Source organism: Lactuca serriola, chromosome 8, assembly GCF_051521515.1.
Source record: "Lactuca serriola cultivar US96UC23 chromosome 8, Lser_US96UC23_V15, whole genome shotgun sequence".
Classification (NCBI taxonomy): Eukaryota; Viridiplantae; Streptophyta; class Magnoliopsida; order Asterales; family Asteraceae; genus Lactuca; species Lactuca serriola.
In genome coordinates, this window is record NC_136415.1 from 156910508 (window position 1) to 156982596 (window position 72089).

A 72089-nucleotide genomic window follows, 5' to 3' on the forward strand; every position below is an offset into this window, starting at 1 on the left:
ATATTATTTTAAAATTGAAATTTAGTTTATTTATGATTAAACTTTAGAATTGATATTTATTTAACCTTATTAACCAATTTATAATCATTATTAGAAAGACACTACAATTTATCACTTTTAACTATTTACAAAATATTTTTTGGGTTGTTTAAGATAAACAAAAATTTATATTTAAGTTGACCCTGTAATATTATATTTAAATTAATAATTAAACTATTTTATACAAAGTGTTCCAAATATCTTTAAAATGATAATCATTTACATCCAACAATATATTAAAACTAATAATTAAGTATAATATGTTAAAAGTTAAAAACATAATTTTATAAGTAAAAGTAAATATGTTATTTTAATATTGAAATTTAGTTTATATATGATTACACTTTAGGTTTGATATTTATTTAACCTTATTAACCAACTTATAATTATTATTAGAAAGAAATTGAAAAGTCATGGGAGTTTCAAATGAATATAGTGAAATGAAAAATGCATGGGAGTTTCAAATGCACGAGGTTCAAGAAAAAATGTTAGCTTTATAAGATATATAGATTTTCTTCCAAAGCATTAAACCTTATAAAAATGTAATAATGCATTAATCTCTATAAAAATGTAATGAAACATTTATTTGAAACTTAGAAATGTTTCTTTTTTTCCAATTGACAAGTTGAGTGGTTATTAAACTTCAATTGAACACCAAACATTACATCACATTAAGTTTGAGTTTAATACAATAACTACCGATAGATATTTCATCTAATTCAACTTTTCCATTAAAAGGACCATCTTATCTATTTAAAAGTGAAATTGAATAATCTCAACAAATATATAAGACATTTTGAATAAAGTAACCGTATTTAATATTTTTTTTTTTTGAAAAACAACCATTTATTTCAGAAAGTGTCATTCCGTATTGGAGTTGTTCGACTTGAGCGATGCCCATTTTGTATCGGGTTCAGGACAAAATGGGAAGTACCTAAGGCATTCCGATAAGCTGGAGGTATTACGGGTAAGTTATTCACTCAATTAACTTTAATTGTTAAATTTTATAAGTGTAAATGCAAAATCTAAAGCCCGGAACGTGAAGATATAGTGTAAATGCAAAATCTCTGCTCTTCTCTTGGAGATCTGGATACCCCTTGGATCGTGTGAACACTTTCCAAACTAATATTTTTACCACATGCCTAGGTTACAAGAAATTCAACCTAGGATAATACAAGAGGACAATTATGAATCTAGGCACATAAATAGTAAGACAAATTGCTAGAAGGATTCTATGTTCGTTTGAAGAAAAGATAGCTAATGATCGTATGTCTCTTCTCAAAGAGAAGAGACGCTTATATAATAAAAAAGATTAGGGTTTACCTCTTAGGTTTGACCGCCATGGGTTGCTTTGGAAGCAAGTCAGGAAAATCTGGAATTTAATGAGGATTTAGGTTTTCCAAAACTAACGAATTTTGCTAGGGGTTCTGCCCCTTGGACCCCGCTAGGGGCGCTGCCCCTAGACCCTGCCAAAGGGGCACTACCCTTTGGAAACCTCGGACCAAGGGGCGCTGCCCCCGAACCCCCGACTTGTCGTCCATTCGGCTTCAAATTCGATCTTATACATGTGTTCACTCCGCAGAAACCCGTACATATATTAGAGTACAAATTATGAAGCCCCTCAGCTCACATGTTAGTTCCAATTACATAAAATGACATTGTGAAACTAAAATCACCAACAAAATCCCTCCAAAATTTTGTGTTAACTGATATCAGGAGCAATAGGTAGGTAGTTATTTAGTATTAGTACATACCCAAAAGATTAATATAGTATTTATGTTTACAATAAAATGTGCCTTAGGTAATTCCAGAATGATTTCGATATTCCATAACACGAAGAACATATCTAGAAAACGACGAACAAGTCCACAATATCATGAATATGTCGAGAATGTTTAGAACAATCCATTCTGGAGCACCATAACCAACCAAAAATTATGTCTAGTGTTGTATTGAATGTAAATTTCTTTGAAGCATGTATTTTAATTACATTACCTAAGTAATAAACACTTATAAGAAAATGTTATCTGATGATTAATTAATTCCAAACTTTTGTGAAACTATTTACTCCCATTAATATACTAAATGTCTATTGGCTTTTGGGTGTTTTGGATGGACATTCACTCTCACTACATATGAAGGATACTAGTATGAAGGCTATTTTTTAGAAGCTGTAACTTGGTTCATAATTATGTGAGCTCATATCTACGAACTCCTACTAGCTATCAATTATTAGGACACCAAACCAACTAACCAACTGATGTAATCATTGTTGATTGTTTCTCACTTATTCTTGTGAAGGGACCAGACGTACCACTATAGTCTGGTGATAAAAGGAATTAATGAGTTTTCTTACATATATTGGTTCCTAGAGAGGTTAAACAATAGTCAATTATTGAGCATAAAAGGTTGCACAAAGACTTACACCAAGTCATATTGAATGATTTGCACAAATTGCATGAGATACACAACAATGGCCTATTTGCATGTTATATTATTATTTGAGCATATACTAGTTTTTGTACTAAATTTTATTTGTTTCATTCAATTCTAGAATTATTTGTTTTTGTGATACAATTTTTTTTCTTTCAAAAATTAGATAAAGTAGTTAACAACCACTTAATTGGAAGTAAACACATAATTGAACACTACAAATGACCAACCATTAATTTAAATAACATTAAATTAAATAATAAAGGCACCGCACTCCAAAATATCAAAACCAAAAAACAATAGTTATTTTTGTATATATATCATACATACTTATAAAGCTGACATTTTTTCTTGAATCTCATGCATTTGAAACCCCTTTTTAACTTCCTTTCACCTCATTTATTTGAAACTCCCATGACTTTTCAAATTTTTTACAATAATATTATAAATAAGTTAAATAATGTTCTATAAACAAGAAAGAGTGTTTTATTACAATGTCTTCATCCCACATCAATGGTGAGAGTAACAAGAGAATGTTTCCTCTTCTATAAATAGGAAAGGTTGTGAAATGTTTCAAATGGACCAAACCATGAGATCTTCCTTATGCCTACCTTTGTAAGATTTTGAAGGTATTTTTTGGTGAGATTGTCTATATTGGCAAGTGTCCAGTTAACTTTTAGAATTCAAAAAATGGTTTTGAATCGAATTTTTTCAGGTTTAAACCGTGTTTTAGTTAGAAAAAAATTATATAGTTGGGTATATTGATTTAAACCAGAGCTGGATCAATTTGGACCAATAAATGAATCATTTTTCTTTCACAATAAACATTTGAAACACCCATGATTTTTCAAATTATTTCTAATAATATTATAAATAAGTTACATAATTTTATATAAATATAAAAAAGCATATACCTAAACCTAAAATTATAACTGCTTGAAAAATCACTTTGATTCAAAAGCACGAAATATATACAAACCGGGTTTCACTAGAAAAAAAAATATGTAGTTTGGTATATTTAGTTGAATCGGTCCGAGTTTGATCTATTTGGACCATAAAAGAAGCATTTTCCATTCACTACATACATTTGAAACTCCAATGATTTTTCAAATTGTTTCCAATGATATTTTAAAAAAGTTACATAATGTTATATAAATATAAAAAAATCTACCTAAACATAAAATTATAATTGTTTGAAAATTCGATTTGATCAAAAACACGAAATATATACGCAGATTATATTTTATAAATGAATCTTTTTATAATGAACTTTTGAATCTTGAAAATACATATAAACAAACTTTCTATATTAAGTACCTAACTAAATTTATGATTTTAGAATTGAACAAAAAGTTATTCAATAAAAACATACTTTTTTGGATAGCAAATTACGAGATTATAGAAAAATGGAACTATTGAACAATAAAGAAAGGGTAAACAAGAGAAATGGTGTTTTACTAAATAAGTTAAATAATGTTGTATTAACAAGAAAGCGTGGCTTATTACAATGTCTTCATCCCACATCGATGGTGAGAGTAAAAAAGAGAACATTTCCTCTTCTATAAATAGGAAAAGTTGTGAAATGTTTCAAAGGGACCAAACCATGATAACATCCTTATGCCTGCCATTTTAGGATGTTGAGGGTATTCTTTGGTGAGATTGTCTTTATTGGCAACTGTCCATTTAAGTTTTAGAATCCCGAAAATGGTTTTGAACAATATTTTTTAGGTTCAAACAGAGTTTCAGTTGAAAAACCGTTATGTAGTTTGGTATATTGAGTTGAATCGGTCTTAGTTTGATCAATTTGGACCGATAAAGGAAGCATTTTCCTTTCAGCACATACATTTGAAACTCACATGATTTTTCAAATTGTTTCTAATAATATTATAATTAAGTTACCTAAACATAAAATTATAATTGTTTGAAAAATAAATTTGATTCAAAAACACAAAATATATACAAACCGGGTTTCAATAGAAAAAACATTATGTAGTTTGGTATATTAAGCTGAATCGGTCCGAGTTTGATCAGTTTGGACCGATAAATGAAGCATTTTCCTTTCATCACATACATTTGAAACTCTCATGATTATTCAAATTGTTTATAATAATATTATAAGTTACATAATGTTATATAACTATAAAAAAATCTACCTAAACATAAAATTATAATTGTTTTAAAAATTACTTTGATTCAAAAGCACAAAATATATACTCGATTATATTTTATAAATGAATTCATTTTATAATGACATTTTGAATCATGAAAATACATATAAACAAACTTTCTATATTAAGTACCTAACTGAATTTATGATTTTAGGATTTAAGAAAAAGTTATTCAAAAAAAATTAATTTTTTATAGCAACATACGAGATTACTGAAAAATGGAACTATTGAACAATAAATTTTCTGGATAACATTTTATTTTTATTATTTAATAGGTTATTTAACAAAATGAAATTTTTGGCAAATAAATAAATGAGTTTAATGAAAATGTCTTCATCCCATATTGATCGTGAGAGTAAACAAGAGAATCTATTCTCCTCTATAAATAAGGAAGGTTGTGAAATATTTCAAAGGGACTAAGCCATGAGATCTTCCTTGCATCTGACTTTGTCAGACGTTGAGTGTATTCTTTGGTGAGATTGTCTTTGTCGACAAGTGACCAATTAAATTTTAGAATTTCGAAAATGATTTTGGACCGTATCGTTTAGATTTGGACCGAGTTTAATAAGGATCCGAGTGTCTTCTAGCTGAGTTAGGCAAACTCGCTTCCATTGGAGGCCGAGTTTAAGTAACATGCCGAGTATTTGGTTGTGTTAGCCAAGTTTTACATCCCTGTATTTATACAATTTAAAGTTTTAACCTTACAAAAGACGTCACTATTATCATATGTTCTACATAATTATGGTAATATTTATGATACATAACATTTTTTTTACTATTTAAGATAAAAAGTTGTCTCTATTATCATATGTTGTACACAATGATAAAATTTAAGATAGATAAAAAGATGTCTCTATTATCGTATTTTCTACATAATGATAATATTTAATATAAACGTTTTAATTTAATATGAAATTATTATTTAATAGATAACAATAACGATTTATTTATTTTAATTTTTTTTTTCTATTTTAATCATATAACTTTGTATATACGAAACAACTTCAAGTTCCAACCTTATCTCTTATAATATAGTTCAACATAATAACAATACTAAAAATCATTTTTTAAATATTTTATGAAATTATTATTTAATTGTTAATAACAATGATTTAGTTATTTTTAATATAAAATATTTTTTATATCCCACGCAACGCGCGGACATTCGCCTAGTATATATATAAAATAGAGGTATCCTCATGAACAATAGTTTGTTCTGTTTGATTCAATATATATATATATATATATATATATATATATATATATACATATATATATATATATATATATATATATATATATATATATATTTATATATATTTTGTCGTTCGTGATCTATTCCCGATGTCCTTTCCATGCAGATCCACTGACTACGTGTTCTCTTTTCCATCTTCTTATAGTGTCTACTCACCGATTACCCTTCTTTGTCACCATTTTTTCTTCGGTTTTCGTCCATGTTCTTTGCCACATACTAGAATTGGTAACTAGAAGCTAAGTTATAACCTACTCGAAACTTGGAAACAAGTAGAATCGAAGAATAATGTACTTAGATTTAACATTGGTATGTGAATTCTACAACTAGTTTACTGTAATTACTACCTATATTCGTGTCATTCTTTGAATTGAACATCTTTTCATGAATCATGTAGACACATCATGCACTTGACCTAGAAGTAGAAATTAGGTCAAAGTCTCATAGAAACTTAAGTCAAAGTTGACAACTAAAAACTAGTATACTTGATTCCTCAATTTAGCTTGAGTCTTAGAATCACTATATAGAATGTGAATAAACCGATAAAAATAAATTACAAATATTATTTCTAACTTGAATAATAGTTAGGAAACAAAAAAATAATTTGAAGTCTCAAATATTCAATTTATATTGATATCCAAAGATTTACAAAATTCATGACAACCCTAAAAGTCCTAAAAACTTAAATTTATGAAGTTTTATATTAAAATCCCATAAAAGCTTTCATAAACACGATAATATCAAATTAATATATTTAAAATGTGCAAATATAGTCAAGGAAATTAATTTAATTCATTAACATTAACTTTATATTTTATAAGCTAAAAATCAAAGAATTATGAACAAAATTTATAAATAATTCACTTTTTATATAAACTGAAAGAAATTGTATAAAATTTAGTGATTTATACAAAATAAATAAATAAAATAAAGTGAAAACTCCTCACTCCCTCAAATTCGGAATCCCTCTCTCTCCCCTCATTTCTCCTTCCCAATACTAATCATTTTGATCATTCATTCACTCCACCTATCTCTTTCTTTCTCTAACAACTTCCCTCTTCATTTTCTCTACTAATGACGAACCTAGAGGAAATATCACCAGGAGATATTTTTACATTCTATTCTTCATGAGTTCACATAAATCACTGCATTTTGGTGGTCGATTTTGGTGGAGGGAAACCCCAAAGAGATAACGAGAGATATAAGCTATCCAGAGAGACAGAATCCCTCTTTTCTCTCTTTTCTTCTCTCTAAAACCCCCCATTCTTTCCCTATATGAATTAGCTACAAAAACCACGAAATTTCCAGCAAATATCCCTCATTTTATTCAAAAATATTCATCATTTGAAGTTGATCTTCAAGGTAAAATCAATTTCCTTATATTTTGTTCACTTTTCTTAGAAAAATATCAAGTTTTCTTGCATTTTTCTTCTCCATAAACACTTTTCTTTGAGATTATTCACATGCATGTCGAATTTGATGATGATGGTGGTAGGATTTAATCCAAAAACAACATGCATGTTGTTAGAAGGTGAAATCCAATAATCAAAACTTAAACCAAATCTATCAACTTGAGTTTTACAAGTTTTAAAGATCCAAAACCACATGCATTCAATTTTTTCATTTAGAAACATCATCTTGAATAAAATAAGCTCATACACGGTCTTTAAATATTATAATGCATGTGATAAACATCAAGCTTAAAGGCTTGATTATCAAAGTGTTTTGTTAAGAATGTTTATAAATGATTTATTCATAAATAAATATCTAAAACTTCTTTTCTATTCAAATACGATTTTTTTTCAGAATCCAAACAACAAAATAAGATGATCTATAAATTTTCAGAAAATAAATCATTTTTCTCGATTTATTGTAATTTTTCTAAGAAAATAGAGGAATAATTCACAAAAAATACTTTTTATTGTCAATAAATTATGGTAATTTTTGGATATAACCTATGCACTGATTAAAGACGTTTCTTGAAGTTACATGCATTTCTTTGATTGTTTTCCATTGATTTAAAATTATTTTTGTTGAAGACAAATAAATTGTAAAATACAATTATGAATCTTTAAAGCCATACTTCATAATTTTCACATCTTCTAGACATTATACGGACATTGTGAATAATTTTCCAGATTTTTCCAAGACACTGTGTTAGTTTTCCCGATTTAATGAATGTTTAAAGGATTAAGTTGATGAAAAATAGCTACACTAACTCACAAATTATGAAACTCCATCACAATATCTTATATTACAAATAAATCATAAATAAAAAGTTTAGTGAATTTTACCTACTGTTCAATAATTGTTCACGAATTAATGATTATTTAAATGAATAAAACAAAGAAAAATAGTTAAATTGTTTGGAAACCAACTTTTATATTTTTTTCCAGCTTTCATATATGTAATAAAAGTAGAACAAAAATTTTGGGGAATTTATGAAACTGTTTTCTATTTATCTCTATTTTGATAGAATAAATATAAAAAAATCAAAAAAATCAAAAAAATCATGTTAAACTGTTTGAAAATATATTTTATTATCTTTCCCAGATTACATATGTTTAGTGTCAGTGGTTCACAAAGTTTGGGGATTTTGTTAACCAATTGATATTTTTCTTAAATTTATATATATCTAGAGAATTAATTATTGGAAAATTTGTTATACATATCTAAAATCCATGAGAACTTATATGGAAATCCATTAATACGGTTAGAACTAAAATCCAAAGTTTGGTAATTTTTACTAATTGTTTAGTATTTTTTATGATTTTATGATTATTCAATAAATTAAAATGGTGAAACATACTTAGACAAGTCGAAAATTAATGAAAAATTATATTTAGATCTTTGACTTCAATTAGAATTAAAATGCAAATTTTGGAAAATTTTGGAATTAAATTGATTCAGTTTTTGAATAATTAATCATTGAAACACCACCTAAAATGTTAACTTTTAACATTTCAATAATGGGGATTTCCACTTGAATTTGTTATATAGCAAATTGACTCATAGAAATCTAAATTTTACATAAAATGTTTCTACTCAGTAGTGTGTAACATCGTTGTAGGAACCAATAGTCGTACAAGTGGAGCGTAGTTCAAGGCACAATTTTCCTTATCTCAATGCATTGTGAGTATTCACGCATCCCCCTATTTTTGGTTTTTATGTTTTGGGGGTGGAAAAGCAAGTCCGAAAAACTATTTATTGTTCATTGTATTTAAATTGATTTGTATCAAGCCTGATTGCTATATTTTGTTATGTATGTCTATGCAACTTCATGCATGAGGTCTTGTCGTCTTAGGCCCCTTCACTTACACTTTACTCCAACCATTAACTCTGTGAGAGAATGGTCATTATGGATAGCGCTATTAGGAATTGACAACTCCTCACTCGCCCGATTTCTCGACTGCATGATACCATATTCATCTATGGAACGATAAGCATAGATCTTCATAGGGCATCAGTCATAGACTTGGTTGTGAACTCATTGTTTTCTATATACATATAAAACTACCTTACTTATTATAGCGACTAACATTGTTTCTCACTATAGCAACGAACTTTTATTACTGGAAACTTATTTACTTGTCTTAGCAACGAACTTGTTTTCTCCTTGTAGTAACAATCTTGTTTGCTCCTTGTAGCAACGAACTTGATTGCTCATTTTAGCAATAAAACTTGTTTACTCATTTTAGTAACGACTTTATTTCCTTTGACAATATGAACATTACATCTCATTTGGGCAACATACTTTATCTCTCATGATGACAACGAACTTTGTTTATGCAAACGTATTTAATGATTTTTACAATATATTTTTATTTATAGAAACTTATATCAAAACTTTGATTTCGATTCACGAAACCAATATTATTTTTAATCTATGATCTCACCAACTATTTCGGTAGTTGACCACTCATTTTACATGCTTTTACAGGAACTCCTCTATAGGATGACACTTAGGGACACATCACTTTTAGGAGCATTCGCATGTGTTGTATTTCTATTACATTGTAATTTCTTTTAAAAGTTGCTTAAACTCATTGTAAATTTGTAATGTTTTTTAATACTATGGTTGGTGTTGTCTTTATTTTTTGCTATGAAACCCTTTGTACTGTCACGCCCCATATTTCCGCTTGAGTAGGGTGTGACAGAAATGGTATCAGAGCCGAAGGTTATAGAGAATACTGGTTTTCCTTTGGAGAACCACGACTATAGCCAAAAAATTTCCAATTTTTTTTAAAATTCTGAACATACTACTGGTATAACTAATTCTGTAACACCCCGTTTCCAAGACAAACCGTAGAATCTGAAGATGCATTTTAAGTATCATTTTATTCCAGCATATGAATATATTTAAATAAAAAATTTAGTAAAAAAGTGTGTAATTGGCATTATAATTTGTTTTGGAGGTCTAAAGAATGCTTTCGGGATTCGTAGTGGAAAGAATATTTGATAATATGTCTAAAAGATATTCATTTGGGCTCGTTTTGTAGGTTTTGGACTTATATTGAAATTATTTCGTAAAGGAGGGACTATTTGATTAAATTTGGATGCAATTTGAAAGGAAAAGAGGAGGAAGGGCTAAATATGTCATAGCTGAGATTTTGGGGTTAAAAAGGTAATTTTTGGATTTGTTTTGCAAAAGATTTTCTAAATGGAGGGCTAAAAGGTAAGTTTGAGGCTTAATTTGAAAGGATCCTATGGGGAGGGACTGAAATTGTAAATATGCCAAAGTTTAGGAATGGTTGGGGTTTAAAGACCTGCGACCTTCACCATACTAACCCTAAACCTAAAATTATGAACAGCCGCCACTCTTCTTTCCTCCATTACCGGTCGCCACCCTTTTTGGCTTCTCCGACCACCAAGCCGCCGTTGTGCCATCCCATTGAAGGCGGAAACCTCCCTTAGACGTTGTCGCAGTGAGTGATCGGAAGGAACTCATCTGTGGTGTCGCTATTATCCTTCCTGGTGGACGCCCCCACCCCACCCCATCACTTCTTTTTCTGTTCTACCACCATTCTCCGTCGCCTGCTGCCAATGTCGTGAGCGTCGCCGCTGTAGCGAGTTCCGACGTCGCCGTCTTCCCCTCCATGATTTGATGTGTTGTTGCCGTGTTCTGACTAGAATTAACACTGTGAGGGTAGCCATGTCGGGTGTGCTTCCGAGCTGATGTCCATGAGAAACCGTCGCCACCACCGTGAGGTGGTGGCTGTTATCGCAAAAGTCGTCGCTATTGCTGCCTCTTCGGGGATTCGGCCGTCGCCAATCGCCACAGGTGGGTGGTTGTGTTACTATCTCGGGAAAAGGGTGTATTGTGTGTTTACTGTAGTGTGTGTGTGGTTGTATTTCTTTTGTTAGAGTGTTTTTGCTTAGCCGGAAAAATCAAATCAGCCACCACCACCACCATGGGTTGGTGGATGCCGCTGCGAGCCACCGCCGGCCAACACAAGGTAGCTGTGTGTGTGTGTGTGTTTTATTAGATTAGTGTGTGCGTGTTCCGTTCGGATTGGGTTGTAAATTGTACTCGGTATATGAATAATAATAGAAAATCCATAACCACCACCGTGAGGTGGTGGCCGCCGCCACCGGCTGCCGTGTCGGATGGCGGTGTGCTTAGTTGTGTTGGGATTGTTTGTCGGATGTTTGGACAAAGGAATAAAACCCTAATGGGCCTATTAAACCCTAATGGGCCCAATAAAGCCCTAATGGACCCAAAAGCCCAAACATGTGTCTAATGGGTGTGATAACCCCTAACTGACCTAAGGAAAACCCTAATGGTCTTAAGGACTTGGTTTGGGCCATTAGAATGGAAGTGTGTATTAAGCCCAATCACACCATATGATTTATTTAGAAGAGTGATGGACTTAATGGATTAAGTCCTTAATAGGTTAAGTGAGAAACACTTAACCCTAATCGTCATTTTATGTGAAACCCTAATTTCACTTGGGTTTATTGTTGGGCCTTTCTATTGGGCCTTGATGATTGGGTTATTAATGGGCCATCCAAGATCAAGCAAATGGGATATAATAATTAATGGGCTTTGAGGTAAAGCCCATATGAGGAGTTAGACCCAATTTGGAAAATTAGGCCATAGATGGGTCGTAGTTTGGGCCTTTTTATTGTATGACATTGGGCCATTAGAATGTTGAATATTGGACTAGACCAAATGGTTGGGCCTTATGGTAAGACCTTATAAAGGTTTGGGCCCAATTTGGAAAATTGGGCCATGTGTTGGGCTTTGACCCATAGTTGACTTTTAGGCCTTTGGATTGGGCATTGGGCTTGAATCAAGCCAAGATAGGGGTAAAGCAGTCTTTTACCCCGACATGGACTTACGGACATGTGTTGGAACCCAATTATTAATTAAGTGATGTATGATATTGACAGATTAAGAATCTGTCATCCAGCAGCTGGGATTATATCTAAGGGACTTCAGCAGTGTGAGGTGAGTTACCTTCCGATAGAAGTGGGTCTAAGGCCATAATGCCGACCCACTAGTAGGAGTTGTTTGTTAGATAATTATCTTTGTGATAATTATCTGGTATGCTTTTATTTGTTATGTTTGTGTGCTAGGATGCTATGTGATACATGTTAGTAGTAGTAGGGGTGAAATAGTCCCCGGATACCGGTTGAAAGATATGCATGCCTAGCAGTATGTTGATGTTATTATGTGGTAGTGGTAGGGATCAAATAGTCCCCGTTATCCGGTTGGAGCAGACCGAATGGGAGGCCAACAACCAGATATGCTAGGCAGTTATCCGGGTGAAATAGACCGAAGGGGAGGCTAGCACCCAGATATGCTAGGCAGTTATCCGGTTGAAATAGAACGAAGGAGGGCCAACACCCAGATATGCTAGGCAGATTTCTGGTTGAAGTAGACCAAAAGGGAGGCCAACACCCATATATGCTAGGTAGATAGCCGGTTGAAATAGACCGAAAGGGAGGCCGACACCCAGATATGCCTGGCAGTATGTATTATGTATGGTCAGTGTTTCCCGATTAGGTCCCGGTTAATCTCCGATTAATCCCTAGGCGCTACTCAACCGATTAGAGAGCGCCTAGTGATTAATCCATGCATACACAATGACTGAAACAGTAGAACCCGATGAAATTTTAACACATTTGAAGAATTTATATCTCAATAAAAACTATTTGAGTTATGATTAGTGTTGTATTTATCATATTAACTTATTTTGTTATGATACTAGTGGTATTTACAAACTTTTATATGATATTACTCATATTTAATTTTTTAAAATACAACAAATTAGCAATTAATGGTCCCCGATTAATCCACCGATTAATCTCTGTCTAGCCGATTAATCCCTTAACCCCAGTCCATCGACTAGGTAACGTCGAGCGATTTTTACAACCTTGTGTATGGTATTTGGTATGATGGGGGAACTCACTATGATTCGTGCTTACAATTTTCAATTTTGGTTTCAGGTACTTCATTTTCAAAGGAAAGGAGCAGGCTTTATCACAGTGCATCACACTATGGTTTTCCGCACATGAGATCTTTGCAATTACACTCTGATATTGTTTTATGATAACATGTTTTGATTATTTCTACTTTGGTTTTTGACATGAGATATTATTATGAATGTTTTTTTACTGATGCTTTTATGTAATACCTTAATTAAAACAAAGTTATTGGTCTTGAAGGATATTACAAGTTGGTATCAGAGCGTTGGTTTGAGGGATTCGGTCACACTCTCGGGTGTGTCTGAACTCAAAATAAGGACTTGGTATGAAAATTTTCAAAAGTAAAATCATTTTATAAAAAAAGTTTTATAAGAGAAAAGAACTTTGAAAATAACAAGGTGTGTGATGCGTGCAATCAGCCGAGCTCAAGTAAGTTTTCCCCAAGATACCTATACATGTTATTTTATGATATGATATGATTATGAGAACTGCATGCTAGACTAGGACTAAGAATCTAGGAAGATGCCTTATATGACTGCTGTATGTGCTTGTTGAGTTGCATGATAGTATTGATCAGTCGGTGATAGTATAGCCTGTTTAGGTTATGCCTGATTATATGAGCCTTAGGATCTCATGCTAGTATAGATTCCTGATAAGAGGATAGAATGATTTGATTGGAATATGTTGGTTTGATTTTCCATTGTCTGAATGCCGCTTGCTTTGTGCTTTGTGGGACTCTTAGTAATGTGAGCTAGCTATTAAGTGAATATGCTAAGGCACATGTGGCATAGGCTGGATAATCTCAGAGTGATAGATTTGACCCTGTTCCGTAGCTCTTGTTTGAGTCCAACCGTTCTAGCGATGAATCTTTTACTCAAAGGATTATATGATCTCTGTTTCATGTGGCTATATATTTATGAGGTAGCTAGTTGACATTATTGGGAATCTTTCAGCAATTGAGGACTGGGTGAGTTCGGGAACCTAGGAAAGCCTAGGATATGTTTCAGTGGGTTAGTAGTGAGGTTCATTGAGACTTGGGTGTACCAGTTTGGAAGTGACTTGGAGGATTCAGGAGGGTTGCTGAGGAAAGTATGGATAGGTGTGGAAGATAGTATTGGGCCCATAATACTGAAAGCACAGGATCCGTACTCGAATCAGTGAGAGTCTTGGAGAATCTGAGAAGCTTTGGGGAATAGTTTGTGACCCCGTTTGGGGACAGAGGATGTTCCCGTTGTTGCAGTTTAGCCATTGGCAAGTGAGCTAGTGAGCGCGACAGGGTGTCAGACCCTGAAGGATATGGTTTGCAAGAAGTGGCAGATGTGAGATTGATTTGGAGCACCCTGAAAAGAGAGGCTTGTGCCAGGTGTGTATAGTAGAGGGTCCCGGGAAGAGACCCATGACTTATAATCATTGGGTGAAAGGCCAGCAGGGTCGGAGTCAGTGCATCACGTACAGGAAAGTGCACAAGGGAGTTTGTGACTCCAAGGGTTTAGGCTACTACAGGGTAGCGGGGTTGGTCATGTCAGCAGAAGGTGATCGGTATTCCTCCAGATGTTATGGGTATGTCATCTTCAATTGCTAATAGATGGAGGTTGGGGATACGTATCACATCGGGATTGTGAGTGAGTTTGGATAAGTCAGATCTCAGGTCGGTTTTCTGCTAGTGTTTGGGTTATCAAGGATCATATATGCCATCCTGCATGCGAAGGGTCCTCGATGAACCCACTGAGGGACACATCTTACGGAGTGGGTTCTATGTGTACCGCTATCATTCCAGATCTTTTTCGGGATCGATGCAGGAGTATTATTTAGAGGACACTCGGTTAGGGTTAGAGCGATAGTTCTTCAATGAAGTCAGCGTTCAGTGGTCCTATTATGGTATGGGTATGGTCGGCAATTGTCTATGGAGGAACTTTCGAGTTCAAGGCACTACATTGCTAGGACATGACTGGTAACATGAAGAGATTAGTGTCAGTTGCGGGTGTTAGGTGCATAAGTGGTTGGGCATCAGATGTTCAAGAGAATTGTATTTTCGCATGGGCTTTGTTCGGCTAGAGTTCAACGGTGCTGCGAGTTTGGAAGTGGGAACGAGGACTCGTCAGCCAGAGTGAAGATTAAGGCCTCTAGTTGTCAACATGAGAGGTGGATTGAGGTGTCAGACTAGACCAAATTTCAAGAGTACTCTTCAAGATTTCAGAGGACGGGCGATCTTAAAGATTAACTGGTATGTGATCACTAGTGTTAGTAAGCACAGGTTGTCAGTCGTGGATTATTAAAAAGCAAGAAGGATTGGGAATCCTTCAATTCTCACGTACCGTGAAGACTTAGTCTAATCTAAGTGGGGGAGAGACTTTTTGTAAAGTTCTCCAAATGTGATTTTTGGTTACGCGAGGTGCAATCTCTTGGGCACCTTGTCAACCAGAAGGGTATTCCGGTCCATCCAGCCATGATATAGGCCGTGATGCAGTAGGAGATTCCGAGGTTTCCATCTGAGATTCGGAGTTTCCTGGGTCTAGCGGGTTATTACCGGATATTTATTCGGGACTTCTCCAAGATTGCAGTTCCTTTGACCCAACTGACCAAGAAGTCGGTGGGCTTTTTTTGGGGGTATGAGTAGCAAACAGCCTTCGAGACTCTCAGAGAGCGGTTGTGCGAGACATTGATTCTCACCCTGACAGAGAGAGTGTAGATGATTTTGTGGTTTACTGTGACACTTCGATCACAGGCATGGGTGCGGTCTTGATGCAGCGGGGTCACGTGATAGGAGGTTTCGGGAACCAGGGTAGAGCTCCAGTTAGGACTGAAGGTCAGTTGTGTGTCAGGTCGAGTGCGTGTTCTACCCAATATGGAAAGTGTTGTAAGACTATGGGGGTAGCCGTAGCATTCACTAACAGTCAGATGGTATGGGAAGTGTTGTAAGACTACGGGTGTAGTCGTAGCATTCACTAGCAGTTAGATAGTATGGAAAGTGTTGTAAGACTACGGGGGTAGCCGTAGCATTCACTGACAGGTAGATAGTGGTAGGATGTTGGAAGTCTACGGGTGTGGTCATAGCATTCATGAGGTCGACGGATAGTGATATAGTATCCTAAGACTGCAGGTGTAGCCGTAGTATTCACTAGGTTGGTAGATAGCTTGAGCGTGTTGTTAGCACGCAAAAGGAACAGTAGTACCCACCGGTTTGGGAGTAGCAGTGAGGATATGGAAATCCATGGATTGGATTTCGGAATTACCCAGATGGGTTAGATCTAGTTGAACCAATGATAAGACTGTAGGAGCGTCACTACAGTTCTGAGATCAGGGGAGCAATGGACTACTCAAGGAAGTGTGATATAAGGCTACCATTGGTCAGGTAACAAACACTTTTAGTCTTGGATTTGATGACGACAGGATTCGACACATGGAAACAATTGGTTAGATCAGAAAGTTGTTAGTGTCACAGTGGCATGATAACTAGTGGAAACTAGTTCCAGAGAAGGATTTCGTTCAGAAGTCATGTAAGGAGACTAAGTGGGGAGTCCTTTGGCTCTGCAGCCGGGCCGAAATCTGGTATTTTAAATGACTAACGGATGAATTGAGGAAACTCACCTTAGAATACTGAATCTTATAGATAAATCTATGGTTGTTGGTCTGATAAAATCCCTACGCTATCAATCACAAAATTGATGGGTTTGGAGCATAACTACAAATCCTATGTGTTCATGGAACCCTATAATTAAGGATCTAGGTTTCACTAGTTGAAAATGCAAATTAGAATACAAAAGATAAACCCTAATTTGCATATATGAAAAATGAAATTAACCTAAATATAGGTTTTAAATACATACCTTAATTATTATGTAGTAATAATAATTGATCCTTGTTGATTTTTAAACTCTTGAAAGCAAGTGCCTCAAATGTGATCCCTCTAATGGCTTACAAACACTCTTTGCAAGAGGATGAGAGGAGAGAAGAAGTATTTCTTTTATAAATTCGGCTCTACTATGGTTTTTCTTAGGTGGCTGAAAATCTCAAGGCTAAGCCTCCTTTTATACTGTAGGTTGCTTAGTCCCAAAGCTAGGGTTTGCAAGTGGAAACCCTAATTCCCTGCTTAAGACCTAAGCAACCCATTAACTCCTCATTAGAAGGCCTTGGAAGAAAAATGATATGGCCACCCTATTATTTTCGTCACTCCTATCCAAGGAGTTCAAGAGCCTAGTTTCATACCTATCAATGATTTAGTAAACATCCCTTGCACTTTTAATTAACTACTTTAATCCCAAAATTAATTCCAAATTAATTTCTGAATAAATATTAATGAAACGACATGATTTCCAATTAATATATTATTCTCATAACATATTAATAAATCATTCATATCAATTTATTATTACAATTAACAAATTCAACTTCTCTCCAAAAGTCATCCTATCAAGTTGCAAGAGTGAAGGCAACCCAAAAGGACTTGTGCTTCTATCAATTCAAGTATATACCAATTATAGTTATGGGATTAGGCACCTAATCAAACAATCTTCCACTTGGATAAGTCTAATAACTATAATTGCAAGTACAACTTCAAAAATTTACCAACACATTGTAGCTTTCAAATAGCGCTGTCGAACTCTAACCTAGTCAGAAATGTGTCCTTAGATAAGTGATCAAATATTCCTCTGTTCTACAAGATATCATATAAACATGAGACATGGATTATAATCATTCTCTCTGTCCAATATTTGTTTCCTGATTTCCAATTCATGACGACTTATATTAGACTACTAATCGAACACATTAATCGTTTTTTCCTGGTTATGGAAAAAGGAGCGGATAAACTTCGACTCATATACTTGCACTATTTACTCATCAAATCACGCACAACAATACGTTCTATAACATCAAGTAACTGATGCATTTACGTATTATCAATGCACAACTGACTCATAAACAACAACTCATATGTATCCATTTCAAGAATATAAGATATTATCATCTTCAAATTACTCGTGATAAAATCCATGAAGTAACTCTCTGAGCGTGGGTTAATCCAATACTCAAATCCCCATTTCAAAAGTACTCGTGAATGTAGTTGCAAACCATTGCTATGTCTAAACCTTTAGACAATCTACAATCCAATTCATGACAGTTTTAATTCACTACTTACTTCCAAAGTATGATCGACTATGGATGTTTTGAATAATCTAATTATTCGGGAAGTAAAACATGCGAAGTGAAACACAATAGTAACCTAATTAACTATGGTCTCAAAACTATTGAATATCAATAAAACACTTATTATTTAATCACCATATTAATTAGACTTTATGAATTGTGTAATGTTTCGATTAATTAACTAAACACATGAATCAGACATCAGTCATGACATGTACTAAACATTCATACTATGTGTCTCTTTGGTCCTTCCATTGTGAATAGATTGATTGGACATTATTCCAATGCTGCTCATTTCACAATTTCAAATTCTTATTAGAACTAGTAAAAATTCCAAATTCTTTTCATCACCAAATGTGTTAGAGTCTAACCTTGCATGCAATATACTTTTTGTGATGATGTGGCCTAAAAGTCACAAGGACTTTGCCAACGATGTCACAAAATGCTCCATTGAAACTTTGTTACTTAAAACAATTTCATGGTAATGAAGTATCAAGTTCAAGGTAACTCCTTGAACACCTTCCTTACATTAAGGTTTCTAACTAATATGTAGATAATAACCAACTCCCACTATGGAAACATTTCATCCCATATGACTATCAATTCTAAACAAGAGTTACCTCCATTCAGAACATGTCAATATGGTCTTTCCAAATATTACTATACTTCCAACTGTCCATAAGCAACCAATCTTTAGCAAACCTCAGACTGTTCTTGACAGTTGATTAACTACTTTAGTCATATCTTGTTCTAGTCCCTTTTCCCTCTCAATGCCCTAGGCATTTGAAAAAATCAGAACAAGTGAATATTATAACATATGTAATCAATCCTATATATGAAGCATATGGGATTCGATACATAATGTCTTACATAAAGACTTGATACTTGATCAATCACTTGCTATAATATTTCCATATATCGAATTTCCTATGTTGAATCACTTCAACACGATATTCATGACTAAGTTCCATTAAAACTCCAACCTAAACTTTTAGATTTGAAATGAACTATGAATGCCCTCTCCCCTAAGCTTATTATAGTGAAACATTTTCTCAAACATTGAAACTTGTAAATTGAAAACTTTGTTTCCTACAATTAGTATTGCCAACTTGCAACACTAAGCATAAATACTATGCTCCCACCAACACAACAACTGTGCTCATTCTTGCGTAATGATTATGCTTCCACTAGCTTTGACATGTACCAAAAAATCAACTGCACTTCTAGAAATAAATGCTCTTGACTTCTCACTAAAGTTCAGATTTCTGATACATGACACTCTGATAAATCTTCATCTAGACTTCTCAAGCTCATACACCTTTCGTTAGATAGCATATATGTATGTTTAAACCCTTTCGGAACTTATATCGATAATTCCTGAATGTTTAAACTATTACTTTCCATTTCTCACAATTCGAACTACGAAAAGGGATGTCATAATCATATATGAATTGGAGAACGCAATTATAACTACTACTAATCATGATATCAATCAGATTTAAAATCTACTAGCGAAAGTATTTCCTCATAGTCATTTTCATGAATTAGAGAGAAACCTTTTGCCACCCAGATTTTATGGTGTATGTGTTCCTATCCATATGAATATTATCATTTTTCAACCTATAATCATAAGATAAGATTGAGGCAAAAACCAAAAACAAAAATCAAATTTGGCTTTCATGGACTGAACTTTGCTTATTCTTAATTTCTTGCCTTCTGACACCACAAGGGCCTACCAGTGCTTCCATGTTGTTTAAGCAGATCACTTCCATTGACCAATGTACCATCACCAACCAACGTGCTTTGTCTTTTCCAATCAAATGAGAACCATAGAACCAATAACAATTGCCAACTCAACTAGAAGGTGCACAGAAACAATAATGTGTATACACAACAGGTTATAAACCTCCGGTCGTGTGCTAGTGATTACTAAAAGGTTTATTGTTAATTGACTCTTGAAACTCTTCAAGATCAATAATACTCCCACTGTCTTCTTACATATAAGTTTCTTTCTTCAAGGAACATTCCTTAATCAACAAAAACAAATATTCAAAAGCTTAGTCTGGATTCTTGTCAAGATAACACTTTATTTAATTGGTCTTAGTTTATCTATTTTTTTTAACAAAAATATCACAACTACCAATTTCAAAGATGCTAGAGTAAGAAAACTTTTCTACTACATGTATCATGAGGTTTTATAAACCTACATAGTTTGAAATAAGCTTCAAAATACGATTTGAAGTTAGTAGAGTGTGACTCTAAAACTTGATTTGATGAGAAGTATGACTCATCTCTCGATTAAACCATTTCAACAATATCCGATTCCTCTTCTTAGTCCTCAAATGCACTAAGATGTCCTGAGAGGATCAATTGTGACATGGTTCCATAATCATTAAGATGATCACAAAACATGATACTAAATTACTCTCTTTTGCTTTCAGATTGAAGAAACTTTTATCTTTCTGCCCAATAGATTCTTCATATTCATTCTGCTACTCTTTGAAACCTTTCAAAGAATCAGAATTACACTTAGGGCGTGTTTGGAAAAAGTAGCTGTTAGTTGGAAGCGGGTAGTGGTGAGCTGGTAGCGGGTAGCTGGTAGCGTGTAGCTGGTAGCTGGTAGCGGGAAGCTGTAGCTTTTATTTGTTGTATGAATGTTTGGCAAAAGTAGCTGGAAGCTTTTAAAATATATAAAATTACATAAAAGGAAAATTGATTAAAAATAAAAAAATATATAAATATATTTTTAAGGGTAATTATGGAAATTGATTTTAAAAGCTCTGAAGCGTTTTGTTAAAAGCTACATGAAGTAGCTTTTAGAATCGGTGAGTTTTGTTAAAACTAAATGCTAAACGCTCGTACTGCCAAACGAAGCTTTTTGTTTAAACTAGAGCTTTTTTTCAAAAGTTAAAAGCTAAAAGCTCCCAAATGCTTCGAAAAGCTCCGTGCCAAACACACCCTTAATCTTATAAGCAAAACCATATTTACTAAATCATCAGTCAATCACGAAGAATAGACTTATGTCCTTTGTGGTGGATCTAAATAGTCCACATCAATGTGTACTAGATCCATTAGTCCTTCACTTTGACTTACATAAACATGTGATCAACGAATTAGTCATAATCTCTCCAATTGAAACTTAGGTGATGAGAATTCCTTACCACTTGGTTGATTATGTGACATCCCCAAAAATCTCGGCCAGAAAAGACAGATTTCATTGATGCTTTTTAAACATTTTCAGAGTAAATCCTTTTAGTTTTAAAAGAGATGCGGAATTTGTTCCCAAAAAAAAAAAACAAAACATGATAAAATAGATATTTATCAAAACATTTCATAAAGAAATATGATTTCATTTCATAATCAAAAGTCGGGATGTCATGTTCCGATACAGATCATAAAGCATAAACGATAACATTACAAGTCATTCAACAAATATATACATATATAGACTTGTAAACAAAACAACTTGATGATTCGCCCATCTTAAGCTCTTGCGCCACATCCTGTAATACAAATAAACTGAGTGGGTCAGGCTTGGGAGCCTGGTGAGCATATAGGGTTTTCAACCCACAATAATTAATTATATTTAATTTCACCAATCCACAATAAAACCCGATTACCCATTCCCGTTATCCTCACTTTACGTCCCTAAAATAACTTCTATTATAAGGAACCTAATTCAGGATTTTCATCGGGACGGACATTACTGCAGAGGGGCTTCCTCAACAATAAGTGCCCTAAAGGCAACCATGTGGGGGATAGAGTACATCGGTGAACACGTCGTTCACAACACCTACAGGTAATGAGCCTGCTAGTGTTCCACAGGATGGTCTAGAAAAGTCCGTGGTCGTCATTCATACTCTGCTGAATGACTAGAATAACACCAATAACACCGAGGCCTCTCATCTGTTTATTTCACACCAATTATCTACCCATGTTCTAGCCAACATATTAGTATATAAAAATATACATTTTTATACATTGTTTAAAAAACATGTATAGCATGCTTTAATCAATACATATTCCACATAACAGATGAGGCATACACACATAACACGTATTTCATAGAGAATATATCAGATCTATGAGATAAAAGAGAATGAATATACATTCACACATATAACTGCAAAATATATACACATAACACGTATTTTATATAGAATACTTCCCGTATTCTCAAATACATTCAACAATTACTTGTATAATATCGTGTATTGAAAAGGGACTATACACTCACTTGATTGGAAGACGATCGGGCAGCACAACGGCTTGCAGAAGTAGTGTCTCTTCGTAGATCTGGAAGATCTTCACAAAAACCGGGCTCCTCGCGGGCAGAGCTTCAGCTCGGGAATAACGCTCTTCGGGATCCTCGGGGCTTCGGATCTTGCTTCGGGGCTCGAGATTAATATCGGGGCTTCGGGATATGATTGGCACGCAAATCGAGGCAAAAACTTAGAGAGAAAGTAAGAAAAATCGTAAGGAAATGGCTGATCTCGATTTCTATTTATAGGCTGCTGGGTCGGGGATTACGCGGGGCGTAATCTCAAATTACGCGGGGCGTACTTTGACGTCACTGAATGCGTCGATCTGTGGGACTCGAGTATTGGTCAGACAAGTTGCATCTGACTGAGTACGCTGGGTGTACTCAAATTACGCTGGGCGTAATTGACTCGTCGAACTTCTAAATTGCGTAACTTTCGCATACGAGCTCCGTTTTCGACATTCTTTATATCCACGTGAAGGTCAGACCATACTCTACAACTTTCATTTAGACTCCGTTGGCTAATTTTGACTTTTATTTTTATTATTTATTTTTAGAAGGCCGGGACAGAAAAACTTCGTTATAAATTCATAACTTCTTCGTCTGACGTCCGTTCTTGCCTAACTTTTCATCGTTTCGCTACTAACAACGAGATCTTCGATTCTCGTTTAGATTGTTTCGGCTAAAGACCGCTCGATGTCAAATCGAGTATTCGAGTTGCATACTACTCAGTCGAAACTTCAGAAAATCATAACTTCCTCATACGAAGTCAGATTTGGGCGTTCTATATATATTCGGAAACCTCGTTTTGGCCACTACAACTTTATGCAAAGATATCGAGTTTATTTTACACTTAAATTTTGACGCTTATTTTATTCTTAATTAATCACATCACATAATTAAGCAATTAAGCACAAAACACATAATACTCAAATAATAATACGTTCTTATTATTTCAAATTGGGGTTACAAAGGTTAACGTAGACTATTACATTGCTAAAAATGGCAAGCCCAGAAACACGGGCGTTACAATTCTCTCCACCTTAGAATGATTCCGTCCCTGGAATCACACATCAACAAACAACTACGGGTAGCGACTCGTCATGTCACTCTCCGTCTCCCAGGTGAGATTTGGCCCATTCGTGTGTTTCCATCGGACAAGCACTAACTTAACCATCTTACGTCGCAATTTCTTAGTCTTTCGGTCAACAATTGCCTCCGGTACCTCAATCAACCTTTTGTTCTCATCGATCCTCAACTCCGAAAGTGGAATTATTTCGGGAACTTCTCCTGTGAACTTCCTCAAATAACACACATGGAAAGTGTTATGAATTCCATTCAGTTGTTCTGGTAGTTCGAGCTTGTAAGCTTGGTTCCCAATCCTCTAAAGAACTTTAAACGGTCCAATAAACCTTGGACTTAAATTTCCCCTTTTAACAAATCTTATAAGTCCCTTCCACGGCGAGACTTTAAGCAAAACTGAATCTCCAACTTCAAAAGTCATCGGTCTTCGCTTTTTGTCAGCATAGCTCTTTTGACGGTCCTGAGCTGCTAACATTCTTTCCCTAATTATTCTCAACTTTTCAGCAGTTTGATGGACTATCTCCGGCCCCATAAACTGCTTTTCCCCAGCCTCAAGCCAACAAGATGGCGTACGACACTTCTGTCCATACAATGCTTGATAAGGTGCCATCTTTATGCTCAAGTGAAAACTATTATTATAGGAAAATTATACCAAAGGTAAATGTTCATCCCAATTACCTAGGAATTCCAAGGTACATGCTCTCAACATATCTTCAAGTGTTTGTATCGTCCGTTCGCTCTGACCATCAGTCTGCGGATGGTAAGTTGTACTTAAACACAACTTGGTACCCAATTCCTCTTCTAGACTTTTCCAAAATCGTGAGGTGAAACGGCTATCACGATCCAACACAATCGTTAACGGAACACCGTGAAGCCTCATAATTTCCTTCATGTAAGAGTTCGCAAGCTTCTCTATAGACCATTTCTCATTGGCTGCTATGAAATGTGCACTCTTAGTGAATTGATCAACGACCACCCAAATCATGTCGTGACCACTTTTTGTTCTGGTTAGTTTAGTGACAAAATCCATAGCAATGTCTTCCCACTTACCCATAGGCACAGGTAATGGTTCTAAACTCCCGTATGGTTTCTGATGTTGTGCCTTGACTCTTGCACAAGTCACACACTCGGCCACATACTTCGCAATGTCGAGCTTCATCGTCGGCCACCAATAATAGGGTTTCAGGTCCCTATACATCTTTGTGCTACCGGGATGAATCGAGTACATGGTTTTGTGAGCTTCTTCCATCAGAAGATCTCTGACTCCTCCTGTCTTAGTTATCCAAATCCGATCTTGGAACACCTTCAGTCTGTGCCTGTTTACACCGAACACCAACGTTTTGCCTAAACGTTCCTCCTTTCGGTCATTCTTGTCAGAAGCTTCGCTTTGAGCTTTCTTGATAATTTCCAAAATAGTCGAGACAACTTCAATTCTCAATGCTCTTGGCCTTCTCCTTTCAAGATTGACTTTCCGACTGAGAGCATCAGCAACAACATTGGCTTTACCGGGGTGGTAAAGTATCTCACAGTCGTAGTCTTTAAGTAACTCTAGCCAGCATCATTGTCTCATATTCAATTCCTTTTTGACTAAAGAGATATTGGAGACTCTTATGATCAGTGAAAAGTTTGCACTTCGTGCAATAGAGGTAATGCCTCCATACTTGCAGAGCGAAAGCTACCGCTACCAACTCCAAATCATGAGTCGGGTAGTTCTTTTCATGCTCTTTCAGCTGTCGAGACGCATATGCTATCACCTTTTCTCTTTGGGTCAAAACACAACCCAATCCAACCCTAGACGCATCGCTATAAACAGCGAAGTCTTCAACTCCATCGGGTAGAGAAAGTATCGGTGCCTCGCATAGTTTCTTCTTTAGCTTCTTGAATGCTTCTTTATGCTTATCACTCCAAGCATAAGTAGCTCCTTTGTGGGTCAAAGCTGTTAATGGACTAGCGATCGAAGAAAAGCCTTGGATAAATCTTCGGTAATATCCGGCTAATCCTAAAAAGCTTCGGATCTCCGTAGGACTTTTCGGTTGTTCCCACTTCATTACAACTTCAATCTTTGCTGGATCAACCATTATCCCTTCTTGGTTGACCACGTGACCTAAGAATTGGACTTCTCGAATCCAAAAATCACATTTGGAGAACTTCGCATACAGCTTCTCCTTCTTCAAGACTTCTAACACTTCTCGCAAGTGTCTGCCATGCTCCTCTTGGCTTTTTGAATAAATCAGAATGTCATCTATGAACACTATCACAGATTTATCAAGGAACGGATTACAAACCCTGTTGATTAAATCCATGAATGCTGCTGGAGCATTGGTTAGTCCAAACAACATAACCAAGAACTCATAGTGTCCATATCGCGTTCTGAATGCGGTCTTCTCTATATCCTGCTCCCTTACTTTCAGCTGATGATATCCTGACCTTAGGTCGATCTTTGAAAAATAACTTGAACCTTGTAGCTGGTCGAATAGGTCATCAATCCTTGGCAACGAATATCTATTCTTTATTGTTGCCTTATTTAGCTCCCTATAATCGATGCACATCCTCATGCTTCCATCTTTCTTCTTTACGAATAACACCGGAGCTCCCGAGGGTGATGAACTAGGTCTTATGAAACCTTTGTCCAATAACTCCTGAAGTTGCATCATTAGCTCCTTCGTCTCCGTCGGTGCTAATTGATAAGGTGCTTTTGCAATTGGCGTTGTTCCGGGCAACAAGTCGATACAAAATTCTACTTGCCGATTGGGTGGTAATCCAGGAAGATCTTCTGGAAATACTTCCGGATAATCACACACAACAGGAATATTTTGCATCACCTTCTTTTCCTTCTTAGCATCGATCACGAATGCTAAGTATGATGTACACCCCTTGGTCAAACATTTTCTGGCTTTCATTAGAGAAATGATTCCAGAATTTACTCTGCGTTTATCTCCGTACACCATAAACGATTCCTTTCCAGGCGGGTTCACTTTCACTATTTTCTTCTTGCATAAAATTTCGGCATCATTGGCGCTAAGCCAATCCATTCCCAAAACGATGTCGAAACCATTAAGTTCAATAGGCAATAATTCCTCGTGGAACTTATTCCCATTCAAATCAATTAAGATGTTTTTCATACGATGGCTAACAGGTACAAACTTGCCACTAGCAACTTCGACTAATAAGGCATTATCTAGTCTATCAACAGGCAAAGCTAGTTTTCTACCAAATTCATGCGATATAAAGGAGTAGTTGGCTCCAGAATCAAATAAAATTTGGGCAGGCAAGTTGTTAACGAGAAAGGTACCTGAAGCGACATCAGCTTCATCTTTAGCAGCTTCCAGTGTCATCTGGAATGTTCTCTCCTTTGGCTTTGGCAGAATGTTGGGTCTTGCTGCTTCCTTCTTTTTCGGACAATCCCTTGAGATGTGCCCCTCCTCACCACAACCATAACAAACATTCTTGGTGAAGGTGCAGTCATTGGCATAATGCCCTGGCTTTCCACATTTGAAGCATGTGGTTTCCCCGCCACACTTCCCATGATGCTTCTTCTTGCACTTGTCGCACCATTTCGCCTCTACCTTTCCTCCACTTCCCTTCGAACTAGACTTCGAGAATTTACTTTTCTTGCTGGACCCTGAAAATCCATCGATTTTCCTCTTCTCACCAACCTCTGACCTTTCCAGACCTTTTTCCCTGATCTGGGTCTCAACATTTCTAGCAGCCCAGATGGCGGCTTTCAATGTGGTTGCTTGCTTAACCATTGGACCATAGTCCGCTGGTAGTCCAAGGGCAAACTCGTTGACCTTAGAGAGTTCTGTAGGCACCAAATATGGGATAAACTTCATCTTTTCTGTGAGACTTGTAGCGTATTCAGTAACGCTCAATTTCCCTTTCTTCAAATTCTGAAACTCTTTACTGATTTCCAGAAGGTCCTGCTCGGAGCAGTATTGCATTTTTAGTTGTTCCACAAAGTCTTCCCAAGACATTTTGCTTGCTTCTCCCTTGGGCATAGAGTCAGCTAACAGCTTCCACCAAATCAACACGCCAGATTTTAGCAGAGGGATCGCAAGTGCGGTCTTCTGCCTGTTGCTGCATTCGCAACTTTCAAACATAGTCTCCATTTCGGAGACCCATTCCATAACTTGTACCGGCGTCGGGCTTCCGGATAGACATGGTGGTTTGGATGCCATGAAATCCTTATACTTGCACCCACAACCATCATTTCCTCCATACTGGTTATTGCGTCTAACCACTGGTTGTTCGTCTTGACCAATGATCCCACTAAAGTTTTCTCCTTCAGACTGCCCTCCATTCTCCTCGGGCTCTTCCGCTTGAATTAACGGTTCTTCACGATTCTGCCTAAGCAGGCGTCTTGTTTCTTCCATCTGACGATCAAACATCGTTTGAATCATCATTTGTACACCAGCCATTGTTATCGGCTCAGGTGCAGCTGCTACGACAAATATTTGTTGAATTACAGGCGGTTGATTCCTGTTTTCATCAGCATTTCCAACTCTGCTTCTTGTTCTCACCATTTTTTATCTATACACCGAATAATTTCACCTTATTACTTCAAACGATTACATGCTAGTTCTAATATCATATACATACGCTTAGAATCCTAAACACATAAACCTTCAGATCCGGTTGGCAACAAACCGTAGATCCGAACAAATAATATCATGTATGGCAACATATAACATTTAGCACATAAAAGCATTTTAAGCAACTCTCCTAAAATAAACTAGTGCTCGTGTCTAAAATTTATCAGACACACATATCACAATCTCCACTTAGCATCCTAAGTTTAAGTCTAGAAATCCTACAAACTCCTAGTTCGCTTAAACTAATGCTCTGATACCAACTGTGACATCCCCAAAAATCTCGGCCAGAAAAGACCGATTTCATTTATGCTTTTTAAACATTTTCAGAGTAAATCCTTTTAGTTTTAAAAGAGATGCGGAATTTGTTCCCAAAAAAAAACATGATAAAATAGATATTTATCAAAACATTTCATAAAGAAATATGATTTCATTTCATAATCAAAAGTCAGGATGTCATGTTCCGATACAGATCATAAAGCATAAACGATAACATTACAAGTCATTCAACAAATATATACATATACAGACTTGTAAACAAAACAACTTGATGATTCGCCCATCTTAAGCTCTTGCGCCACTTCCTGTAATACAAATAAACTGAGTGGGTCAGGCTTGGGAGCCTGGTGAGCATATAGGGTTTTCAACCCACAATAATTAATTATATTTAATTTCACCAATCAACAGTAAAACCCGATTACCCATTCCCGTTATCCTCACTTTACGTCCCTAAAATAACTTCTATTATAAGGAACCTAATTCAGGATTTTCATCGGGACGGACATTACTGCAGAGGGGCTTCCTCAACAATAAGTTCCCTAAAGGCAACCATGTGGGGGATAGAGTACACCGGTGAACACGTCGTTCACAACACCTACAGGTAATGAGCCTGCTAGTGTTACACAGGACAGTCTAGAATAGTCCGTGGTCGTCATCCATACTCTGCTGAATGACTAGAATAACACCAATAACACCGAGGCCTCTCATCTGTTTATTTCACACCAATTATCTACCCATGTTCTACCCAACATATTAGTAGATAAAAATATACATTTTTATACATTGTTTAAAAAACATGTATAGCATGCTTTAATCAATACATATTCCACATAACAGATGAGGCATACACACATAACACGTATTTCATAGAGAATATATCAGATCTATGAGATAAAAGAGAATGAATATACATTCACACATATAACTGCAAAATATATACACATAGCACGTATTTTATATAGAATACTTCCCGTATTCTCAAATACATTCAACAATTACTTGTATAATATCGTGTATTGAAAAGGGACTATACACTCACTTGATCGGAAGATGATCGGGCAGCACTATGGCTTGCAGAAGTAGTGTCTCTTCGTAGATCTGGAAGATCTTCACAAAAACCGGGTTCCTCGCGGGCAGAGATTCGGCTCGGGAATAACGCTCTTTGGGATCCTCGGGGCTTTGGATCTTGCTTCGGGGCTCAGGAATAATACTGGGGCTTCGGGATATGATTGGAACGCAAATCGAGGCAAAACTTAGAGAGAAAGTAAGAAAAATCGCAAGGAAATGGCTGATCTCGAGTTCTATTTATAGGCTGTTGGGTCTGGGATTACGCGGGGCGTAATCTCAAATTACGCGGGGCGTACTCAGTACGCGGGGCGTACTTTGACGTCACTGCATGCGTCGATCTGTGGCACTCGAGTATTGGTCAGACAAGTTGCATCCGACTGAGTATGTTGGGCGTACTCAAATTACGCAGGGCGTAATTGACTCGTCGAACTTCTAAATTGCGTAACTTTCGCATACGAGCTCCGTTTTTTACATTCTTTATATCCACGCGAAGGTTAGACCATACTCTACAACTTTCATTTAGACTCCGTCGGCTAATTTTGACTTTTATTTTTATTATTTATTTTTAGAAGGCCGGGAGATAAAAACTTCGTTATAAATTCATAACTTCTTCGTCTGACGTCCGTTCTCGCCTAACTTTTCATCGTTTTGGTACTAACAACGAGATCTTCGATTCTCGTTTAGATTGTTTCGGCTAAAGTCCGCTCGATCTCAAATCGAGTATTCGGGCTGCATATTGCCCAGTCGAAAGTTCAGAAAATCATAACTTCGTCATACGAAGTCAGATTTGGGCGTTCTATATATATTCGGAAACCTCGTTTCGGCCACTACAACTTTATGCAAAGATATCGAGTTTATTTTACACTTAAATTTTGACGCTTATTTTATTCTTAATTAATCACATCGCATAATTAAGCAATTAAGCACAAAACACATAATACTCAAATAATAATACGTTCTTATTATTTCTAATTGGGGTTACAAAGGTTAACCTAGACTATTACATTGCTAAAAATGGCAAGCCCAGAAACACGGGCGTTACAGATTATGACATTACCATAAACGACATAACTAAGAATCAAATACATATTAACATGCTAATAATAAAAATATCATCACTATTTTTTCATAAATGCCATTGCTAGGAAATATAAAGTAACAAAAAATCCACTTTATTGATAAAATGCGGAAAAATTTGTCCTTAAAATGCAAATATAAAAACTATCTTTATAAGCATTTCGTAAGGAATCTATTAATATATCATAACTCCTAAGCAGCAGCTTAAAAAGCTGATCATCGAACCATGCGATCGAAATCTATCTCTTACGATCAGATTCAGCTTACGTCTTCTTAAGCTTCGTTTGTTCTCTTAAATCCTGTAAAACATCAAAAAGTGACTATCACATCATGTAATAAGAATCTAAGAATAGGAACTTAATAGAGTTAGATAGTGGATGCACCTGAAGTCGAGTCATACAATGTGACTTTACGGTCTTTATGATCTTTTAGGTAGACATTGCAGCTTCACATCTAATGTACCTTCAATTGGAAATAGAAACATATGGACTCTTCAGGAATGGCACATGGAGCTATCTCAGAACTGGCCTTTCTGTTTAACATATGGTCAAACGGTTTGACCTTAGTCGATCCCTTTCTAGTGGGAAGACAAACCTTTTATGGACTACTAATGTTGCCATTGTCAATGTCCTTGAAAACTTGGGAGACAGATCCTTCAAAAACATATTTTTGACCAGTGTTCTTTAGCATTTCTACTTCAGTAGCAATTAGCAAATATGTTAGATCAATTAGGGTCAGGTCGTGGTCAGTCATATTAGCTTAACAAACTGACTATATGACTCAGGAAGCGAGTGAAGAACCAAGTCAACAACCAACTCCGTTGGGAAAACGACACCCAACATTCCCAATCTATCAATGTGTGACTTCATTTTCAGAACATGCGCACACACATAATCTCTATCTTGGTGTTTTCATGTCAAAAGGGCTTGAGTAACTTAAAACTTTTCATGTTAACGAAAACGTGGGTCAGGGAGAATCACTAGAGGAGGTGGAGCGAGAGTTGGAGAAGTATGATTTCCAGTTCCACCAATTCTCAAAGAAGGGAACGTTCTTTCACCTTGATCGACACATGGAAGATCATCTTCAGAAGGAAAGCTATTTCCAAAAGGACAAGGAAGATCATTGTTGTTAGAACTTGACATCTATAAAGGGAGAAAAGAAAATTCAAGTTAGTTGATTTTAATCCTTAATTATTAACCCACAAATTCAAATTAAGACTAGGATCCATATTTTCGATTTGAATTCTGAAGAGGGATGCCGTAATAAAATTCGAATATATTTTACATAGGTAAGCATTTACCAGTTTCAATCTAATGAAACTCCTAGATCATTGAGATTCATTGAACTATTCAATGGCATGTTTAATCTCGATTATGACCTTTCCATTTCTGACTGGGATACCGAGGATCACAAATAAGGTGTGAATAACCATGCAAATTAGCTTGGTATTTTTGATGTCATTTATCACCCTATTGATGTGTCAGTTAACTATACAAGCTCCATCGATCAATGATAATTTACGAGACACCCATTTTCAACAATATTAGTCCCATATTAGGGTGCCGGTTAACCATACATGCTCTGCTAACAACCAATAAGGTGCAATGTGCAATTTCATGGGTTAACATCAAATTCACATTTTTTCTAAAGTAACAAAGAATGGGATTTTTTAGAATTAGTTTAGTTACTTTATCATTATGCTTTTAATGAGGATTAAGTGTCCTATGAAACCCGTTCGGCTAACAACCCTCCACTAGTCAAGAGAGCGATGGGTAAGAGTGGATACCTAATGACGGTCATTTTATAGGCCGCTTCCATAAACTCCTCTTATAGACCAACTTCGTGAATGAGGTCTATTAACGGTAAAACAAACTCTTCTTATATATAGTAATATTAAACCTTTAAAGTTACATATAATATATAATTGTATTTTAAACTATTAAAATACTAGGGTTTAATCTTTTAGTAAATTAAACTTTTAATTTGATTAAATTTAAATCTTTTATGGATTTATTAATTATCTTTTAATTTAACATTTAATTAAATTATTAATAACATCCTTAAGGATGTACTTAAAACCTTTTTAAATACTAGGGTTTTTAAATTTAAGATTAGAAAATTAAATTTTAAATTGTAAAACCAAAGGGTGTATATTTAAAAGCTTTCAAAATACTAGATCATATTTTTAAATAATTAAATTAATAAATTAATTTTGTCTTTATATAAAACTAGGTTACAACCCGTGGAAACCACGAGTAAAAGATTTATAAAAATTTATTAAACTAACAAGATATACGTTTAGTTTAGACTTTTATAAATTTGAATAGCATGTAAAAAAAACACAATCAATTATGCAAATGACATTGATATATGATTAATCAAATATTCGCAAAAAATTAATTAATTTACAAAGATAGAAGTTTTGTCTATAAGTTTATAATAATTAGTTAAAAATAATATATATATTATTATAAATATTCGATTCGTTATTTGCATTTAAAATGTTAAGCCCTATGCTTAAATATATTTAAACTCTTGACTTTGAAATTTGAATAAGCATTGACTTTTTCTTTTAAATATTATAAATTAAATATGTTCATTTTTAATTTAACATAGTGATCATATTACGGTATTTAGTAATTAAAACTTATTTTTAGATGGAATTAATATCTTGATGTCGATTAATTTCAGGAAACATAAAATTCTTTTAGTAAAACTCATTTCGTAGATGAAAATATATATATATATATATATATATATATATATATATATATATATATATATATATATATATATATATATATATATATATATATATATATATATATATATATATGGGAAAAGTGAATATATCCTTAAGGATATATAAGCTTAAGTACCGAAACTCACAAAACTACGTCGTTTTGTATCATATAATACATTTTAATTGTCTAATGTTCTTATAATTTAACTTATAACTTGATTTACTTCCAAAATTTTTAAAAATTACACATTTATCTTTCTCTTACATAATTTTCATTTTTAACTACAAAATATATAGCTTACTAGGTGTTCGGCAAAAAGATAAATGTAATACAAAGATAATAGTGAAATTTTGAATATCTTAAAAGTAAATCAAGTTAGAATTAAAGTTTAACAACATTATAATGAGTATATCAAAGAAAACGACGTATTACGGTGTGTTTGGGTACCTAAGTTCATATACCCTTAAGGGTATACTCACTTTTCACTATCTATTGTGTGCATGTATGACTGATTATGGACGAATCATTTTAGTTATTTTAAGAAAGTAATTAATGTATATTAGATGTTAAAGATATAATGAATATTAATTACATTTTCAACATTTAATATACATTAATTACTTTTTAAAATAACTAAAATGATTGGTCCTGAATCAATCATACATGCACACAATAGATAGTGAAAACATTTTAACCTAACTCTCTCTCTCTCTCTCTATCTATCTATCTATATATATATATATATATATATATATATATATATATATATATATATATATATATATATATATATATATATATATAATATATCCAATTTTCATATAATAATCAGTAATTCAATATATGTAGACGTTGACTAAATATATGTATTTAGCAAAAATATCAAGAATCCACCTCACAAAATATTTATATTAATTACATACAATCACGCCATATATGCCACATATGCTTACTGACAGGTCAAGTATGCTTACTAAATACTTAAATTTATTAAGCAACTAACCATACTCTTTATTAAACATTTATAATGAGGTGTATGTTTACTAAATACTTTTTAAATGAAATTTATGATAAATCTCAATTATAAGAACTTAAGGGCTTGAACGCAAAGTCAAGACAAAACTCACATTATAGTTCAAGCCCTATTATATCAATTCAATTTAATTATTTATCTAACTTAATAAAAAGTTAAGGAAACCATAAGAAAAACGAATTATACATGCATTAGATAAGAATGTGCCCGAGACAAAAACACAAACATAATACTAATTTCACCACGAATCAAATCAACAATAATCTTAACTGAATTCATCCATAAACCAGCATATGCACACACTTTATGTGCTGAGAAAACTCGACTTCCATCTTTCTATATCGGGTGTTGCCTGTCAACAATGAAAAAACATTAAAAGAGAACCAAAATTTGCATAAAAAATATATCACAAATGGTGGGCTCACTACAAAAAGACAATTGGGTCAAGGTTAAATGTTGTGATTACCAAACCTAAACCCAAACCCAAACACACGTGAATCAATCATAAAAAAGTCAATTAATAGCAAATTTTCTCAAGAAAAAGAACTAGATGTAATCCGAAACTTGATATATTATATATTTGTAATTTGGTGAATTGAAAACTCAATGGATCAGGGTTAGGTTTAAGATAACTAAAAGAGATAAAAAAAACCTAGAAGGTTAAATACAAGTTTTGGTTTAAGTGTTTGTTTTTAATTCACATTCTCGTCTGACTTTGGGTCACGCCTTGGTGGCGAAGGAGGAAGGAAGTGGATCAAATATTTCCCCTAAAGGCTTTGAAAACTTATTACAACAACTAAAACAAATCAATATAGAAACTATTAAAAGCATATTAAAGTTTTCCTATCTTTTTTGTTTTCCAAAAACCTACCTCATTTAATTTCCAAACAAAACCGAATAGTGCAATGTCTTAAGATGAAAAAACTAAAACTGCAATGTTGGAATGAAAGCACTCGGTAGTTAGATCCAGTGCAATGTCTTAGGATGAAAAAACTAAAACTATAATGTTGGAATGAAAGCATTCAGTAGTTAGATCCTGACCTAGATTTACTGTCGTTTGCTTTTTGAGATGGAGAGAGGGAGCTAAGACCATCTCCAACCCATCTCCATTTTTTCCTCCATAAATGGAGTAAATAGTGTTTCATCTCCAACCCTACTCCATTTTCTACCCCATTTTTTACCCCAAAAAGTATATTCCTAGAATATTCTATTTTTATAACTTATATATATTGTCAAATACACTCATCTACTAATTAAACTCTATATTTATGATTAATTAATATAAATTAGTATACAACATGATATTATAAATATTAAATATTACATTTAAATTATAATTAGTAGATAAAATAAACTAGAAATGTATAAAATAAAAATGAAAGAGACTAAAATTGACAACCAAACTTCACCTCCATTTTTGGAGATATAATAGTATTCCCCCATATATGGGGGAATACTATTCATATCTCCAAAAATGGAGGTGAAAATGGGGTAGGGTTGGAGAAGAATGAGGGAAGAAATGGAGGAAGAAATGGAGTATATAGGTTTTCGTTAGTTGAACATGCAAACTTGAATAAAAATGAGAAGCCATAATATGCATCTATGAAAAACGAAATTAACCTAAATATAGGGTTTAGATACATACCTCAATTGTTATTTAATAATAAAAATTGATCCTTGCTGATTCTTGAACTCTTGAAAGCAAGTACCTCAAATGTGACACCTATAATGGCTTACAAACACCCTTTGCAAGAGGATGAGAGGAGAGAGGAAGGATTACTCTTAGAAATTCAACTCTACTAGGGTTCTTCTTAGGTGGCCGAAAATCACAAGGCTAAGCCTCCTTATATACTGTAGGTTGCTTAGTCCCAAAGCTAGGGTTTGAAGGTGGAAACCTTAATTCCCTACTTAAGGCCTAAGTAGCCCATGGACTCCTCATTAGAAGGCATTGGAGGAAAAATTATACCGCTACCCTAAAATTTTCGTCCACTCTTATCCAAGGAGTCCAAGAGCCCAATTTCACTACTATCAATGATTTACAAACAACCCCTACACATTTAAATTAATTCCTTTAATCCCAAAATTAATTTCTGATTAAATATTAATTAAACAACATGATTTCCAATTAATATATTATTCTAATAACATATTAATAAATCATTCATATCAATTTATTATTTCAAATAATAAATTCAACTTCTCTCCAAAAGTCTTCCTACCAAGTTTGAAGAGTAAAGGCAACCCAAAAGGACTTGTGTTTCTATCAATTCAAGTATATACCAATTATAATTATGGGCTTAGACTCCTAATCCAACAAAAATAACATCCAATTAATATTTGGATCTCGACTCACACTAAGAGTCCATACTAAGGTAAAAGAGATTTTCATCCTTTACCTAACTTGGCCCAAGGCCAATGCCCAAACCAACTGACCAAAAGGTGCGAATTCCAAAATAATCACCAAAGCCCAAATATGGCCCATGTTTGTAAATTGGGCCCAAATACATTCATGGGCCTTCAACAAAGAGAGTCCAATAAATTAGCATCAGCCCAAAATGGAATTTTGATGGCCCAAAAAAGCCTTAGACTCCTAAGTTGCAACATAGGCCCAATACCGAAAAGCCCAAAATTTCGAAGCCCACTGCTGAGTACGCGGGGCGTACTCAGCTCGTACACTTAGCATGTTCGCTTTGGGTCATGTACGCCCAAGGTACTCCCCTGTTGGATAAACTCTATCATTAAGCTCTTATTCAGTTAGCACTTCAATCCAACTCTCAGATCTGAATTCCTTAAGGTGTTTTATCATATAAAGTTGGTAACTTTACATGCATGGATGGCTTAATGGGGTTTTAAATGAAATTAGCAAAGGGTGTTAACACATGCATGAGTCCATAAACACTGAAGTTTGTTTGACTCGAGTATTAAGAACGAAATCGAAGTACAAAATGAATTAAGAACAATGATGTAAATATAATATGTTTGGCTTCTTGATTATATCTGAATGAATACAGGAGTACAAAAGAGTAAAGTGCTCTCACTCACAAAGTTCAGAAAAGTTACTCTCGACATCCTATACCTTCCCTATTTATAAGTACATACACACACGTACAAAAAAACACAAGGACTAGATATGGTAGCGTCGAAAGTCAACGGTCAAAACCCTAAAGTCAACGAAAGTCAACGGTCAAACCTTGACCTGACTCGTTAAGTCAGTCTTATACCTCCCTGAACTCTCTTAAGTCAGTCATAACCAAAACCCTAAAGTCAACGAAAGTCAACGGTCAAAACTTGACCCGACTCATTGAGTTCACATGGGCGACTCGGCGAGTCCACACGTGTCCACGGAATCCTCCTTCTAGCCTCACTTGACACGTCGATTCAACCCCTTGCTCGACGAGTTACACCTGGCACGAATCGTGGGGCAACCCCGACTCGACTCGTCGAGTCCAATTATGAACTCGACGAGTTGCTTCCATGATCATACTCAAATGACCTTCTAAGGTCAGATATGTTCCTCTAATCCATAGATCTGACCTTCCCAAGCTCAATAAACACGTAAAGGCTCGACCTTGATGTCCATGCATGGTATATTTTGCTCATAATACCATTATGACTCCATTAAAGGTTCATAGCTTCCAAACTCCATGTTTGCTCATCTCTAAGCTCCTACTTTCGGACTCTCTGGACCTTACAAGGTCCAGATCTACCACTCAAGCTTGGAAAGGGGTCGAATATGAGCCTTAATTTCCAAAATAATAGATCTACATAATTAAGGAAGGAAAGGGGTCGAATATAATACCTCCAACTGAAGCCCCTTTTAATGAAATCTTCAGATCCAACAATTTCCTTTGGCATTCTCGGTTGCCACCTCCTCCTCTTTTGCATAATCACACTTATAAGCTCAAGATAGCTCTTCCTCTCACTCTACACAACCAAGGACTCTCTAGGGTTGTCCTCTGGAAGATGTGGCCGCAAATGAAGGCCATAAGGACCTTTAAATAGGTCCTAAACCCGAGAAATTAGGGTTTCTTTGCCCAATATCTACTCGGCGAGTCCCTCCTCTGACTCGTTGAATCCATTCATTAAATCCTCGTGAGAACCCGACTCGACTCGACGAGTTGCATCCTTAACTCGTCGAGTCTCTCCTTTAATCATAAGATTAACCTACACAATAATAACCCTGAAAGCCCGGATGTTACAATTCTCCCCCACTTGAATTAGATTTCGCCCTCGAAATCACTCCTTAACCATAAATATAATGAAATCGTCAACCCAATAGGCACCACCGAAAGGACCTCATACTACACCGATATCTTTCTCTATGGACACTCGAAACTTCACAGAAACTTCCAAGACTAGGATTTTAACCAACCCTTTCTTCGCTAACATACTCCTTCCTAATATCCGAAAACTCTGGTGGCCTGACCCGCCGCCAGACTGCCCACTCTAGCATTCACCATGAAATTTGCTCCTCGAATATCAAACCCAGATTCCTCACTGGCTCTCTGATTCCCGTGAGATCAAATCCAACAACCTGCCATTGCTCGCCCAAACTGGTCATGATAAATCATCCGAATCATAACCTAGGAATGAAAGGATTCACACCCGACCGACGCACATTCACTAAACTGCTATTAGAATCCACTCGAACAAAGAATCCTCAACACTCTGCCCTCGGACACAAAAGAAATAACCACGTTCGCTTGGGAGTATCCTTAGACATCACCATAATAAGCTCTAGCTCATTTCTCATATCCCTCTTCAATACTGAGTGCCAGGTCAACTTTGACTCCACATTTAAACCTCCAAAGGTCACCCATAACATGATCTAGAATGTCTCACTAACTTCCTTCTCGTGTCAACTATCTCGGCCCAGTGACACACAAGTCACGAAATTCTCTTTACCTCATACGAAAACTACAATCCAACCGAAGATCAACTCAACCCCGAACTCTGATGTCTGCTGCGCATATCTCATGTGCATCTCGCGGTATCTCCCGTACCCGATTACTAACCTCTACAGGTTTTAGACATTGGACGACAACAATACCCCTCATCCAAGAATTCACCTCAGAATTCTAGAATCTCATTTCGCTTACCCACACACCATCAATGCCAAATTCAACTCGAGAGTTTGGTCTGACCCAGAGTTGGAACCTCGTGTCCCAATGAAACATTCATCTCATAACTGAACCTGCGCCCCGCGCGAATACGACCTTTTCCAATTCCTTCATGTTGCAAGAATCACAACTCAAATCAAAATATAATGATTCCCGACAGAGACAGAGACCCCAGTCTCGCCCCTGGTTCAATCACCAGGCTCCAAAACTCAATACTAGGACTACTCAAGCCCAAAACTCTTCTGCATCATACTCTGATCGAAGAGTACTTCATCATCACACTCTTTTGTCGTCTAGCAAGTACTATGACTCCCCGCAGCATCACGATTACCTCTCGATGACTAGTGAGTACTACGGCTCCCCGTAGCATCATAACTCCCTCTCTCTTACTTGTGAGTACTACGGCTCCCCGTAGCATCACAACACCCTTTGACTAGTGAATACTACGGCTTCGCGTAGCATCGCAACCCCCCTCTCTCTGACTTGTGAGTACTACGGCTCCCCGTAGTATCACAACACCCTCTAACTAGTGAATACTATGACTCCTCGTAGTATCACAACTCCCTCTCTCTGACTTGTGAGTACTACGACTCCCCGTAGTATCACAACACCCTTTCTCATCACCCGATAATCTCATTCTCACTACAACACCACACTTCGTCCACTAACTGATGCTCCACAGACTATCATAGATAGCTACACACACTTGTCCTAAATATGCATCACAGATTATGACGGCAACCGCCATAACAAAATACCTTTCCCTGCTGAATACACATTAATAAATAATCCCTCCTTACGAGAATACCCGAAGGCTACCACTGGAACCATAGATACTTGATACACCACTAGTCGTCTCAAAATCAAGAGTCTAAATAACTCGGAAATACATTATACCCGGATACCTTGGAACACCATTACAGAACATCACAATGTCCTGCCTCAACCACTGATCTCCCACTCCCAACATCATACATATACAACATCACATTCCCTCTGAACCCCATAATTAGTTCTTCATTTTACCCAATGCACAACTTCGGTGTATCCAAACACTCAATTGGAATACAGAGAAAGCACTAATGCTTCAGAACACTCTGATGATCTTCCGAAACTCTTTCCTTTACTACTCAAAATCCAGGCAAGAATACACATATCGGCCCGGGAGTTGGCTGCTCGATCATCTTCTATCTACACCAAAGGGCATACACAATCAATACTTTGACTCAGAAGTTCTCAACTGCCAATACCATCCTTACGAGCCTTCCACTTAGAACGGCCCTGACCACCACCAGGTTCCTGACCATTGGCCACCTGCCCTGGAGACACTCATCCTTTCTCAGACACGTACCACATGCATCATCTTGCTCTGCACCTCTCCTCGATCACCAATAACTCTGGTCTCATGAATTCGTACCGCAGGTCTCTATATACCACTTTATAACCGCTTTTGAACAAATCTCTGCTTCCTTCAATACGATACCCGGTTCCCCCCCCCCCCCACTTAGGGTTCGAACCATCACCAATTGGTGCACAAACCATCCCACAAACTGTTTCCACTAGCAACATTGCACCTGCCTTTAGAAGGTGCTACGCAACGCCCGATAATCTCCTTTAAAGAGATCAAGAAACCTCAAATGTCAGATGAAATCCTTAGGAACTTCTCATCATGACTGCCTCTAGTCGTTCAAAGTCTCATACTTTCCTAATACCGAACATCTCAACTGTCCAGTAATATCACTGACTCTTAGACTGAAAAAATAAATCATCATACTCCTCAACATCGACTTCTCAACCCACGTTCCAACACATGAATCATCAGAAGAATAGGCACTCCACTCCCATACTCAATACCCATCATAGACAGAAGAGCCACCGGCTTGATATACTTGTCTGGATTACCCGCTGATACTGCTACCACACGCCCTACTATACTCAAATAGGGTGTAACGTGGTCCTTGCCCTTCTCAGTCCCAACTGACTACCTGCTCATGGTAAATCATTTCCTCATGGCAGACATGCTGCCTGATACTCTGGTGGGAAAATCGTCATCAATGTCAACCCGCAAGGTTCACTCCTAAACGCAAAACTGAAATATCACGCCTCTCCTGTTTCCCACAAGAAACATAAATAGCACCCCTCAGGTCACAAAAGGTGACATCTCCTCTATCGGTTGATTGCTCAACTCAGACTGCAATCCCCCATAAACACCATCTCCACTAATCCTTGAGTCTTGCGACTACATCTGACATTTCACCAAAAATACTTTGAAATTCTCTTGACCTCCCTCTCAAGGGATGCCTCTTCGGACTCAATCATGGCCCTCAGGCCTAAAACCCCATTGCATCCAATCTCTACCTAATCAATCATGACTGGATAACTAGAGAACCACAAGCATCATTTGCTAAGAACCATGGTACTCAGCCCGTGACATCACTTCTCAATCTGCTATGATGCATGGTGCTCGAACCATAACATCACTCCTCAATCTGCTATGATGTATGGTACTCGAACCATAACATCACTCCTTAATCTGCTCCGATGTATGGTACTCGAACCATGACATCACTCCTCCATCTGATCCAATGTATGGTACTCGAACCATAACATCACTCCTCAATCTGCTACTTAGAACCTTCAGAATACTCCCTGTATCGAGTATGGGTCCTCTGCTTTCGTTAGTACGGGCCCATACTACCTGCCACATCTATCCATACTTTCCACACAGACCATCCCAGAGCTTCCCAAGTAGCCACTCAACCTTCTCGTTCATTAACTTCCTCACGCAACGCTTGCTCCTAAGCGAAAGGCTCTACTCTGCCAGCATACTCATCTGACTAAGGTTACTCCATAGGCTCTTCCTAGGTTCTCATACTCCTCTGCCATCAGCTGCTGAAGAACTCCTAATGATGCCAACTATCTACTTCCTGAATATCGTCATATTCACTTAGTAGCTGGCTCCCATTATCGAGGGTCCCACAAATCACCATGCAAGTAGCATTCGGGCATCGAATAATACATAAAACTCACTCTGGCTGATAACTCCACTTGCTCTGCTCATTCTCAAAGATACCACCGAACTCTGCAACTCTACCCCTAGCGGGTTCTAACTATTCTCTCAATAACCATCACAATAATCATCTAGGCATCTCTCCTAGATTACTCCTCTACTCAAATCCCTCTCTACAAGAATTCTAGATGAACACTCACACTTAACACCTACTTAAAAAGTGCATCACCGATTATAGCAATTCCTAGGCTAAGGCATCACAAATCAGGCCACTCTAGCCATTGAATATGAAATACCTAGCCTATCTCTAGCATGTATAATATCTCATATCATATCTCATAAGTATAAACTCAGGGTATTTTGGGAAATCACAGTTTGGGCTCTGGCTGATTGTACACACTGCTCTTTCTCATTTTCCCTTTGAACTCTTATTTGCTTTAGAAAATCATTTCTTTGAAAACTTTTCTTAATTTCTTATTTTGAGTCCAGATTTACCTGAAGGTGCATCCGAATCCCTCAAACCAAGGCTCTTATACCAACTTGTAACACCGTAATTTTTCAAACTAAAATTTTTATTTAAAATCGCTTAATTCATAAACACTTTTCGTAAATATCTCTTTTTGTTTATGTTACAAAACATAACTCTATATTCAATTAAATAATAATCCAGGATCCCCAAATCATAACTCTTTCCCTGATGTGTACAATCGAGCCGGTGTCGTCCCGTGATCCTGAGGAAAACCTGAAACACATAACACATAACACGGTAAGCACGAAGCTTAGTGAGTTCCCCAAAATACCACATATAACACATATTAGCCACTCGAGGCTATAACTCTGAGGGCCCTCTGGCCCTATCTCTGTGGACCCTCTGGTCCTAACTTTGTGGACCTTCCGGTCCTAACTCTGTAAATTCTGGAACACACACAACATAATGTTGGATTACTGTCTATGTCCATAACTATTTTGGTATGTACTTGACCTGATGGTGCATGGTCCTTTTGGGGTGCCTTCACCAAAGCAACTTGATAGGATGAATAATGGAGAGAAAGGATTAAATATGATTTATTAATATATTATGAGAATAATATATTAAAGGAAAAATCATATGGTTTAATTAATATTAGTCAAGAATTAATAAGAATTAAGTTTGTGGCTAAAAGAGATTAATTAAACTTAAGGGACTTGAACTGTCAATTGTATTATATTTGAATATTGAGCTAATGGACTCCATATTAAAGGAGTGGACGAATTCTATGGGGAAACCTATTAGAAATCGTCCAAAGGCCTTTAAGGAGGGAGCCCATGGGTTGCTTAGGGCTTAAGCATCCAAATTAGGGTTTCCTTGTTAGATAACCTTAATAGCCTCACCATTTAAGGAACCCTTATGCCCAAAAACGTGAACAAGACTTCTTCTAGGGGTTCCACACGTTTTTGAGAGCCTCCTTCTCTTCTCTTCTTCATCCTCTTGCTCTTGGTGTTTGTGAACCATTAGAGGAGTGACATTTGTGACTCTAAGCTTTCTAAAGTCATTACAAGAAGGATTTGAGATTGTTATTGCTACATAACAATCAAGGTATGATCTAAACCCTAATTCATATGTTATATTGATTATCATATCCTAGATCTAGGGTTTATAGTCTTGGATGAATTGCATGTACAATAGAGAAACCTAGATCCAAGCATTAGGGTTTGTATGAGCACATAGGATGTTCTTATAGCCAAAACCCATCAGTGGTATCAGAGCCTTGATTGGTTTCTATTTTATTGATGCCTTGTATGTTTGTTCAAGTTGAAAATTTCGATTTTTGTGAAACTGCCTGATGAACTCGGCGAGTCCCATTGTGGACTCGGCGAGTAGGCCCCTACTCGGCGAGTCCATATGGGTACTCGGTGAGTCCGAGCGTCAGAAAGAGGGGATTTCAGGATTTCTTGCTGTTTTTCTCATGGATACTTGCCTTATCTATTTTAGATCATTAAAATCCTATTTTATTCATATTTTTGAGTATATCCTTGATTAAACAAAAGATAATTACCAATTGATTAAATAATAACTTCCTTATAGGATTAAATTTGATTATTTGTATTAATTGGGTAACTTATTTTGAAAGAAATTGAAATTAGGTCAAATATAGATAATGACAAAATTAATTGTTTGATTTATATTATTTTTTATTTGATCCTTGTGTTATGAAAAGTTTCAAATTTTCCCTTTTAGGTTTTATAGTTTAAATTTGAACTCAAAAGTTTAGTTTTGAAATTTAAATAGTTGAAACCCTAATGTTTTGAAAAAGGTTTCAAAACTTGTCCTCAAGTTTTGGAATTTAAATTTTGATTAAAAGTTTAATTTTGATGTATATTTAAATTCTAAACCCTAATGTTTTGAAATGTTTCAAAACTTGTCCTCAAGTTTTGGAATTTAAAAGTTGATTAAAGGTTTAATTTAGGAATGTTAAATTCTAAAACCCTAGTATTGTTTTGAAAAGCTCAAATCACACCCTTATGGTTTTATTAATTAATTAAGGTGTATAATTAAAAGAGGTTTAATAAATCCATCAATTTTTGGTTTACAATTTAATTGAATTAAAAGTATAATTGTTAAATTTGACCTCCTAGTATTTTAAAAGTGTAAAATACACCCTATACTATATATAACATTAAAAGTCTAACATTATATATATGTATGAGTAAAAGTCAGTCTTACCGTTAGTAGGCCTCATTCACGAAGCCAGTCTATAAGGGGTATTTAAGGAAATTGCCCATAAAATGGCGATTGAATGGGTAGCCACTCTTACCCACCGCACTCTTGACTAGTGGAGGGTCGTTAGCCGAATGGGTAGGATAGGACACAAACCTTCCATTATAAGTATAATGAAGTACAAAAGTAACTAAATGTTTTACAAATTCCCAATCTTAGTTACTTAGGCAAAAGTGAATTGATGCAATTCCATGAAATTACACTTTGTGCCCTTGCGAAGACGTTAGTGGAGCGTGTGTGGTTTACCGGCACACTAAATGGTTCTAAGAAAAGGTAGCAAAGGGTGACTCAATGTTTGTCATAGTTCGGTGGAGCGTGTGTGGTTTACCGGCACATTGAATAGGTGACTGTAACATGTGAGGGCACCATGTAAGTTTGCATGGTTATTCACACCCGCTTTGTGATCCTCGGCATCCCAGTCACAAACTAGACGGGCGTATCGAGATTTAAACATGCCATTGAAATGTTCAATGAATCTCAAAGGATCTAGGAGTTTTCATAGATTTAAAACTTAAATTTCTTTTTCGTTTTTAATGGTGGAAATTAGTGAATCGTCATTCACTTACCTTCAAATATTCTGCAACTAGATTACGACATCCCTTTTCGAGGCTGTAGCATATTGTGTTGGGTCCTAGCCTTAATATCTCATTTGGGTGATTTATTAAGGACTCAATCAATCAACTAACTTGAATTTGTTTTCTCCCGTTTTGTAGATGTCAAGGTATGACAACTATGGTCTTCCCAAATCCCATGGAACAAACGTTCCGCATGAAGATGATATTCCACGATTTGATCGAGGAACAAGAGATCATGCTTCTCTTCCTCCACCTCCTCCAATTATTCTCCCTAACTCACAAGTTCGAAGGATTGAAAAGTTCAAGCTCACTCAAGCCCTTTTGGCAAGTAAACATGAAGAGGGAAAGTCGGTGTGCACACGTCCTAGGGATGAAGTCACACATTGATAGGTTAAAAATGTTGGGATCCGTTGTCTGTGAGGAGATGGCTGTTGATTGGTTTCTTCAGTCACTTCCTAACTCATATAGTGAGTTCGTAAGAGAGTACTATATGATGAACTGCGACGTAACCCTTATAGATCTCACCTATATGCTTATTGTCGCTGAATCAACAATGGTTTGGATCAATAGAAAAGCAAAGTTGATTGGTGAATCTAGCTTCAAGACCTCTATGGATATAGAAAATGGCAACGAAAGACATGCTATGATCGAAAAGTTTGATCATAAGAGAAAGGCAATGTCTGAAGTAGTTCCATGTCCTGTTCCAAAAGAGTCAATTTGCTTTTATTGCCAAGAGAAAGGGCATTGGAGACGAAGCTGCCCTATTTACCTAAGAGATCTAAGAGATGGGAGAGTCAAAACGTATGGCTCTGCTTTAGGTACAAATCCATTGACTAAGTATTTTAAGCTTCTATTCTAGATTCTTAATACATAATGTGATAAGATTACAATTGATGTTTTGTAGGATCGAAGAAAAGAAAGGAAGCTTAAGGGAAGAAGTGAGCAAAATCTAACCGTGAAGGAATGGATTTCGATCGCATTACTTGAAGATTAGATTCTTGAGCTACTACTTAGAGTTAGAATGAGATTGCTAAGAAATATGTATTAGCATAGTTTTTTTTTAATGGATTGCATTGTAAGGACAAATTTTTCCTCAATAAAATAAATTTTGATTTTATATTATTTATTTATCTTTGCAATGGCATGCATGAAAATTGATGTTTGAAGGTTTCTAATATTAGCAATAATGGATTTGATGCTTAATTATGTTGTTTGTGGAAATGTCGAGAATTTACCAAATAGGGAGAGTTTCTCATCGCCCAAGTTTCAATTGGACAGAAACTTGGAATCTTGCAACTTCGTTGCACGATGAATGAGAAATTTCATATTTGGAAATTAGACTAATTCATTGACAAAGTGTCAAGTGAAGGACTAGGAGATCGAGTACACAAAGTTGCGTGTTGATCAAGTCCACCATAAGAGTAACAAGATATTCGTCATGATTTACTAAAGGTTTAGTAAATATGATTATACTTATAAGATTAAGTGTAAAAGTTTAAATCAATAGTAGAATGAATAAGAAGAATCAAGTAGGCAGAAAGATAAAAGTTTCTCCATTCTAAGAAGAAGGGAGAGAACCTTTTATGCTTTATGATAGGTCTTAATGATTAAGAACCATATCTCAATTGATCCTCTAAGTGAGTCTTAATACAATTGTATGTCTAAGAAGAGGAATCAAGAATTGAAGAAATGGTTAAATCAAGAAGTCAATCATACTTCGTTCCAAAACAAGTCTTACAGTTAAGATTGTGACATTGAGTGAAAAGTATTAAGAAGGTTTATAGCATTCATCAAATGTGGAAAGTTGTGATGTCTTGGATAAGACAAAGACCAACTAGGACTAATTTATGAAGTGGTTTGATAAAAACTACACTAACTCTTGAATATTTGTTTGTCAAGAAATGTTTATTGACAAGAGAATCTTATATGTCAAGGAGTCTGTGGGAGTCTTAATCAAAATAAACCTTAGCGATCATCACTAGCACACAAGTTAAGGTTTACAACCTATCGTGTTGACACTATTTTGTTTCTGTGCCATTCCAATCGAATTAATTATGCATATGAGTTCTATGAGTTCGCATTTGAATGCATAAAAGGCAAGGACCTTGATCAATGAAAAGTACGTTGGTAGGAAAGGGTGAGCTGCTTAACTACTTGGAAGGCATGGTGGGCAGTTGTGCTGCCATAAGGAAAGAAATCAAGATTAATAAAGTTCGGTCCATATGAGTTTGAATTTGTCGTAAACTTTGGTTTTGACAAATTCACATGGATAGGAACACATACACCATAAAAATCTAAGTGTCATAAGATTCCCTCCATCATGAAAATGACTGTGAGGAAATGCTTTCACTAAGAGAGATTTTAAAAGGATAGCGATTGTGAAAATTGTATTCTCGAATTCGATTATGTTTACGGTATCCCTTTCCATAATTTGAATTGTGAGATTTGACAATTAGCCTAAATTGTTTAGACACACATATGAGCTATCTAAGGCAAAGGTGTATAAGCTTAGATAAAGGATTATCAAAGCATTAGGTATTAGAAAAATGAACTTAAAAAATTCAATAAGTATTGTTTTTCTGGAAGTTAAGCTGGTTTCTGAATACATGTCAAAGCTAGTGGGAGCATAAATGTTATGATAGTATGATTATTATGGAAAGTATTGCAAGTTAGCAATATTAATTATAGAAAAAAAGAGTTATACTTTGCAAAGTCGCAATAGTTGAATAGTTGTTTTACTATAATTAAGGGAGAGAATATTATGCTTCATTTCAAATCTAAAGGCTTAGGTTTTGGAATGTTAATAATTTAGTCAAGGATGCATAGTGTGTTCTCTTCAACGACATTCCTCTTCATAGTTCGAATTTTGAGAACGTAGCACATAAAATATTATGACAGAAGATTGATAAAGTATCAAATCTTTATGTAAGACATTATGCATCGTGTCTGATACGCTTCGGGTAATGGATCAATTGCAAATGCAATAATATTTGACCATTCTAAAATTTTACAAATGTCTAGCGCATTTAGAGGGAAAAAGGACAAGAATCGGTTTTGACTAAGATAATTAAACAACTATCAAATGACAATCCAAAGTTCGCCGATGATTGGTCGCTTGTGAGTAGTTGGATGTATAATATTGGATGGACCATATTGACATTATTATGAATAGAAAAGATTCTATTAAGAATGAGTTGTCATATGGAAATATGGAAACGTTTCCATATTGGGAATTGAATATTGAAAAACTATGTCTAGATTAGAAACTTTTATGCAAAAGGATGTTCAAAGGAATGTACTTTGAGTGAGAAACATCATATCTAAGGAATTGTCTTGTAACAATCTCCGATAGAGGAATTTGTAATTTCATTGGCAATAGTCATTGTGACTTTTGTGCTATGACATTATGAAAGGATCATTGCATAAAATGTTAGAATCTAACATATTCCATAAGTGGCAAGAATTTGATATTCTTTCACTTGTGAAAAGGATTGGGAGTTGTGAAATGAGTATGATTGGAAATGTGTAAATTTGATCTATTTCAAAAAGTAAGAACCATAGGTAAACATTGTGTGCATGCTAAGAGCATGGGACAAGTGTAATAATTCAAGTAAGAAGTTGATTACACGAAACAACAAATAATGAGTAATTGATATGGTGATAAATAAAAGGTGTTTTATTTATACTCAAAGGTTTGAGGCCATATGTGATTAGTATTATTCTTGTGTTTCACTTTGCATGTTTTGACTTCCTGAATAATTTAACTGGTTTAGAACAGTCAAATTATTCGAACGGGCCACAGTCGTTCATATGTTGGAAGTAGGTATGAATGAAGATTGTCGTGAATTGGTGTGTGGATTGTCTAAAGAGCATTAGACGTAAGCAAATGTTTGCTGCAACGTCCATGAGTGCTTATGAATATGATTTGAGCATTGGATTAAACCCACGCTCACATGGATCACTTCATGGATTGTTATCACGAGTGATTGGTGAGACGATAACATCTTATATTCTTGAAACCGAGATGTGTGAGTTGTATCTTGCAAATCGGTTGCACAATGATAATATGTAAACGTAACAATAACTTGGTGTCATAAAACATATTGTTGTGTGTGATTCGGTGAGTAAGTACAAGCGCGCATTGAATCAAATTTTATCCGTTCCTTTTATTCAAAGCAGGATAAAAGCAATATCTTTGGGCCCCTCGATGATTTAGTGATGACAAACGTAAATGCTCGGTCGGGCTAGGGCTAATTTGATTTGTTCAATTAGTCAGTCGTCATAAATCAGAAGTCGAGAAATAGTATAGAGACAATGATTAGAAATGATGTCTTACGATATCTGCATGGAGGAATATATGACCCCTTATCTAAAGGACACGCGTATCTGATAGGATCAGAGTTGACAGCGGCTTTAGAAAGCTACGATTGCAGATCAGGATCTGAAGTCATACGCATAATAGTTATTAGACTAATCCAAGTGGGAGTTTGTTGGATTAGTGTCTAAGTCCATAATTAGTTTGGTATGTACTTGACCCGATGGTGCATGGTCCTTTTGGGTTGCCTTCACCAAAGCAACTAGATAGGATGAATAATGGAGAGAAAGGATTAAATATGATTTATTAATATATTATGAGAATAATATATTAAAGGAAAAATCATATTGTTTAATTTATATTAGTCAAGAATTAATAAGAATTAAGTTTGTGGATAAAAGAGATTAATTAAACTTAAGGGACTTGAACTGTCAATTGTATGATAGTTGAATACTGAGCTAATGGACTCCATATTAAAGGAGTGGGCGAATTCTATGGGGAAACCCATTAGAATTCATCCAAAGGCCTTTAAGGAGGGAGCCCATGGGTTGCTTAGGGCTTAAGCATCCAAATTTGGGTTTCCTGGTTACATAACCCTAATAGCCTCACTATTTAAGGAACCCTTATGCCCAAAAACGTGGACAAGACTTCTTCTAGGGTTTCCACACGTTTTTGAGAGCCTCCTTCTCTTCTCTTCTTCATCCTCTTGCTCTTGGTGTTTGTGAACCATTAGAGGAGTGACATTTGTGACTTTAGGCTTTCTAAAGTCATTACAAGAAGGATTTGAGATTGTTATTGCTACATAACAATCAAGGTATGATCTAAACCCAAATTCATATGTTATATTGATTATCATATCTTAGATCTAGGGTTTATAGTCTTGGATGAATTGCATGTACAATAGAGAAACCTAGATCCAAGCATTGGGGTTTGTATGAGCACATAGGATGTTCTTATAGCCAAAACCCATCACATAAATCACGTAGAAATAATGCATTGCAACACATCACATACATAGCATACAAGATACTCTGTCACATAACTCTAGTTACCTACTCAAGGTAAAGTATAGTGAGAAGACACACCTCAAACGAAGTCGGATAAACTCTCGTGCTCAACGTCCTGACCCAGCCTCCTCCTATTATTTCAATAACATTCCCAATCAAAACTCTCTCATAGTCTCATCTGTAAAGATTGGGTAGAAGACCATTCTACCCCTCCCTGAACTCTCTTAAGTCAGTCTTGACCAAAACCCTAAAGTCAACGAAATTCAATGGTCAAACCTTGACCCGACGCGTCGAGTGCACATGGGCGACTCGGCGAGTCCATACGTGTCCACGGAATCCTTGTGACAACCCGAAATTTCCATTTGTACGAACAATATCTATTCAATAGAAGCCAGTCCAGTTTCAGTGATTTTCAGACTTTTCCGAACAAGTTTGTGTACATTAGGGTTTACGTTTAAGGAGATATCAGGAGAGTGGATGCTCCTGGATTTGTGAAACTTGAACATTCCAAGTTTCAGAATGTCATAGTCCAATTTCTGGAATAAAAATATTTTCTACCAAAATATTTCAGGACTATAAATAGATTTCTGAATTAAATTAATTCATTATTCACAATTCCAACTAGAGAAAAGCCATTTTCTCTCTGACGGATCTTCGTGTTTTCATCCCAGATTGTGAGTCTACTTTCCTAGATGTGTTTTAATACTTGTTATATGCTTTATAACATTGTTTACATGCCTAAAATGCAAGATCCGGGAGCTTACGACCCAAGAACGTTCTTGGGGTGTAAACTCCAAAACAAGGCCTAAAAGCTACCTAGTCCCAATTCCTTGTTAGACAACTAGTTAAGGACTTATTGTAGGATCTTTTGAGGCTAGAAATCATCCAAGAACTTAAAGCTTTTGGAGTTTACGGCCCAAGAGTTTCTTGGACCGTAAACACCATTTCCAAGGGCCAAAGTGAGCCCTAAATCACCCCTAAGACTTAAGACATTTACCCTCTAATACTTGTAGCTAATTTGGACACCAAAACACATAGTTTTAGGAGTTTACGGCCAAGGATATGCTCTTGGGCCGTAAACCCCTTTTTCAAGGGCTAAGAGTGCCCTAAACACCCCTAAGGCTTTAAGACAATTACCCTTTAATACTTATGACTTGAATGGGGATTAAATTACATGAAAATCATCCCTTAAAGGGATTTTACGGCCAAGGAACATCTCTTGGGCCGTAAACTCCAAGTGAAGGCACAAATGTGTGCCTAATGTCCCCTTTAGCCTTAGATAAAAACCTAGAAGCTATCCTTTATGTGCAAGGGACTTAAAAGAATTAAAACCAACACCCCATAGGAGTTTACGGCCGTAAACTCTAGGGGATATGGTCTTTAGGCCGTAAACTCCTCTATGGAGCATTCTAGGGCCTTAAACTACTTCAAGGATTATTCCAACAATGCTAGGCTTATTCTAGGATTAGTATAGCCATTCAAAACACCCAAAACCACCAAGTGAGGAGTTCACGGCTGTAAAATCATGGGTTTACGGCCGTAAACTCCAAAGGTGGGGTTTGTTGGGTGGTAAGCTCTTATACAAGGTCTTTAGAAGCTTCAAACCCTTTTGCCTTGTCCCGTATCGACTTAGATGCAACCCTTAGGACCTATAACATTTATACAAAGTGTTTTCATGTTCCTAAGTTTCCCAACTTATTTTATTAAGTTATTATTTGGCTAATTAGTTATATATATGCTTATTATATGATAACTAGGCTCGTGCATGTAAACAAGTCTCTGTTTGCCACCTAGCACGGTATCCGACACTGAAATTCAAACAGCTCACCTCAAGTGAGTTCATACCCCTTTAATCAACCTTTGAAATGATTTTAAATGTTTTAAATACTTTATGGGGGGGGGGGGGGGAATACAAGTTAAATCCTTATAGTTATTGCTTCAATCACATGTGATTTCATTAATCACATGTGATTAATAACTAGGAAACCAATGATTTTATCACTGTTCAAACTGTTTATCAAACTGTTTTATTTCAAAATGTTTTACAAACTCTTTTACTTTTCTAACTTATTTACAACTGTGATTCAAACAAATGTTCCTTATACTTAAACTGTTTTATCAAACTTATGCCTTCAAATTGTTTTATAGATTGACATCAAGTCGATCTTTTCTTGAAATAATATTTATGTTTCAAATGTCTTATAAAAACTTATTTATGCTTTTATATTATAAATTGCATGCCCATATATGTATAGATATATAAATAATGTTTAAAGGGCTTAGGAAGGCCATCCGCCCTATTTCCTTTTTCTCGATTTGGATGTGGTCTGGTGGGATTTCGGGTGACCATCCGAAGGTCGTTTCAATATTAATTATATATCAAATATACATCTATAGACATAAAAGTACTTCCATATTCATACGTACTAGACACATCATTAGTAAGTTACCATCGGGGTAACACATGATCATACTATTACAACTGCTAGATCAATGAGTCAGTTCATTCATGAGTCCATATACAACTATACTATGAGAACATATACAACTATACTATGAGAACATATACAACTATACTAGAACTAGAAACATTACATTACATATACGAGAATACGTTAACAATTGTGATCGACTGTATCGGAGCATGCCTTAACTGTCATGTCCCGAGTTGTAGCCAGAATTCTCTTGGAGGGAGAGCGTAAGTTTGCGTATAGATCTATGCTGGATTGACAATCCTACACCTTGCTGCTAGCTACAGCCGGACCTGCAGGTCTGCAGGTGCCAAACGTCATTCCGTTATTACGACCGTTCATTATGTCGTTGTTATCAGTCGATAGTATGGTGCAATTATCACATTATACCTTAATATAAATCTGGTTTAAGGTAGTTAGTACAGTAGTAGTTCTTATAATACAAAACTACAGTACTACAATGATTTACCCATTACATATTTTTAGTGATAACCTCACTTAAACATTAATGTACAAACTATATTTTGTTAAATGATAGTTACACTTGGGAAATTACACACTTTTACAACAAACGAGCATACAAAACAGTTAAGCCTTGGTAGAAGGCTACTTTAATAGAAAATATAGGTTTTTCTGAGAGATTCAAACTTTTACAAACACTTACATACATTTTACAAACTTATACTTGAGACACGTTCAAACGTTTTGACAACAAACATCGACCCTAAAATACTTATGAACTCACCAGCTTAATGCTGATAAACTCTTTTAAATTAAATTGTATTCTCAGGTCATCAATAGAAAGGTACCGATGCCAGCTTTTGAGAAGATGGAGCGCATTCAAGACTCATCATATTATTTTGATTTACATTATATTTTTGGTGTCTAAAACTGTACATAACACACTTGTATTAAAATTATATATTTAATGCAATGGATGATGTTGTTTGCTTATTTACATTTACTGTGTTGTGATACTTTAGATGACGTCCTCCGCCCCAGAACGTTTCCGCCGTTCTTGGTTTTGGGGTGTGACAATCCTCCTTCTAGCCTCCCTTGACACGTCGAGTCAACCCCTTGCTCGACGAGTTACACCTGGCATGAATCGCGGGGCAACCCCGACTCGACTCTTCGAGTCCAATTATGAACTCGGCGAGTTGCTTCCATGATCATACTCAAATGACCTTCTAAGGTCAAATCTATTCCTCTGATGCATAGATCTGACCTTCCCAAGCTCAATAAACACGTAAAGGCTCGACCTTGATGTCCATGCATGGTATATTTTGCTCATAATACCATTATGACTCCATTAAAGGTTCATAGCTTCCAAACTTCATGTTTGCTCATCTCTAAGCTCCTACTTTCGGACTCTCTGGACTAAACCAGGTCCAGATCTACCACTCAAGCTTGGAAAGGGGTTTAGTGCATCTAAAACCCTATCATGAAGAGAATATGATGTGACAACCCTATATTTTGCAAAAGCATTGTAAACACTCGAAAGCTAAAAACAACGAAATTAACCTCGAAAATAAAGTGTTCAAGTATCTAAGTTGGAATACATCAAATATTAGATATCATGCCAAGGTTTCCAAGAACATAAAGAACGCTCAAAACCGGGTTATATTGAAGAAATTATAACCACTCGTATATTTACGACACGACGTTAAAACATTATTTGACGTAAAAAGTAGAATCTCAATAAAATGCATTTTAGCCTTAAGTATCTAAACCAAAGTCGTAGATCTCGTTGAAAGGTGAGCGTACATAAAAAGATCGCCCAAATTGGACCTCGTATGAAGAAGTTACGGATTTTCAAAGTTTCGTAACAGTAGAAGAGGGCTAAAAACTCGGATTGAAGATCGAGTGTTATTTAGCTATCGCCACCTAAACGGAAGTTGAAGATCTCCTCAGTGGTAATAAAACGATAAAAAGACAGACGAAAACCGACGTCGAATAAAGAACCTATGAATTTTTAACGAACTTTAGGAGGCCCGGCCTATTAAAATTATATCATTAAAAATAAAGTCAAAACTAGCCGACGGAGTCTAAATGAAAGTTGTAGAGCATAATCTCACCTACGCGTGGATATAAAGAACGCGGAAAACGGAGCTCGTACGCGAAAGTTACGGAATTTAGAAGTCGGAAGCCAGAATTACGCCCCGCGTAATATGGGAGTACGCCCCGCGTACTAGACCCAGAGTCGAGTCCCATCGACCCGCCCAAGCTACGCTCGGCTAGACCCAAGAGTCCCATCGACCCGCCCAAGCTACGCTTAGCTAGACCCGAGTCGTAAGCCATGACGCCATTTTACGCCCCGCGTACTCCGGAAGTACGCGCCGCGTACGAGGATTTCCAGCCCTATAAATAGAAGGCATAAGCTCGAGTTTTTACACACCATTCACCATTCCTCAGTCCTTCTCCCACACCTCTAAGCTCCAGAAGACCTTTCCCTCACCTCGGTTTCCGCACTCGAACCCCCGACGAAAGATTTACGCTGCAGAGATCCCCGAAGAGCCCGACGACGCAACCATCCGCGGTCGAAGTTGTTCTCAACTCTAGCCTCTCCCTTCGAACTTAATGAGTGAGTTCATACCCCTACTTTTCAATTCTTTTCATGTTTTAGGGGGGGAATACAAGTACATTATAAGTCGAAGTATCGTTTTTATAAACATCTTTATGCTTAGAGGGCTATTATATCACCAAGTTATTCTTACTAAATGAAAACATACTTTTGAGAAGCTATAACGAGCATAGCTAACAAGTTATTCATACATTTTACATATACATCTTGACAAATGAAATACTTTCAAATGAAGTAAAGTCTTTATCATCGTATATCTGTTTATACCAAGTAATGTGAGACATTCAAACTTCAACGTACTCGTATGTATGCATTTCAAGTCCTGTATTATATACCATAATCTCTTGGAGGGAGAGCGTGATACTTGTGTATAGATCTATACGGGATTGACAATCCCATACCTAAGCTGTTAGCTACAGCTAGGCCGGCAGGCCTGGGGTGACAAACGTCATAACAGTTCCAACGCCTGAAGAACGTTGTTACAGGCCATCAGTGTCAATAGCATGGTTATAAAACTCACATAAAAGTATAAAAACAAGTTTGATTTACGAGATTCATATATGCATTTCAGTTTTCCATTTTATTGGTAACACAAATTTTATCACTATTATTCAAGCATGGAAAACACTAATGTACTCCAACACGGGAAACCCTTTTCAAATCATTTATAGAAAATATTGGATTTTCTGAAAACCTCGTTCGTCGAGTTACTATCAAAAAGGACATACTTTTCAATGCAAAACACTTATGAACTCACCAACTTAATTGTTGACACTTTTTCGAAACAACTTGTATTTCTCAGGGAATCAATAATACAGGTAACCATCAGCTTTTGAAGAAGGGAACACTAAGGATGTTTTATTATTGAACATTTATCATCTTATTGTAATATTCTTTTGCTAATATGTATAACGCAACAACATACGTTTTGATTATATATGTGATGGTTGTGTTACTTTCTTTACAATAATCAATGGTTGTGATACTACGTGAAGTCATCCACCCCCGAATGTTTCCGCCATTCTGGTTTGGGGGTGTGACAGATTGGTATCAGAGCATTGTTTATAGTGAACTAAGTAGATCGAACCACATACGATATACAAACTATAAATACAAAGAGGACCAAAAACCCTCTGACAAAACATTTTCATGCACAAAATACTTTCTTTTTAACGATATACATTTAAAAAAAAAGGCATGCATTAATCTCGTAGCATAACAAGTTTTACTAAAAAGTATTAAGGCAAGTTACGACACTACGATTGAGCCTCGGGGTATGTAATCAGGTCAAGAATAAATATAGCCTGATCAACTATATTTATCCTGGATTTGACCAACGTACGTCGAGGAATGATCATAGTGGACAACAAGCCAAGAACTTACCAAATACAAATCAATTTAGTTTCGTCAAATTGTAATATTATAGGAGTATTATTAAAAATAGTTGTACAAATTATAGTTAAAAATAGTATGTCGTTAAATAGAATTTTCTTTTCTTATAAATTTCTCATACGTCTATCCTAGTACAGACAAATGGCCGGATTCCATTTACCAGGAGATCCCTACTACCCAAACCAAGGCAACGGCGGTTGGATAGAAGAAGACCCGGAGGAAGACCCAGAGGAAATCGAAGAAGAGGTCGAGGAAGAACCCGAAGGGGTTATCGAGGGAGAATTCGAAGTCGAAGTCGGAGAGGAATTCGAAGTCGACAAAGAGGTCGAGGAGATTTCTAGCGGGACAGACTCCGAGCCAGAAGTGTACGACCCTCCCATCCCTCATCCTCCCGTAATCAGACCATATCAACCGGGACCCATTCCCATGTGGGGAAGTCACCTCTACTACTGGAGCCGCCAACAAGGTGTACGCCCTCCTTTCGGCATGTGCCGAGATTTTTACAATGTCAGTGGGGGAAGCTCAGCTGATCGAGCACTTCCTGTTATTGTGAACGCTATAGCTACCCAGAACTACGAGACGGACAGGCAAGCAGCCAGAGTTCGCGAGGTCAATGCTGCTACCCAAGGTAACGCCGCTGACATCCGCCGTTTGGAAGGACTACATGAGAATACCCAAATCTACACGGGGACACTTCAAAACCAAATGATAACGGCTCTGGCAGAAATAAGAGAAATGAAGGAACAACAAGCAGATCTTGAGAGGCGACTGATGGGAGTCAAACGGTCGGATGCCGAATCTAGCTCCAAACGTCGCAAGTAGAACTTGTTCAAGCCCCAACAATTTTGTTATAGATTAGGATTTCGGATAAAAGTTTTTTTTTTCTTTATTTCCCTTGTTTTCCCTGTTGTATCCGTAAATGTAGATCTCTAGGAGGATCAAATTTTCCCGAACAAGATATGCAATGTAACACACCTCAGGTGTGACCTATATGTATAAATATGAAGTATTTCTTACCTCTCAAAAATTTCGAGTTTTAAATTTCTATGCCTACCTTGAAACCATAAACTAAAGTCAAAACAAATTACAAGATACAACTAAACACACGATTGTCAAAACATTAGAAACTCATAGTATTCATTCTTATTTTCTTTTACTACCAGAACTGGACTCCTCGTAGATCAACACGCAGAAACTCAACTTCAACACCACCTCCACCACCTCCTCCAATTATGGACACCGTTATGTTCCAGACTGCTGTAACCGCTGCTGTAACTGCAACAATGGCACAAATGAGCAACAACGGATCGGGGGGAGGAACAAACAGTTTTACAAATGGCCAAGGTCAAAGCCGTTCAGGGGTATGCACTTACAAAGACTTCACCAATGGAAAACCTATTCCCTTTTACGGGACTGGGGGAGTATTGGCTCTATCTTAATGGATAGAGAAAACGGAAGCTGTATTCGAAATCTGTGCATGTCCTGAAGAAAGCAAAGTAAAGTTTTCCGCTTTTACTTTCTCTGAACGCGCCCTGACATGGTGGAACGGCCACGTCCAGACACTAACCCTGGTGGTGGCAAACTCCATGGGTTGGGAAAACCTGAAAAGAATGCTCCTTCGAGAATACTGCCCAAGAGGCGAGATTCAGAAGCTTGAGCAGGAACTGTGGAACCTCTCGATGGTAGGATCGGACATAGCTGGTTACACCAACAGGTTCAGTGACTTAATAACACTTTGCCCAGGAATGTTAACCCTGGAGAGCCAAAAGGTCGAGAGATACATCTGGGGACTATCACCCCAACTTCGAGGAAGTGTGCTAGCTTCCAGACCTTTGACTTTCGCCAGCGCCAAGGAACTAGCGCAATCTCTTGTTGATCATAGTGTCTGTCAAGGAGTCGCGGCTATTGTGGTAAACAAGAAAGAAGCAGTGTGTACGATCAGTCAGCGCCCGAACGGTAAAGATCCCCAAAATACCTTACAATGTTATGTTATGAGATAAGTTATGATATGAATTGTTATGCATGCTAGAAGACTAGGTATTCATGATAGGACTAGAGTGGCCTGATTTGTGATGCCTTAGTCTAGGGAGGTTTGCCGATATGAGATGATTTGATAGCGTGCAGATAGATAGTGCATATCAGAGGTAGAGTACTCACTATCCGGGGTTTGGGGAGGAAGATTTGGGATGAATGCTGATGCGGTGTGGTCGGTAGTATTGGGCCCGTACTACCGAAGACACCGGGTCAGTGGGAGACCCAAGTAAGAATCCCTGGATATTAGAGACTGAGTAGGGTTGCGTTATCGAGTACGATTATACTCGATGGAGTCTCTGATAGTTTTATGTTGTATTTCAGAGACATCATGGTTAGACCACGCCACAGAGCGAGTTCGAGCGGTGTGAGTGACGAGGAAATTCGTCAGGTGATTCATGAGGAGGTGGCTGCAGCGATCCGGGCTGAGATTCCGGAGATGTTTGGGTCTATTAAGACCACCTTGATGGAGACTTTTGAAGAGCGGTACGCCGCATTGACTGAGGCTGCAGCCGCTGCAGCTACTGCAGCTGTGGCCGCTGCCAGGCCACAGGGGGTGACTCATTGCTATTTCGGGAGTTCAGCAACACGAAGCCACCTGAGTTTGATGGGACGCAGGATCCGATTGCTGCGATGAGGTGGATCGCTGATATTGAGGGGTGCTTCTACACTTGTTCATGTCCGGAGCATCTGAGGGTACGGTTCGCTTTGAACCAGCTCCGTCTGGGAGCGAAGGATTGGTGGAAGTTCGTGACGGCGAACTTCACTTTGGCAGAGATTTCAGTAGTGACATGGGAGGGGTTTACCTCTATGTTCAGAGACGAGTATGTTCCCCCGGTGGAGAGGGAACGATTGGTTCAGGAGTTCTTGACCCTCAAGCAGGGTACTGATTCGGTTGCGGTGATCACGCGGAAGTTTCATGAGAGGGCGATGTTCTGCCCCGAGCTGGTGTCCACAGAGCAGGCTCGGATGAGCCGGTACTTGGGTGTTTTGAGGAGGGATATCCGGGAGTTTGTGTCAAACTCCACCTATCATACCTTTGCTGAGCTTCAGGCGAATGCCAGGAAGCGCGAGATTGAGTTGGAGACCCAGGCCAGGGAGGAGGCCGAGTCTCAGCGGGTGGACCGGCGGCCGGCTCAGTCTCAGCCGGCAGCCAAGCGGACTAAGTCCGCCGATTCGAGGACGAGAGGTCCGAAGGGCCGCACTTGCGGAAGGTGCGGCAAGGTTCATGATGGGGCATGTCGATCCGGTGCTTGCTACACGTGTGGCAAGGAGGGGCACATTGCTAGGGATTGCCCCAATGGGTTCACGGTTTGCTTTCATTGCAACCAGACAGGCCATCGGAAGGCCGAGTGCCCTCAGCTTCTTCAGGGATCTGCACCTACTGCCAGGGCTACTGTGACTCGACCGGTGAAGGCCGAGGCCCCGAGGGCTCGTGGGAGAGCCTTTCAGCTGACTGCGGAGGAGGTCCGCGCTGCGCCCAATGTTGTGGCAGGTATGCTGTATTTCATGTATTTATTTTGATGTCGAGATGTTATGCTTATGTTATGATATGCGTAGGTACTTTCCTTGTGAACTCTGTTCCTGCTTTAGTGTTATTTGACTCGAGTGCGAGTAGGTCCTTTGTATCTTTTGCTTTTAGTCAGCATATCAGCGGTAGTCGTGAGTCGTTGAGTCGGCCTCTGAGAGTTTCTATAGCTGACGAGAGAGTGATTTGTGCCACGGAGGTTCTCCGGGGATGCGTGCTAGAGATTTTCGGGGTTGAGTTTCCGATTGACCTAATTCCTATTGCGATGGGTGATGTCTGTGTCATTGTGGGCATGGACTGGTTGAGCCGATTCGGCACCGTCATCAACTGTGAGCGTCAGCTGGTGACTATACGAGACCCTAGTGGGGGAGTTCTTTCGGTGTACGGCGAGGGTACCCGTTCGGGATCAGCTTTTTGTTCGGCCGCTAGGGCGAGGCAGTGTCTACAGCAGGGCTGTAAGGGTTTTGTGGCGTATGTGATGGATACGCGGGAGGTTTCCGAGAGACCGAGATCAGTTGAGGAGGTCCCAGTGGTGCGTGAGTTTCCAGATGTTTTCCCCGAGGAGCTGCCGAGAGTACCTCCTGTGAGGCAAGTAGAGTTTGGTATCGATCTGGTTCCGGGGGCCGCGCCTATTGCTAAGGTGCCTTATCTTCTTGCACCTCCAGAGATGCAAGAGTTGTCCTCGCAGCTTCAGGAGTTGCTGGGGAAGGGATTCATTCGGCCGAGCAGCTCGCCGTGGGGAGCGCCTATTCTGTTCGTCAAGAAGAAGGATGGTTCACACCGGATGTGCATTGATTACCGGGAGTTGAACAAGTTGACGGTCAAGAACCGTTACCCGTTACCGAGGATCGATGATTTATTCGATCAGTTGCAGGGAGCATCTTGGTTTTCCAAGATCGATCTGAGGTCAGGGTACCATCAGGTGAGAGTGCGGGATGAGGACGTCCAGAAGACAGCGTTTAGGACGCGATATGGGCATTATGAGTTTGTGGTGATGCCTTTCGGGCTCACCAATGCCCCGGCTGTGTTCATGGATCTCATGAACAGGGTATGCAGGCCGATGTTGGATCGGTCAGTGATTGTATTTATCGACGATATTCTAGTGTATTCGAGATCTAGAGAGCAGCATGAGGAGCATTTGAGGGAGGTCCTTGAGGTATTGAGATCGGAGAAGCTTTATGCAAAGTTCTCCAAATGTGACTTCTGGTTGCGGGAGGTCCAATTCCTAGGACATGTTGTTAATCAGGAAGGGATATTGGTCGATCCGGCCAAGGTTGAGGCGGTGATGAGTTGGGAGGTGCCGAAGTCACCCTCTGAGATCAGGAGCTTCCTTGGGTTGGCAGGGTATTATCGGAGATTTATTAAGGATTTCTCCAAGATCGCAGTGCCGCTCACCAGATTGACCCGGAAGGGTGTTGCATTCTCATGGGGACCCGAGCAGCAGACCTCCTTTGAGACACTTCGCCAAAGGTTGTGCGAAGCCCCGGTATTAGCTCTCCCGGAGGGGATGGAGGATTTTGTAGTATATTGCGATGCATCGATTTCGGGGCTGGGTGCAGTGTTGATGCAGAGGGGTCAGGTGATAGCTTATGTGTCGAGGCAGCTGAAACCTCATGAGGCGAGATATCCCACGCATGATTTAGAGTTGGGGGCAGTAGTGTTCGCTCTCAAGATTTGGCGTCACTACTTGTATGGGGTTCGATGTACGATATACACGGACCATAAGAGCTTGAAGTATTTGATGGATCAGCCCAATCTAAATATGCGTCAGAGGAGGTGGTTGGATGTGGTCAAGGATTATGATTGTGAGATCCTGTACCACCCAGGCAAGGCTAATGTGGTAGCCGATGCATTGAGCCGCAGGGCGGAGAGCACTCCACTGCGAGATGTATGTTTGAGATTGACTGTGATAGCTCCAGTATTGGATGCTATTCGTGGGGCACAGGCCGAGGCTATACGACCAGAGATGCAGAAGAGAGAGCGGGTCGTTGGGTTGGTTTCAGAGATCGTTACGGATGGACGAGGGCTTATGACGTTTCAGGGTCGGATTTGGGTACCGTTCGTGGGCGGTACGCGTATTACTTTGATGGAAGAGGCTCATCGATCGAAATTCTCGATCCATCCCGGGGCTACGAAGATGTATTTGGATTTGAGGAAAGAGTATTGGTGGCCCTGTATGAAAAGGGACGTCGCATGGTTCGTTGAGAGGTGCTTGACCTGCCGTAGGGTTAAGGCCGATCACCAGAGACCGCATGGCAAGTTGCAGCCATTGGAGGTTCCCGAGTGGAAGTGGGAACAGATCACTATGGATTTCATCACCAAATTGCCGAGGACTGCCAGAGGAATTGATGCAATTTGGGTGATTGTAGACAGATTGATGAAGAGCGCTCACTTCCTTGCCATCAGTGAGAGTTTTTCAGCGGGGAAGTTGGCGGAGATATATGTGAGAGAAGTGGTATCTCGGCATGGGGTGCCGATCTCGATTGTTTCAGACCGTGATGTGCGCTTCACTTCCAGATTCTGGAAGAAATTCCATGAGGAGCTGGGTACTAAATTGCATTTTAGTACCGCATACCATCCCCAGACAGACGGCCAGAGCGAGCGAACGATTCAGACGCTGGAGGACATGCTTCGAGCGTGTGTGTTAGATTTCGGGGGTAGCTGGGATGCGTATTTACCCTTGGCAGAGTTTTCCTACAACAACAGCCATCATTCGAGCATTGGTATGCCACCCTTTGAGCTGTTGTATGGTAGGAGGTGTCGGACCCCCATTTGCTGGGGAGAGGTGGGACAGAGAGTGATGGGCAGTACAGAGATCATGCTTCAGACGACAGAGCAGATTCAGCAGGTTAGACAGAGGTTATTGACCGCCCAGAGTTGTAACAGCCCAAAATTCCAGGTATTGTTATATTTATGATTTTGGGTGTTTTAAGAGGGGAGTCGGCGAGTTGGAGCCTAGACTCTCCGAGTAGGATCGCGGATCTGGTCGCGGGTCTGCGACTGGACTCGACGAGTCCGGATATGGACTCGGCAAGTCTGCGCTGTTTAGCGAAAACCCTAACCGTTCAGGGTTGGGACGTATATAAGGGACCTTATGGCCGTCATTGTTCCCCCTAGTCCTCTAAGAGAAACCCTAATTCGATTGTGAGCATCTGGAGCAAGGTAGAAGACCATTGTTGATTTGGAAGTGTTGTTTTGCAAGGAAGAGGAGGCTTGGTTAAGCGAACAACAAGGGAAGTCACGTTCTGAGGATTGGGGACACAGAGAGCACGTATTCAGGTAATATTTCGAGTTACATTCTTCTATGTTGATGTGTATATGGATTTAGGGTTTATTGAACCCTTTTGTGGCTAGATTGAGTGTTACCTTAGTCCCCCAAGCGATTGGAACCCTGTAATGGGACCTTTGGAAGTCCAGAATGTCCCATGCCTGAGCATTTCGGGAATCAATGGAGGTTTTGGATTGGAATCCTTATGCCTTAGGTCAAAATGTAAATTATGAGTCATGGGGTGTATTATGAGCACCGAAATGAAGACCTTACGTGATGAATCAGTCTAGGAAGGCCATACCTATGAATGGTCGGAGCAGTTCTGACCTTAGAAAGCAGTTTCAGCGGTTGCATGGCATGGACTCGCCGAGTCCGATGAACAGACTCGGCGAGTAGCTTGAAGATTAACTGGGACTCGCCGAATTGTTCTTCAGACTCGGCGAGTTGAGTCGGGGTGGCCCCGCGATTCTTCCAGGAGGAACTCGCCGAGTCAAGGAGGATACTCGACGAGTAGAAAGGGAATCTTAGAGAATTGGTGAGGACGTCTAGACTCGCCGAGTCGCCCTAGCACTCGCCGAGTCCGGTCAAGTTGACCGTTGACCGTTAACCGTTGACTAGAGTTGACCTATGTCTGACTTCTTAGGGATAGTCAAACTTAGAAGATAAAAGTGTTAATAAGAGATATATGATGTTATAGGGAGATTGTAGCTCGGCGGATCGAGCACGAGTGATTTCGGGACTTGCTAGCTTTCGATATTCACGAGGTGAGTCTTCTCACTATACTGTACCCGGAAGGGTTTGACTGTGTGACCGGAAGGTCAGATATGATATGTGATATATGTGCTATATGTGGTAACTTATTTGTTATACGTGCTATGTATGTTATGTGGGCCGGAAGGCATTATGTTATGGGCCGGAAGGCATTATATTATGGGCCGGAAGGCATTATGTTTTGGGCCGGAAGACGATTATGTCATGGGCCGGAAGGCGTTGTGTTGTGGACCGGAAGGTCGGCGTGGGTAGGACCGGAAGGTTTACCCAGCAGGGACGGAAGTCCCCTGAGACACATGGACCGGAAGGTCAGGGCCTGGAAAGGCGTATGTGCGTAAGTTGTATATTGGGGAACTCACTAAGCATTTATGCTTACATTTGTTATGTACGTGTTTCAGGTACTAGCGAGGACCGTGGGAAGGCGCCGGCGTGATCTGTACACACTGATAGATGTTTTGTGATCTTGGGAATTCTATGATTTGTATTTTGACATGACACTTGGAATATTTATGCCTTGTTTTGAATGAAAATACTTTATTTTGAAATGAAAAATTTGTTTGAAAATTTACGTTGTTACATTGAGATTGACAGGCTCGTCCACTTTTCATTACTTCCTGAACGAAAAGAATTTGACGTTCTTTGGCAACATTACGAAGCTCGGTAACCACGTACTGAAAATTTCCAACATCAATCTTCAAACGCTCTTCGTGTTTCTTCTCAATCTAATCCATAGCCATCTTTAAACGATTCTCTTGTGACTTGAGCAACATACCAACTTCTATCCTAGAAATAGAATGTCGACCCCCTGTATCAGCATGAATTTATAACAACAAATTCAGTTTGTGATTAAAAATTTAAACTGCTTCCTTGACATTAGCATGTGATCTGGAATGTTATCCTCTTCTGGGTCAAACTAAATCTCAGCAAAATAGACCATAACATCATGATTGTCTTGGTCTTCTTCTTGAATTGACTTTACGCCTTCGATGGATTGAGAAAAGAAAAGTGAGGTAATAGGTTGATGTACGATGGTTGAAAAAGTAGGTGAAATGGTAGAAGCAGGTAATGTAGATGTAATAGGCGAAATGAATGGTGGTAAGGAAGTTGAAAATCGATAAGTGTAGCTTTGATGGTAGAAACTAAAATGAGTGTGGTAGGAATAGATGAGGTTTCAGTAGAATATGTACCTTGAGCTTCAGTATTCTTTTCCCCCTTCACCCATATTAACATTTGTATGCATATTAGATATGTGCACAGGGATGCCTGAGGTTCGAACCTCCTCTGAAACAGACTCAGTCATCGAAACATCGAGTGGTCATATCTGTAAGAGATATGTGTATAGTGCCACGATGACTATGGTCTTCACATGGATGGTAGTAATCAGAGATGCACCCACATTAGTGGTCATATCTGTAAGAGATACGTGTATAGTGCCACCATGACTTCCAGTCTCCTCGAAGGTCGATTGAACCGGAGAGTCCTTTTTTGGAGTTGTCCGAGCCCAATCCAATATCTTGACGAATTGGAGATCTTTCACTTCCACTTTTGAAGTCTGTTTCAAAAACAACCTCATTAAGAGGATCAAGAAGTTGCTTCTTCTTCTTCTTAATTTTTTTAGCCACCTCATAAGCTTTACATTTCTTCGAGGCTAGTAAAACTGGATGTGGAACATCACGAATATGCACGCCCGTTCGATTAAGATGGGGTTTGCAAATTTTCCTTATCATCGAAATTGAATCTTCTTTTAGTGAAGACATTGGCTCATCAATAGCATCTTCTGTTATAGGTGGTTTAGAAGAATGTCGAGGTTTATTAGTAGGCTTCTTAATAGGTTTCAAAATACCCGTCTTCGAAGGAACAACCTCCTTTTGAACCTGTTTTGCAACAGGTTCTTTAACTAGTTTTATTACCTCCTACTCGATTTGCACATGACTTGAATTAGGTTGTTATGGCTTCTTTGGTTTCTTGGAATCTTTATTAACCTTCAAAGTTCATTCTACCCATTTTTGCATGTAAACCCCTACTTGAACATCAGGGTTGATCGTTGAAAAATAATTAACTAGAACTGGATAATCAGGATCAACTTTTCTTAACATGACATCTGGAATTCGAGCCATATTATGAAATAAAGCAGGATAATCAGTAACAATCTTAGGGGCCTAATACATTGAGAATTCCGTCTTCGCATATAAGAATGGTACCAAAATACTCTATTTCTCATAAACATCCCTCAAAATCAAGCTCCAATACCTTGCACAAGATACTCTATTCGTGACACTGGTATGATTAATTCCAGTATAGAATTCTTCCCACAACTGAGTTGCGTAGTCAACATTCAGATCATAATATAGTCCTACAATCATAGCGTATACTACCAGTTTTGCTTTGTCAAGCCCTAAACTTCTACCAGTTAGACATCGAATGAAAATCCCAAATAAGAAATTCCAAACCCAGGGCAAATCAGTTTTGCGAAAATGACTGAGTCCTGTGAGTGGTGGTTGATGACCCATTTCATTAAACATAGACAAAACATGTTCAACTGAAACATCATAAAACAGACCTGTAACTGGAAGCCTCATAATATGTGCCAACTACTTCTTAGTAATCCTAAACTTCTTGTCATTTGTCAATTGAATCATTACCACTTTTGTTGTCTTGTTGAACACAACAGTTAAACCAGCCAAGGATAACCAAGTCACGGGTACTGATAATGAAGTAGATATAATCATTCAGAGAACATGATGATTGAGGTCAAACATCAACATCTGTAATTGTTCTGGGTACATCGAAACATCAGCTTGAACACAAATGTTTGAACTTTGAATCTTCATTAAAGGTTGAGAAGTTACGTATTATGTGGTGGTGTTTGATGGATCAACGTGACCAGTTGGTGCCGCCGTTGTTAGGGTTTTCGAGAATTTTGTGAATAGATGCATATCAGGAAAGGAGATTTGGGGAAAATTCGACCAGATTGTGTAAAGTCTTTAATTTAATCTACTAATTTCCTTTTATACTCAACATACAACTTGAATTTCGATCGACCACCAATAAAATTTTGCCACGTGTTGGATTGGATAGTGGGCCAGTTTCTGGAAAAATTGCCCCGTCTGAAAAGTGATAATTCGTTTTTCCTTAGAAACTTGTGAAAGAACTAAATCGTCACATCCGCCGAACGTTTCGGTTGCCCCAAGAAGATAATAACCGTTACTTAACCTTCATTATGACATGAGAAAACTCCGTTATCAAGATAGCACTTTGACATTCGCTTTGAGGTAAGGCTCATTCTTTTTTGGGATTGAGAAACAAAATCATATCCAGACTTGCGGAATCGAGGTTTGAGTTGGTATTACCTATGACATCGAGCATTTCAGTGAAAATGTGTTCCAAAAAAAATATGTGGAACAAGATTTAAAAAATGTGCGTATAGTGACAGCAAATAAGCATTTTATGCAAAGTAGATGGATCCTGGGCAAAGATCACTTCATTAGACAACAAGAGAGATATCAAAATGCTTGTATGGTATCCCGTTAAGTACAATTGAATACTCGTGAATGAGTATCGAAGGGCTTCTTTTTACATAGGCTTCAAGGGTAGGATCAATTTTGTCCAAAACCACAACTTAACAAAAATGTGAGTAAAATGAACAAAATTACTTGTATGACCGATGTAGTTAGGAACAAGTGAGTTTGATAGAATATTTCAAAGTGACGAGATTTCGAAAAGATATTCAGACTGAAATTGTATTCCAAAAAATAAGAACTGGAGCTTGTAAGAAAAAAATGTCTTTGTAAAAGAACATTTTGTCAAGACCACGCATAACGAATGAAATATGATTTTAAATATCGAATGTGGTACAAGGTAAAATCTTGAACATAAATTTCACCGTGAATTCCATAGAAAGTTGAGAGTTTTGGGTGTCACCATCATCACGGAAAAATGAATCAGGATCATTAACACTGACTTGTGCAATATCTACATTATGGTTGGTTTCTTCCATAAATGTCGAGGATATGCAAGTGAAGTGTGTGATTCGTGAAGAACAATTTTAGGTGAAAAGTATTGTTTAAGAAAACATTGTGTATATCTGCGAATGATATGGAAATAGAAGAAATCTCTTAACATAAAACAAAAAGAGAAAGGTAGCTCGTCAACTAACATGAATGTAAAATGATCGGGAAGGAACCCTCGTAATGTGTGACCTATTAAGGATTCAAAACACATTGAGTATGTGAGGATTATGGTCAACATACATCAACATGCTTATAGGGACACCTAACTAGTGCAAAGATTTGAAAATGTACTTGTCCTACTTTGAATAAAATCCATTAAGCATTTGCCACCACAATATGTTGAGTAAAGTAGACATTGAAACATAATGTTAAACACACAAAACAAAACGAAAAAAATATTTATGGGTTTTTGTTTTGAAATTAAAATACAAAAACAAGAAAATCTTGTTGGAAATTTTCTTTTGGAAATGTAAAAGCAAAAATAAGAAAATAATTTTGGATTTTTTGTTTTTGAACTATAAAAACAAAAATAAGAAAATCTTTTTGGAGTTTTGTTTTTGAAATATAAAAACAAGAATAAGAAAATCTTTTTGGAGTTTTTGTTTTTAAAATGGAAAAAAATAAGAAAATCTTTTTGGTATTTTTGGTTTATGAAACAACAATAAAAAATAGTAAAATGTTACCGAACATTCGATGTAAGAAGTATCAACTTCCAGATAATGTACATCGAACAATAATTCTTCTCAGACAATGAAGGTAGATTTTAACATTTAGAGACATTTCGAATTCGAAGGTAGTCGAACACTGAATGGTGAACAGTAACATTTGAACCCGTCAACAGTACTTCAACTTCGTTTGATTTCAGGATGAATACGAACTTGGAACAATGCTTGTATCGAGCATGCCTAAACTAGATAAGATCCTTATAAAAGATTTCTCATCCAAAGGCTTTGTGAAAATGTCGGCAAGTTGATCCGTCGTCATTACAAAATGAACCTCGATATTTCCATCATCCACATGATCCTTGATAAAATGATATCTAGGTGCAATGTGCTTTGTCTTCGAATCTTGCACCGGATTATGGAAAATGTGTATTGCACTTTATGGATAACAATATAAAGGTATCTTCTTCATTTTGATTGCATAATCACAAAGTTGGTTGTCAATCCATATGACCAGAAAAGTGCGAGATGCGACAACAACATATTCGACTTCTACTATGGAAATCGAAACACAAGTTTGTTTCTTCGATTGCCAGCTTACAAGTTGTCACACCTCCAAACCAGAATGGCAGAAACATTCGGGAGCAGAGGACGTCATGTTAAGTATCATAACAAATGAATAGTAAAGAAAGTACGCACAACCATCATATACATAATTGAAAAGTTTACATGATTGTAGTATTACATGTTTGCAAAAGAAGTTAATTACATTATGGTGTTCAAAAGATTTAGCTAACGGCTAGGCGTAAGTCTTCAAAAGCAGTTGCTAATCTGGTTTAATGATTCCCTAAGAATACAAGTTATTTCAACGAAAAAGTGTCAACATTTAAGTTGGTGAGTTCGCTAGAAGTTCATTTGAATGTTTGTATGCCATTTGAAAAGTTCGCGTTTGATTTCAGTAAATCTGATATTTTCTTAAGAATGATGTTGTAAAACTGTAGTTGTATAGAACGGATGTATTCGAACCAGAAAATCCTATATTTTCCTATATGTGAGAAGCAATATTAAATAACCAAGACTGTAACCTATAAGTAAATATGACATGCTTAGGATGAAGAATGTATAGTTGTATGTTTAAGTAAAACTGGTTAAGAAGGTGTTTATCCTGATTTATGAACATGATAATAATACCCTATTATATAGTTATTACCTCCTGAGCATGGTTGAGTTAAATATATTACTACGTACAAGAGTCGTTGTTTCTACGATTTGTGAGTTTCTCATAACCATACTAGACGTACTAATGTCGACATTTGTTACCCCAAATGATGAACTGTAGCTAATAGCCAGGGTACGGGGTCGTCTACCCCATATAGATCTATACACAAAGCTGCGCTCTCCCTCCAGGAGACTCTTGTTAAACTTGGGGACTTTCGTTTGGTACAAACAAAGCCATATGTCTCACATGATTTCTAACAACAAGTTCACGAGTAATATAATGAAATACCTTTTGTATGAAAAGATGATCCTTGATATGAAGAATGCATACTTATAAATAAATCATATTTTCCTATTTATAAAACGCGTTGTAACCCAAGAGGGTAATGAAATGTTTGTGAAGTGTTTCTCATGATAACGACTTTAAAAGATAGTTAAAATAACAGTATGAAATGCATAGCAAAGGATATATATTTTCACACGATAATAACCGAGTGTTTACGTGTATTCCCCCTAAAAGTATTTAAAAAGCATTTAAAACATAATTAATGTGTGTTTGTAGGGGTATGAACTCACTTGATAGATTGAAGATGGTGAGACGAAAATCGAGCAGAACTTCGACTTGAGAAAGTTGATTTCTCGGGATTCTCGGGAATCTCGGGAGTGTAAAACTTTTCTTCGTGACTTGGATATGAAGACCGAGGCTTTGGGTGTTTAAACGCATAGTTTCGACATGAGAAAGGGAAGAAATTAGCAAAAATGGCCGGCAC